Genomic DNA, 72,089 nt, shown 5'->3' with positions numbered 1-72,089 from the left:
ACGTGCCATATCACAGTTGTCTCGCAAAATTGAAGTGTTTGGAGCAGAGGTAGACTCTGTGAACTCTCAAGGGTTCAATACACTGCCAGTATGTGTCTTAGAGGCCTAAGTGCATTTCCCTGCCCTTCACACACAGTATGCAACCTGCCCTCTGTCCGGCCTTGTTCTATCATCTTTCCTCCACTGGAAAGAGACTGTCAGATATGAGGATCCGCCTGAAGCAGTTTGCCTGAAACAGAATGTCCTAGGGTCAAGGGGATGGACGTCTGATACTAGAGCCCTATTCGCGACTATTCCTGTTTGCCACAATGCAGTCCCAGCAGCTTCTTTCTTGGACAGACTGAACACTGCCACGAATCCCTCCTCAAGCACACTTGTCTCCCAATGTGTGAAGCTTTCTTGACACGAAAGACAGTACGGATGACAACTGGTCGTGAACATCCATTATGTGTTTGGGATGCCTACGCACCATAGGCTGCACTTCACTCACAGTACCCAAAGTGCCCATAGTCCGTCTCTGTTCTATCTTCATTCCTCCAAGGAGAAGACACTGTTATGAATGAGTATCCACCTGAAGTCGTTTCCCCAAACAGATATTTTCCTATGAATCACCTGTCAGGGCCCTGTGTGCAACACTTAATCATTTCAACACAGACAGGTCCCAGAGCTACGCACTTTCCACAGATTCGTCCCTGTGATGAGTACGTCCTAGAACGCCGTTCGTCGTGACATTAGAAGTGTTTTGAGCAGAGGTAGACACTGGGGAATCGACACGGAAACAGAGTGCGGATGACCACATGTCGTGCACATTCCTTATTGGTTTTGGATGCCTACACGTTATAGCCTGCACTTCATTCACAGTATCTGAAGTGCCCACAGTCCGTCCTTGTTCTACCTTCATTCCTTAAAGGAGAAGACACTGTTATGAGTGAGTATCCAACTGAACTAGCTTCCCTGAATAGACACTTTACTATGTACACAGGTAAGCGCCCTGTATGGAAAACATCATGACCTCACCACAGACAGGTACCACAGTTTCCAGCTTTACACAGACGCATCCCTGTCATGAGTACGTCCCATGGCACAGTTATCTCAGGACATTTGAAGTGTTTTGAGCAGAGGTAGACTCTGTGGACTATCAAGGGTGTTGCCCGTCTAGTATGTGTCTGAGAGGCGCAAGAGCATTACCCTGCCCTTCCCTCATAGTATGCAACCTGCCCTCTGTCCGTCCTTTTTCTATCTGCTTTCCTCCACTGGAAAGACACTGTCAGATATGAGGATCCGCCTGATGCAGTTTGCCTGAAACAGAAGGTCCTAGAGTCAAGGCGATGGACGTCTGATACTAGAGCCCTATAAGCGACTATTCCTGTTTCCCACAATGCAGTCCCAGCAGCTTCTTTCTTGGACAGACTGAACACTGCCACGAATCCCTCCTCAAGCACACTTGTCTCCCAATGTGTGAAGCTTTTTTGACAAGAAAGACAGTACGGATGACAACCGGTCGTGAACATCCATATGTGTTTGGGATGCCTACTCACCATAGGCTGCACTTCACTCACAGTACCCAAAGTGCCCATAGTCCGTCTCTGTTCTATCTTCATTCCTCCAAGGAGAAGACACTGCTATGAATGAGTATCCACCTGAAGTCGTTTTCCTAAACAGATATTTTCCTATGAATCACCTGTAAGGGCCCTGTGTGCAACACTTAATCATTTCAACACAGACAGTTCCCAGAGCTACCCACTTTCCAGAGATTCGTCCCTGTCATGAGTACGTCCTAGAACGCCGTTCCTCGTGACATTAGAAGTGTTTTGAGCAGAGGTGGACACTGGGGAATCGACACAGAAACAGAGTGTGGATGACCATATGTCGTGCACATTCCTTATTGGTTTTGGATGCCTACACGCTATAGCCTGCACTTCATTCACAGTATCTGAAGTGCCCATAGTCCGTCCTTGTTCTACCTTCATTCCTTAATGGAGAAGACACTGTTATGAGTGAGTATCCAACTGAACTAGTTTCCCTGAATAGCACTTTACTATGAACACAGGTAAGAGCCCTATATGGAACACATCATGATCTCACCACAGACACGTACCACAGTTTCCAGCTTTGCACAGACGCATCCCTGTAATGAGTACGTCCCATGGCACTGTTTTCTCAGAACATTTGAAGTGTTTTGAGCAGAGCTAGACTCTGCGGAATATCAAGGGTGCTGCACGTCGAGTATGTGTCTGTGAGGCCAAGTGCATTACCCTGCCCTTCACTCACAGTATGCAACCTGCCCTCTCTCCGTCCTTTTTCTATCTGCTTTCCTCCACTGGAAAGACACTGTCAGAAAGGAGAATGCGCCTCAAGGAGTTTGCCTCAAACAGAATGTCCTATGCTCGAGGGGATGGCCATCTGACACTAGAGCCCTATACGCGCCTATTCCTGTTTAGCACACAGGCAGTCCTAACAGCTTCTTTCATGAAACATTCAACAAGGCCTCGAAACCCACCTAAAACAGACTTCCCTCCAAAGGTTTGAAGTCTTTTCCACAGAAAAACAGAGTGAGGATAACCACAGGTATTGAACATCCACTATGTGTTTGGGATGCCTAAGCGCCTTAGGCTGCACTTCACTCAGTGTACCTGCGGTGCCCATAGTCCGTCCCTGTTCTACCTTATTTCGTAAAAGGAGAACACACTGGTTGGATTGAGTATCCACCCGGACTCGTTTCTCTGCATAGGTACCTTCCTCGGAACACAGGTAAGTGCCTTGTAGGGAACACATCATGATTTCAACAAAGACAGGTACCACTGTATTCAGTTTTGCACAGAGGCTTCCTTGTCATGAGTACGTGCCATATCACAGTTGTCTCGCAAAATTGAAGTGTTTGGAGCAGAGGTAGACTCTGTGAACTCTCAAGGGTTCAATACACTGCCAGTATGTGTCTTAGAGGCCTAAGTGCATTTCCCTGCCCTTCACACACAGTATGCAACCTGCCCTCTGTCCGGCCTTGTTCTATCATCTTTCCTCCACTGGAAAGAGACTGTCAGATATGAGGATCCGCCTGAAGCAGTTTGCCTGAAACAGAATGTCCTAGGGTCAAGGGGATGGACGTCTGATACTAGAGCCCTATTCGCGACTATTCCTGTTTGCCACAATGCAGTCCCAGCAGCTTCTTTCTTGGACAGACTGAACACTGCCACGAATCCCTCCTCAAGCACACTTGTCTCCCAATGTGTGAAGCTTTCTTGACACGAAAGACAGTACGGATGACAACTGGTCGTGAACATCCATTATGTGTTTGGGATGCCTACGCACCATAGGCTGCACTTCACTCACAGTACCCAAAGTGCCCATAGTCCGTCTCTGTTCTATCTTCATTCCTCCAAGGAGAAGACACTGTTATGAATGAGTATCCACCTGAAGTCGTTTCCCCAAACAGATATTTTCCTATGAATCACCTGTCAGGGCCCTGTGTGCAACACTTAATCATTTCAACACAGACAGGTCCCAGAGCTACGCACTTTCCACAGATTCGTCCCTGTGATGAGTACGTCCTAGAACGCCGTTCGTCGTGACATTAGAAGTGTTTTGAGCAGAGGTAGACACTGGGGAATCGACACGGAAACAGAGTGCGGATGACCACATGTCGTGCACATTCCTTATTGGTTTTGGATGCCTACACGTTATAGCCTGCACTTCATTCACAGTATCTGAAGTGCCCACAGTCCGTCCTTGTTCTACCTTCATTCCTTAAAGGAGAAGACACTGTTATGAGTGAGTATCCAACTGAATTAGCTTCCCTGAATAGACACTTTACTATGTACACAGGTAAGCGCCCTGTATGGAAAACATCATGACCTCACCACAGACAGGTACCACAGTTTCCAGCTTTACACAGACGCATCCCTGTCATGAGTACGTCCCATGGCACAGTTATCTCAGGACATTTGAAGTGTTTTGAGCAGAGGTAGACTCTGTGGACTATCAAGGGTGTTGCCCGTCTAGTATGTGTCTGAGAGGCGCAAGAGCATTACCCTGCCCTTCCCTCATAGTATGCAACCTGCCCTCTGTCCGTCCTTTTTCTATCTGCTTTCCTCCACTGGAAAGACACTGTCAGATATGAGGATCCGCCTGATGCAGTTTGCCTGAAACAGAAGGTCCTAGAGTCAAGGCGATGGACGTCTGATACTAGAGCCCTATAAGCGACTATTCCTGTTTCCCACAATGCAGTCCCAGCAGCTTCTTTCTTGGACAGACTGAACACTGCCACGAATCCCTCCTCAAGCACACTTGTCTCCCAATGTGTGAAGCTTTTTTGACAAGAAAGACAGTACGGATGACAACCGGTCGTGAACATCCATATGTGTTTGGGATGCCTACTCACCATAGGCTGCACTTCACTCACAGTACCCAAAGTGCCCATAGTCCGTCTCTGTTCTATCTTCATTCCTCCAAGGAGAAGACACTGTTATGAATGAGTATCCACCTGAAGTCGTTTTCCCAAACAGATATTTTCCTATGAATCACCTGTAAGGGCCCTGTGTGCAACACTTAATCATTTCAACACAGACAGTTCCCAGAGCTACCCACTTTCCAGAGATTCGTCCCTGTCATGAGTACGTCCTAGAACGCCGTTCCTCGTGACATTAGAAGTGTTTTGAGCAGAGGTGGACACTGGGGAATCGACACAGAAACAGAGTGTGGATGACCATATGTCGTGCACATTCCTTATTGGTTTTGGATGCCTACACGCTATAGCCTGCACTTCATTCACAGTATCTGAAGTGCCCATAGTCCGTCCTTGTTCTACCTTCATTCCTTAATGGAGAAGACACTGTTATGAGTGAGTATCCAACTGAACTAGTTTCCCTGAATAGCACTTTACTATGAACACAGGTAAGAGCCCTATATGGAACACATCATGATCTCACCACAGACACGTAGCACAGTTTCCAGCTTTGCACAGACGCATCCCTGTAATGAGTACGTCCCATGGCACTGTTTTCTCAGAACATTTGAAGTGTTTTGAGCAGAGCTAGACTCTGCGGAATATCAAGGGTGCTGCACGTCGAGTATGTGTCTGTGAGGCCAAGTGCATTACCCTGCCCTTCACTCACAGTATGCAACCTGCCCTCTCTCCGTCCTTTTTCTATCTGCTTTCCTCCACTGGAAAGACACTGTCAGAAAGGAGAATGCGCCTCAAGGAGTTTGCCTCAAACAGAATGTCCTATGCTCGAGGGGATGGCCATCTGACACTAGAGCCCTATACGCGCCTATTCCTGTTTAGCACACAGGCAGTCCTAACAGCTTCTTTCATGAAACATTCAACAAGGCCTCGAAACCCACCTAAAACAGACTTCCCTCCAAAGGTTTGAAGTCTTTTCCACAGAGAAACAGAGTGAGGATAACCACAGGTATTGAACATCCACTATGTGTTTGGGATGCCTAAGCGCCTTAGGCTGCACTTCACTCAGTGTACCTGCGGTGCCCATAGTCCGTCCCTGTTCTACCTTATTTCGTAAAAGGAGAACACACTGGTTGGATTGAGTATCCACCAGGACTCGTTTCTCTGCATAGGTACCTTCCTCGGAACACAGGTAAGTGCCTTGTAGGGAACACATCATGATTTCAACAAAGACAGGTACCACTGTATTCAGTTTTGCACAGAGGCTTCCTTGTCATGAGTACGTGCCATATCACAGTTGTCTCGCAAAATTGAAGTGTTTGGAGCAGAGGTAGACTCTGTGAACTCTCAAGGGTTCAATACACTGCCAGTATGTGTCTTAGAGGCCTAAGTGCATTTCCCTGCCCTTCACACACAGTATGCAACCTGCCCTCTGTCCGGCCTTGTTCTATCATCTTTCCTCCACTGGAAAGAGACTTTCAGATATGAGGATACGCCTGAAGCAGTTTGCCTGAAACAGAATGTCCTAGGGTCAAGGGGATGGACGTCTGATACTAGAGCCCTATTCGCGACTATTCCTGTTTGCCACAATGCAGTCCCAGCAGCTTCTTTCTTGGACAGACTGAACACTGCCACGAATCCCTCCTCAAGCACACTTGTCTCCCAATGTGTGAAGCTTTCTTGACACGAAAGACAGTACGGATGACAACTGGTCGTGAACATCCATTATGTGTTTGGGATGCCTACGCACCATAGGCTGCACTTCACTCACAGTACCCAAAGTGCCCATAGTCCGTCTCTGTTCTATCTTCATTCCTCCAAGGAGAAGACACTGTTATGAATGAGTATCCACCTGAAGTCGTTTCCCCAAACAGATATTTTCCTATGAATCACCTGTCAGGGCCCTGTGTGCAACACTTAATCATTTCAACACAGACAGGTCCCAGAGCTACGCACTTTCCACAGATTCGTCCCTGTGATGAGTACGTCCTAGAACGCCGTTCGTCGTGACATTAGAAGTGTTTTGAGCAGAGGTAGACACTGGGGAATCGACACGGAAACAGAGTGCGGATGACCACATGTCGTGCACATTCCTTATTGGTTTTGGATGCCTACACGTTATAGCCTGCACTTCATTCACAGTATCTGAAGTGCCCACAGTCCGTCCTTGTTCTACCTTCATTCCTTAAAGGAGAAGACACTGTTATGAGTGAGTATCCAACTGAACTAGCTTCCCTGAATAGACACTTTACTATGTACACAGGTAAGCGCCCTGTATGGAAAACATCATGACCTCACCACAGACAGGTACCACAGTTTCCAGCTTTACACAGACGCATCCCTGTCATGAGTACGTCCCATGGCACAGTTATCTCAGGACATTTGAAGTGTTTTGAGCAGAGGTAGACTCTGTGGACTATCAAGGGTGTTGCCCGTCTAGTATGTGTCTGAGAGGCGCAAGAGCATTACCCTGCCCTTCCCTCATAGTATGCAACCTGCCCTCTGTCCGTCCTTTTTCTATCTGCTTTCCTCCACTGGAAAGACACTGTCAGATATGAGGATCCGCCTGATGCAGTTTGCCTGAAACAGAAGGTCCTAGAGTCAAGGCGATGGACGTCTGATACTAGAGCCCTATAAGCGACTATTCCTGTTTCCCACAATGCAGTCCCAGCAGCTTCTTTCTTGGACAGACTGAACACTGCCACGAATCCCTCCTCAAGCACACTTGTCTCCCAATGTGTGAAGCTTTTTTGACAAGAAAGACAGTACGGATGACAACCGGTCGTGAACATCCATATGTGTTTGGGATGCCTACTCACCATAGGCTGCACTTCACTCACAGTACCCAAAGTGCCCATAGTCCGTCTCTGTTCTATCTTCATTCCTCCAAGGAGAAGACACTGTTATGAATGAGTATCCACCTGAAGTCGTTTTCCCAAACAGATATTTTCCTATGAATCACCTGTAAGGGCCCTGTGTGCAACACTTAATCATTTCAACACAGACAGTTCCCAGAGCTACCCACTTTCCAGAGATTCGTCCCTGTCATGAGTACGTCCTAGAACGCCGTTCCTCGTGACATTAGAAGTGTTTTGAGCAGAGGTGGACACTGGGGAATCGACACAGAAACAGAGTGTGGATGACCATATGTCGTGCACATTCCTTATTGGTTTTGGATGCCTACACGCTATAGCCTGCACTTCATTCACAGTATCTGAAGTGCCCATAGTCCGTCCTTGTTCTACCTTCATTCCTTAATGGAGAAGACACTGTTATGAGTGAGTATCCAACTGAACTAGTTTCCCTGAATAGCACTTTACTATGAACACAGGTAAGAGCCCTATATGGAACACATCATGATCTCACCACAGACACGTAGCACAGTTTCCAGCTTTGCACAGACGCATCCCTGTAATGAGTACGTCCCATGGCACTGTTTTCTCAGAACATTTGAAGTGTTTTGAGCAGAGCTAGACTCTGCGGAATATCAAGGGTGCTGCACGTCGAGTATGTGTCTGTGAGGCCAAGTGCATTACCCTGCCCTTCACTCACAGTATGCAACCTGCCCTCTCTCCGTCCTTTTTCTATCTGCTTTCCTCCACTGGAAAGACACTGTCAGAAAGGAGAATGCGCCTCAAGGAGTTTGCCTCAAACAGAATGTCCTATGCTCGAGGGGATGGCCATCTGACACTAGAGCCCTATACGCGCCTATTCCTGTTTAGCACACAGGCAGTCCTAACAGCTTCTTTCATGAAACATTCAACAAGGCCTCGAAACCCACCTAAAACAGACTTCCCTCCAAAGGTTTGAAGTCTTTTCCACAGAAAAACAGAGTGAGGATAACCACAGGTATTGAACATCCACTATGTGTTTGGGATGCCTAAGCGCCTTAGGCTGCACTTCACTCAGTGTACCTGCGGTGCCCATAGTCCGTCCCTGTTCTACCTTATTTCGTAAAAGGAGAACACACTGGTTGGATTGAGTATCCACCCGGACTCGTTTCTCTGCATAGGTACCTTCCTCGGAACACAGGTAAGTGCCTTGTAGGGAACACATCATGATTTCAACAAAGACAGGTACCACTGTATTCAGTTTTGCACAGAGGCTTCCTTGTCATGAGTACGTGCCATATCACAGTTGTCTCGCAAAATTGAAGTGTTTGGAGCAGAGGTAGACTCTGTGAACTCTCAAGGGTTCAATACACTGCCAGTATGTGTCTTAGAGGCCTAAGTGCATTTCCCTGCCCTTCACACACAGTATGCAACCTGCCCTCTGTCCGGCCTTGTTCTATCATCTTTCCTCCACTGGAAAGAGACTGTCAGATATGAGGATCCGCCTGAAGCAGTTTGCCTGAAACAGAATGTCCTAGGGTCAAGGGGATGGACGTCTGATACTAGAGCCCTATTCGCGACTATTCCTGTTTGCCACAATGCAGTCCCAGCAGCTTCTTTCTTGGACAGACTGAACACTGCCACGAATCCCTCCTCAAGCACACTTGTCTCCCAATGTGTGAAGCTTTCTTGACACGAAAGACAGTACGGATGACAACTGGTCGTGAACATCCATTATGTGTTTGGGATGCCTACGCACCATAGGCTGCACTTCACTCACAGTACCCAAAGTGCCCATAGTCCGTCTCTGTTCTATCTTCATTCCTCCAAGGAGAAGACACTGTTATGAATGAGTATCCACCTGAAGTCGTTTCCCCAAACAGATATTTTCCTATGAATCACCTGTCAGGGCCCTGTGTGCAACACTTAATCATTTCAACACAGACAGGTCCCAGAGCTACGCACTTTCCACAGATTCGTCCCTGTGATGAGTACGTCCTAGAACGCCGTTCGTCGTGACATTAGAAGTGTTTTGAGCAGAGGTAGACACTGGGGAATCGACACGGAAACAGAGTGCGGATGACCACATGTCGTGCACATTCCTTATTGGTTTTGGATGCCTACACGTTATAGCCTGCACTTCATTCACAGTATCTGAAGTGCCCACAGTCCGTCCTTGTTCTACCTTCATTCCTTAAAGGAGAAGACACTGTTATGAGTGAGTATCCAACTGAACTAGCTTCCCTGAATAGACACTTTACTATGTACACAGGTAAGCGCCCTGTATGGAAAACATCATGACCTCACCACAGACAGGTACCACAGTTTCCAGCTTTACACAGACGCATCCCTGTCATGAGTACGTCCCATGGCACAGTTATCTCAGGACATTTGAAGTGTTTTGAGCAGAGGTAGACTCTGTGGACTATCAAGGGTGTTGCCCGTCTAGTATGTGTCTGAGAGGCGCAAGAGCATTACCCTGCCCTTCCCTCATAGTATGCAACCTGCCCTCTGTCCGTCCTTTTTCTATCTGCTTTCCTCCACTGGAAAGACACTGTCAGATATGAGGATCCGCCTGATGCAGTTTGCCTGAAACAGAAGGTCCTAGAGTCAAGGCGATGGACGTCTGATACTAGAGCCCTATAAGCGACTATTCCTGTTTCCCACAATGCAGTCCCAGCAGCTTCTTTCTTGGACAGACTGAACACTGCCACGAATCCCTCCTCAAGCACACTTGTCTCCCAATGTGTGAAGCTTTTTTGACAAGAAAGACAGTACGGATGACAACCGGTCGTGAACATCCATATGTGTTTGGGATGCCTACTCACCATAGGCTGCACTTCACTCACAGTACCCAAAGTGCCCATAGTCCGTCTCTGTTCTATCTTCATTCCTCCAAGGAGAAGACACTGTTATGAATGAGTATCCACCTGAAGTCGTTTTCCCAAACAGATATTTTCCTATGAATCACCTGTAAGGGCCCTGTGTGCAACACTTAATCATTTCAACACAGACAGTTCCCAGAGCTACCCACTTTCCAGAGATTCGTCCCTGTCATGAGTACGTCCTAGAACGCCGTTCCTCGTGACATTAGAAGTGTTTTGAGCAGAGGTGGACACTGGGGAATCGACACAGAAACAGAGTGTGGATGACCATATGTCGTGCACATTCCTTATTGGTTTTGGATGCCTACACGCTATAGCCTGCACTTCATTCACAGTATCTGAAGTGCCCATAGTCCGTCCTTGTTCTACCTTCATTCCTTAATGGAGAAGACACTGTTATGAGTGAGTATCCAACTGAACTAGTTTCCCTGAATAGCACTTTACTATGAACACAGGTAAGAGCCCTATATGGAACACATCATGATCTCACCACAGACACGTAGCACAGTTTCCAGCTTTGCACAGACGCATCCCTGTAATGAGTACGTCCCATGGCACTGTTTTCTCAGAACATTTGAAGTGTTTTGAGCAGAGCTAGACTCTGCGGAATATCAAGGGTGCTGCACGTCGAGTATGTGTCTGTGAGGCCAAGTGCATTACCCTGCCCTTCACTCACAGTATGCAACCTGCCCTCTCTCCGTCCTTTTTCTATCTGCTTTCCTCCACTGGAAAGACACTGTCAGAAAGGAGAATGCGCCTCAAGGAGTTTGCCTCAAACAGAATGTCCTATGCTCGAGGGGATGGCCATCTGACACTAGAGCCCTATACGCGCCTATTCCTGTTTAGCACACAGGCAGTCCTAACAGCTTCTTTCATGAAACATTCAACAAGGCCTCGAAACCCACCTAAAACAGACTTCCCTCCAAAGGTTTGAAGTCTTTTCCACAGAAAAACAGAGTGAGGATAACCACAGGTATTGAACATCCACTATGTGTTTGGGATGCCTAAGCGCCTTAGGCTGCACTTCACTCAGTGTACCTGCGGTGCCCATAGTCCGTCCCTGTTCTACCTTATTTCGTAAAAGGAGAACACACTGGTTGGATTGAGTATCCACCAGGACTCGTTTCTCTGCATAGGTACCTTCCTCGGAACACAGGTAAGTGCCTTGTAGGGAACACATCATGATTTCAACAAAGACAGGTACCACTGTATTCAGTTTTGCACAGAGGCTTCCTTGTCATGAGTACGTGCCATATCACAGTTGTCTCGCAAAATTGAAGTGTTTGGAGCAGAGGTAGACTCTGTGAACTCTCAAGGGTTCAATACACTGCCAGTATGTGTCTTAGAGGCCTAAGTGCATTTCCCTGCCCTTCACACACAGTATGCAACCTGCCCTCTGTCCGGCCTTGTTCTATCATCTTTCCTCCACTGGAAAGAGACTTTCAGATATGAGGATCCGCCTGAAGCAGTTTGCCTGAAACAGAATGTCCTAGGGTCAAGGGGATGGACGTCTGATACTAGAGCCCTATTCGCGACTATTCCTGTTTGCCACAATGCAGTCCCAGCAGCTTCTTTCTTGGACAGACTGAACACTGCCACGAATCCCTCCTCAAGCACACTTGTCTCCCAATGTGTGAAGCTTTCTTGACACGAAAGACAGTACGGATGACAACTGGTCGTGAACATCCATTATGTGTTTGGGATGCCTACGCACCATAGGCTGCACTTCACTCACAGTACCCAAAGTGCCCATAGTCCGTCTCTGTTCTATCTTCATTCCTCCAAGGAGAAGACACTGTTATGAATGAGTATCCACCTGAAGTCGTTTCCCCAAACAGATATTTTCCTATGAATCACCTGTCAGGGCCCTGTGTGCAACACTTAATCATTTCAACACAGACAGGTCCCAGAGCTACGCACTTTCCACAGATTCGTCCCTGTGATGAGTACGTCCTAGAACGCCGTTCGTCGTGACATTAGAAGTGTTTTGAGCAGAGGTAGACACTGGGGAATCGACACGGAAACAGAGTGCGGATGACCACATGTCGTGCACATTCCTTATTGGTTTTGGATGCCTACACGTTATAGCCTGCACTTCATTCACAGTATCTGAAGTGCCCACAGTCCGTCCTTGTTCTACCTTCATTCCTTAAAGGAGAAGACACTGTTATGAGTGAGTATCCAACTGAACTAGCTTCCCTGAATAGACACTTTACTATGTACACAGGTAAGCGCCCTGTATGGAAAACATCATGACCTCACCACAGACAGGTACCACAGTTTCCAGCTTTACACAGACGCATCCCTGTCATGAGTACGTCCCATGGCACAGTTATCTCAGGACATTTGAAGTGTTTTGAGCAGAGGTAGACTCTGTGGACTATCAAGGGTGTTGCCCGTCTAGTATGTGTCTGAGAGGCGCAAGAGCATTACCCTGCCCTTCCCTCATAGTATGCAACCTGCCCTCTGTCCGTCCTTTTTCTATCTGCTTTCCTCCACTGGAAAGACACTGTCAGATATGAGGATCCGCCTGATGCAGTTTGCCTGAAACAGAAGGTCCTAGAGTCAAGGCGATGGACGTCTGATACTAGAGCCCTATAAGCGACTATTCCTGTTTCCCACAATGCAGTCCCAGCAGCTTCTTTCTTGGACAGACTGAACACTGCCACGAATCCCTCCTCAAGCACACTTGTCTCCCAATGTGTGAAGCTTTTTTGACAAGAAAGACAGTACGGATGACAACCGGTCGTGAACATCCATATGTGTTTGGGATGCCTACTCACCATAGGCTGCACTTCACTCACAGTACCCAAAGTGCCCATAGTCCGTCTCTGTTCTATCTTCATTCCTCCAAGGAGAAGACACTGTTATGAATGAGTATCCACCTGAAGTCGTTTTCCCAAACAGATATTTTCCTATGAATCACCTGTAAGGGCCCTGTGTGCAACACTTAATCATTTCAACACAGACAGTTCCCAGAGCTACCCACTTTCCAGAGATTCGTCCCTGTCATGAGTACGTCCTAGAACGCCGTTCCTCGTGACATTAGAAGTGTTTTGAGCAGAGGTGGACACTGGGGAATCGACACAGAAACAGAGTGTGGATGACCATATGTCGTGCACATTCCTTATTGGTTTTGGATGCCTACACGCTATAGCCTGCACTTCATTCACAGTATCTGAAGTGCCCATAGTCCGTCCTTGTTCTACCTTCATTCCTTAATGGAGAAGACACTGTTATGAGTGAGTATCCAACTGAACTAGTTTCCCTGAATAGCACTTTACTATGAACACAGGTAAGAGCCCTATATGGAACACATCATGATCTCACCACAGACACGTAGCACAGTTTCCAGCTTTGCACAGACGCATCCCTGTAATGAGTACGTCCCATGGCACTGTTTTCTCAGAACATTTGAAGTGTTTTGAGCAGAGCTAGACTCTGCGGAATATCAAGGGTGCTGCACGTCGAGTATGTGTCTGTGAGGCCAAGTGCATTACCCTGCCCTTCACTCACAGTATGCAACCTGCCCTCTCTCCGTCCTTTTTCTATCTGCATTCCTCCACTGGAAAGACACTGTCAGAAAGGAGAATGCGCCTCAAGGAGTTTGCCTCAAACAGAATGTCCTATGCTCGAGGGGATGGCCATCTGACACTAGAGCCCTATACGCGCCTATTCCTGTTTAGCACACAGGCAGTCCTAACAGCTTCTTTCATGAAACATTCAACAAGGCCTCGAAACCCACCTAAAACAGACTTCCCTCCAAAGGTTTGAAGTCTTTTCCACAGAAAAACAGAGTGAGGATAACCACAGGTATTGAACATCCACTATGTGTTTGGGATGCCTAAGCGCCTTAGGCTGCACTTCACTCAGTGTACCTGCGGTGCCCATAGTCCGTCCCTGTTCTACCTTATTTCGTAAAAGGAGAACACACTGGTTGGATTGAGTATCCACCCGGACTCGTTTCTCTGCATAGGTACCTTCCTCGGAACACAGGTAAGTGCCTTGTAGTGAACACATCATGATTTCAACAAAGACAGGTACCACTGTATTCAGTTTTGCACAGAGGCTTCCTTGTCATGAGTACGTGCCATATCACAGTTGTCTCGCAAAATTGAAGTGTTTGGAGCAGAGGTAGACTCTGTGAACTCTCAAGGGTTCAATACACTGCCAGTATGTGTCTTAGAGGCCTAAGTGCATTTCCCTGCCCTTCACACACAGTATGCAACCTGCCCTCTGTCCGGCCTTGTTCTATCATCTTTCCTCCACTGGAAAGAGACTTTCAGATATGAGGATCCGCCTGAAGCAGTTTGCCTGAAACAGAATGTCCTAGGGTCAAGGGGATGGACGTCTGATACTAGAGCCCTATTCGCGACTATTCCTGTTTGCCACAATGCAGTCCCAGCAGCTTCTTTCTTGGACAGACTGAACACTGCCACGAATCCCTCCTCAAGCACACTTGTCTCCCAATGTGTGAAGCTTTCTTGACACGAAAGACAGTACGGATGACAACTGGTCGTGAACATCCATTATGTGTTTGGGATGCCTACGCACCATAGGCTGCACTTCACTCACAGTACCCAAAGTGCCCATAGTCCGTCTCTGTTCTATCTTCATTCCTCCAAGGAGAAGACACTGTTATGAATGAGTATCCACCTGAAGTCGTTTCCCCAAACAGATATTTTCCTATGAATCACCTGTCAGGGCCCTGTGTGCAACACTTAATCATTTCAACACAGACAGGTCCCAGAGCTACGCACTTTCCACAGATTTGTCCCTGTGATGAGTACGTCCTAGAACGCCGTTCGTCGTGACATTAGAAGTGTTTTGAGCAGAGGTAGACACTGGGGAATCGACACGGAAACAGAGTGCGGATGACCACATGTCGTGCACATTCCTTATTGGTTTTGGATGCCTACACGTTATAGCCTGCACTTCATTCACAGTATCTGAAGTGCCCACAGTCCGTCCTTGTTCTACCTTCATTCCTTAAAGGAGAAGACACTGTTATGAGTGAGTATCCAACTGAACTAGCTTCCCTGAATAGACACTTTACTATGTACACAGGTAAGCGCCCTGTATGGAAAACATCATGACCTCACCACAGACAGGTACCACAGTTTCCAGCTTTACACAGACGCATCCCTGTCATGAGTACGTCCCATGGCACAGTTATCTCAGGACATTTGAAGTGTTTTGAGCAGAGGTAGACTCTGTGGACTATCAAGGGTGTTGCCCGTCTAGTATGTGTCTGAGAGGCGCAAGAGCATTACCCTGCCCTTCCCTCATAGTATGCAACCTGCCCTCTGTCCGTCCTTTTTCTATCTGCTTTCCTCCACTGGAAAGACACTGTCAGATATGAGGATCCGCCTGATGCAGTTTGCCTGAAACAGAAGGTCCTAGAGTCAAGGCGATGGACGTCTGATACTAGAGCCCTATAAGCGACTATTCCTGTTTCCCACAATGCAGTCCCAGCAGCTTCTTTCTTGGACAGACTGAACACTGCCACGAATCCCTCCTCAAGCACACTTGTCTCCCAATGTGTGAAGCTTTTTTGACAAGAAAGACAGTACGGATGACAACCGGTCGTGAACATCCATATGTGTTTGGGATGCCTACTCACCATAGGCTGCACTTCACTCACAGTACCCAAAGTGCCCATAGTCCGTCTCTGTTCTATCTTCATTCCTCCAAGGAGAAGACACTGTTATGAATGAGTATCCACCTGAAGTCGTTTTCCCAAACAGATATTTTCCTATGAATCACCTGTAAGGGCCCTGTGTGCAACACTTAATCATTTCAACACAGACAGTTCCCAGAGCTACCCACTTTCCAGAGATTCGTCCCTGTCATGAGTACGTCCTAGAACGCCGTTCCTCGTGACATTAGAAGTGTTTTGAGCAGAGGTGGACACTGGGGAATCGACACAGAAACAGAGTGTGGATGACCATATGTCGTGCACATTCCTTATTGGTTTTGGATGCCTACACGCTATAGCCTGCACTTCATTCACAGTATCTGAAGTGCCCATAGTCCGTCCTTGTTCTACCTTCATTCCTTAATGGAGAAGACACTGTTATGAGTGAGTATCCAACTGAACTAGTTTCCCTGAATAGCACTTTACTATGAACACAGGTAAGAGCCCTATATGGAACACATCATGATCTCACCACAGACAGGTACCACAGTTTCCAGCTTTGCACAGACGCATCCCTGTAATGAGTACGTCCCATGGCACTGTTTTCTCAGAACATTTGAAGTGTTTTGAGCAGAGCTGGACTCTGCGGAATATCAAGGGTGCTGCACGTCGAGTATGTGTCTGTGAGGCCAAGTGCATTACCCTGCCCTTCACTCACAGTATGCAACCTGCCCTCTCTCCGTCCTTTTTCTATCTGCTTTCCTCCACTGGAAAGACACTGTCAGAAAGGAGAATGCGCCTCAAGGAGTTTGCCTCAAACAGAATGTCCTATGCTCGAGGGGATGGCCATCTGACACTAGAGCCCTATACGCGCCTATTCCTGTTTAGCACACAGGCAGTCCTAACAGCTTCTTTCATGAAACATTCAACAAGGCCTCGAAACCCACCTAAAACAGACTTCCCTCCAAAGGTTTGAAGTCTTTTCCACAGAGAAACAGAGTGAGGATAACCACAGGTATTGAACATCCACTATGTGTTTGGGATGCCTAAGCGCCTTAGGCTGCACTTCACTCAGTGTACCTGCGGTGCCCATAGTCCGTCCCTGTTCTACCTTATTTCGTAAAAGGAGAACACACTGGTTGGATTGAGTATCCACCAGGACTCGTTTCTCTGCATAGGTACCTTCCTCCGAACACAGGTAAGTGCCTTGTAGGGAACACATCATGATTTCAACAAAGACAGGTACCACTGTATTCAGTTTTGCACAGAGGCTTCCTTGTCATGAGTACGTGCCATATCACAGTTGTCTCGCAAAATTGAAGTGTTTGGAGCAGAGGTAGACTCTGTGAACTCTCAAGGGTTTTCCACTGCCAGTATGTGTCTTAGAGGCCTAAGTGCATTTCCCTGCCCTTCACACACAGTATGCAACCTGCCCTCTGTCCGGCCTTGTTCTATCATCTTTCCTCCACTGGAAAGAGACTGTCAGATATGAGGATCCGCCTGAAGCAGTTTGCCTGAAACAGAATGTCCTAGGGTCAAGGGGATGGACGTCTGATACTAGAGCCCTATTCGCGACTATTCCTGTTTGCCACAATGCAGTCCCAGCAGCTTCTTTCTTGGACAGACTGAACACTGCCACGAATCCCTCCTCAAGCACACTTGTCTCCCAATGTGTGAAGCTTTCTTGACACGAAAGACAGTACGGATGACAACTGGTCGTGAACATCCATTATGTGTTTGGGATGCCTACGCACCATAGGCTGCACTTCACTCACAGTACCCAAAGTGCCCATAGTCCGTCTCTGTTCTATCTTCATTCCTCCAAGGAGAAGACACTGTTATGAATGAGTATCCACCTGAAGTCGTTTCCCCAAACAGATATTTTCCTATGAATCACCTGTCAGGGCCCTGTGTGCAACACTTAATCATTTCAACACAGACAGGTCCCAGAGCTACGCACTTTCCACAGATTCGTCCCTGTGATGAGTACGTCCTAGAACGCCGTTCGTCGTGACATTAGAAGTGTTTTGAGCAGAGGTAGACACTGGGGAATCGACACGGAAACAGAGTGCGGATGACCACATGTCGTGCACATTCCTTATTGGTTTTGGATGCCTACACGTTATAGCCTGCACTTCATTCACAGTATCTGAAGTGCCCACAGTCCGTCCTTGTTCTACCTTCATTCCTTAAAGGAGAAGACACTGTTATGAGTGAGTATCCAACTGAACTAGCTTCCCTGAATAGACACTTTACTATGTACACAGGTAAGCGCCCTGTATGGAAAACATCATGACCTCACCACAGACAGGTACCACAGTTTCCAGCTTTACACAGACGCATCCCTGTCATGAGTACGTCCCATGGCATAGTTATCTCAGGACATTTGAAGTGTTTTGAGCAGAGGTAGACTCTGTGGACTATCAAGGGTGTTGCCCGTCTAGTATGTGTCTGAGAGGCGCAAGAGCATTACCCTGCCCTTCCCTCATAGTATGCAACCTGCCCTCTGTCCGTCCTTTTTCTATCTGCTTTCCTCCACTGGAAAGACACTGTCAGATATGAGGATCCGCCTGATGCAGTTTGCCTGAAACAGAAGGTCCTAGAGTCAAGGCGATGGACGTCTGATACTAGAGCCCTATAAGCGACTATTCCTGTTTCCCACAATGCAGTCCCAGCAGCTTCTTTCTTGGACAGACTGAACACTGCCACGAATCCCTCCTCAAGCACACTTGTCTCCCAATGTGTGAAGCTTTTTTGACAAGAAAGACAGTACGGATGACAACCGGTCGTGAACATCCATATGTGTTTGGGATGCCTACTCACCATAGGCTGCACTTCACTCACAGTACCCAAAGTGCCCATAGTCCGTCTCTGTTCTATCTTCATTCCTCCAAGGAGAAGACACTGTTATGAATGAGTATCCACCTGAAGTCGTTTTCCCAAACAGATATTTTCCTATGAATCACCTGTAAGGGCCCTGTGTTCAACACTTAATCATTTCAACACAGACAGTTCCCAGAGCTACCCACTTTCCAGAGATTCGTCCCTGTCATGAGTACGTCCTAGAACGCCGTTCCTCGTGACATTAGAAGTGTTTTGAGCAGAGGTGGACACTGGGGAATCGACACAGAAACAGAGTGTGGATGACCATATGTCGTGCACATTCCTTATTGGTTTTGGATGCCTACACGCTATAGCCTGCACTTCATTCACAGTATCTGAAGTGCCCATAGTCCGTCCTTGTTCTACCTTCATTCCTTAATGGAGAAGACACTGTTATGAGTGAGTATCCAACTGAACTAGTTTCCCTGAATAGCACTTTACTATGAACACAGGTAAGAGCCCTATATGGAACACATCATGATCTCACCACAGACACGTAGCACAGTTTCCAGCTTTGCACAGACGCATCCCTGTAATGAGTACGTCCCATGGCACTGTTTTCTCAGAACATTTGAAGTGTTTTGAGCAGAGCTAGACTCTGCGGAATATCAAGGGTGCTGCACGTCGAGTATGTGTCTGTGAGGCCAAGTGCATTACCCTGCCCTTCACTCACAGTATGCAACCTGCCCTCTCTCCGTCCTTTTTCTATCTGCTTTCCTCCACTGGAAAGACACTGTCAGAAAGGAGAATGCGCCTCAAGGAGTTTGCCTCAAACAGAATGTCCTATGCTCGAGGGGATGGCCATCTGACACTAGAGCCCTATACGCGCCTATTCCTGTTTAGCACACAGGCAGTCCTAACAGCTTCTTTCATGAAACATTCAACAAGGCCTCGAAACCCACCTAAAACAGACTTCCCTCCAAAGGTTTGAAGTCTTTTCCACAGAAAAACAGAGTGAGGATAACCACAGGTATTGAACATCCACTATGTGTTTGGGATGCCTAAGCGCCTTAGGCTGCACTTCACTCAGTGTACCTGCGGTGCCCATAGTCCGTCCCTGTTCTACCTTATTTCGTAAAAGGAGAACACACTGGTTGGATTGAGTATCCACCAGGACTCGTTTCTCTGCATAGGTACCTTCCTCGGAACACAGGTAAGTGCCTTGTAGGGAACACATCATGATTTCAACAAAGACAGGTACCACTGTATTCAGTTTTGCACAGAGGCTTCCTTGTCATGAGTACGTGCCATATCACAGTTGTCTCGCAAAATTGAAGTGTTTGGAGCAGAGGTAGACTCTGTGAACTCTCAAGGGTTTTCCACTGCCAGTATGTGTCTTAGAGGCCTAAGTGCATTTCCCTGCCCTTCACACACAGTATGCAACCTGCCCTCTGTCCGGCCTTGTTCTATCATCTTTCCTCCACTGGAAAGAGACTGTCAGATATGAGGATCCGCCTGAAGCAGTTTGCCTGAAACAGAATGTCCTAGGGTCAAGGGGATGGACGTCTGATACTAGAGCCCTATTCGCGACTATTCCTGTTTGCCACAATGCAGTCCCAGCAGCTTCTTTCTTGGACAGACTGAACACTGCCACGAATCCCTCCTCAAGCACACTTGTCTCCCAATGTGTGAAGCTTTCTTGACACGAAAGACAGTACGGATGACAACTGGTCGTGAACATCCATTATGTGTTTGGGATGCCTACGCACCATAGGCTGCACTTCACTCACAGTACCCAAAGTGCCCATAGTCCGTCTCTGTTCTATCTTCATTCCTCCAAGGAGAAGACACTGTTATGAATGAGTATCCACCTGAAGTCGTTTCCCAAAACAGATATTTTCCTATGAATCACCTGTCAGGGCCCTGTTGTCAACACTTAATCATTTCAACACAGACAGGTCCCAGAGCTACGCACTTTCCACAGATTCGTCCCTGTGATGAGTACGTCCTAGAACGCCGTTCGTCGTGACATTAGAAGTGTTTTGAGCAGAGGTAGACACTGGGGAATCGACACGGAAACAGAGTGCGGATGACCACATGTCGTGCACATTCCTTATTGGTTTTGGATGCCTACACGTTATAGCCTGCACTTCATTCACAGTATCTGAAGTGCCCACAGTCCGTCCTTGTTCTACCTTCATTCCTTAAAGGAGAAGATACTGTTATGAGTGAGTATCCAACTGAACTAGCTTCCCTGAATAGACACTTTACTATGTACACAGGTAAGCGCCCTGTATGGAAAACATCATGACCTCACCACAGACAGGTACCACAGTTTCCAGCTTTACACAGACGCATCCCTGTCATGAGTACGTCCCATGGCACAGTTATCTCAGGACATTTGAAGTGTTTTGAGCAGAGGTAGACTCTGTGGACTATCAAGGGTGTTGCCCGTCTAGTATGTGTCTGAGAGGCGCAAGAGCATTACCCTGCCCTTCCCTCATAGTATGCAACCTGCCCTCTGTCCGTCCTTTTTCTATCTGCTTTCCTCCACTGGAAAGACACTGTCAGATATGAGGATCCGCCTGATGCAGTTTGCCTGAAACAGAAGGTCCTAGAGTCAAGGCGATGGACGTCTGATACTAGAGCCCTATAAGCGACTATTCCTGTTTCCCACAATGCAGTCCCAGCAGCTTCTTTCTTGGACAGACTGAACACTGCCACGAATCCCTCCTCAAGCACACTTGTCTCCCAATGTGTGAAGCTTTTTTGACAAGAAAGACAGTACGGATGACAACCGGTCGTGAACATCCATATGTGTTTGGGATGCCTACTCACCATAGGCTGCACTTCACTCACAGTACCCAAAGTGCCCATAGTCCGTCTCTGTTCTATCTTCATTCCTCCAAGGAGAAGACACTGTTATGAATGAGTATCCACCTGAAGTCGTTTTCCCAAACAGATATTTTCCTATGAATCACCTGTAAGGGCCCTGTGTGCAACACTTAATCATTTCAACACAGACAGTTCCCAGAGCTACCCACTTTCCAGAGATTCGTCCCTGTCATGAGTACGTCCTAGAACGCCGTTCCTCGTGACATTAGAAGTGTTTTGAGCAGAGGTGGACACTGGGGAATCGACACAGAAACAGAGTGTGGATGACCATATGTCGTGCACATTCCTTATTGGTTTTGGATGCCTACACGCTATAGCCTGCACTTCATTCACAGTATCTGAAGTGCCCATAGTCCGTCCTTGTTCTACCTTCATTCCTTAATGGAGAAGACACTGTTATGAGTGAGTATCCAACTGAACTAGTTTCCCTGAATAGCACTTTACTATGAACACAGGTAAGAGCCCTATATGGAACACATCATGATCTCACCACAGACACGTAGCACAGTTTCCAGCTTTGCACAGACGCATCCCTGTAATGAGTACGTCCCATGGCACTGTTTTCTCAGAACATTTGAAGTGTTTTGAGCAGAGCTGGACTCTGCGGAATATCAAGGGTGCTGCACGTCGAGTATGTGTCTGTGAGGCCAAGTGCATTACCCTGCCCTTCACTCACAGTATGCAACCTGCCCTCTCTCCGTCCTTTTTCTATCTGCTTTCCTCCACTGGAAAGACACTGTCAGAAAGGAGAATGCGCCTCAAGGAGTTTGCCTCAAACAGAATGTCCTATGCTCGAGGGGATGGCCATCTGACACTAGAGCCCTATACGCGCCTATTCCTGTTTAGCACACAGGCAGTCCTAACAGCTTCTTTCATGAAACATTCAACAAGGCCTCGAAACCCACCTAAAACAGACTTCCCTCCAAAGGTTTGAAGTCTTTTCCACAGAAAAACAGAGTGAGGATAACCACAGGTATTGAACATCCACTATGTGTTTGGGATGCCTAAGCGCCTTAGGCTGCACTTCACTCAGTGTACCTGCGGTGCCCATAGTCCGTCCCTGTTCTACCTTATTTCGTAAAAGGAGAACACACTGGTTGGATTGAGTATCCACCAGGACTCGTTTCTCTGCATAGGTACCTTCCTCGGAACACAGGTAAGTGCCTTGTAGGGAACACATCATGATTTCAACAAAGACAGGTACCACTGTATTCAGTTTTGCACAGAGGCTTCCATGTCATGAGTACGTGCCATATCACAGTTGTCTCGCAAAATTGAAGTGTTTGGAGCAGAGGTAGACTCTGTGAACTCTCAAGGGTTTTCCACTGCCAGTATGTGTCTTAGAGGCCTAAGTGCATTTCCCTGCCCTTCACACACAGTATGCAACCTGCCCTCTGTCCGGCCTTGTTCTATCATCTTTCCTCCACTGGAAAGAGACTGTCAGATATGAGGATCCGCCTGAAGCAGTTTGCCTGAAACAGAATGTCCTAGGGTCAAGGGGATGGACGTCTGATACTAGAGCCCTATTCGCGACTATTCCTGTTTGCCACAATGCAGTCCCAGCAGCTTCTTTCTTGGACAGACTGAACACTGCCACGAATCCCTCCTCAAGCACACTTGTCTCCCAATGTGTGAAGCTTTCTTGACACGAAAGACAGTACGGATGACAACTGGTCGTGAACATCCATTATGTGTTTGGGATGCCTACGCACCATAGGCTGCACTTCACTCACAGTACCCAAAGAGCCCATAGTCCGTCTCTGTTCTATCTTCATTCCTCCAAGGAGAAGACACTGTTATGAATGAGTATCCACCTGAAGTCGTTTCCCCAAACAGATATTTTCCTATGAATCACCTGTCAGGGCCCTGTGTGCAACACTTAATCATTTCAACACAGACAGGTCCCAGAGCTACGCACTTTCCACAGATTCGTCCCTGTGATGAGTACGTCCTAGAACGCCGTTCCTCGTGACATTAGAAGTGTTTTGAGCAGTGGTAGACACTGGGGAATCGACACGGAAACAGAGTGCGGATGACCACATGTCGTGCACATTCCTTATTGGTTTTGGATGCCTACACGTTATAGCCTGCACTTCATTCACAGTATCTGAAGTGCCCACAGTCCGTCCTTGTTCTACCTTCATTCCTTAAAGGAGAAGACACTGTTATGAGTGAGTATCCAACTGAACTAGCTTCCCTGAATAGACTCTTTACTATGTACACAGGTAAGCGCCCTGTATGGAAAACATCATGACCTCACCACAGACAGGTACCACAGTTTCCAGCTTTACACAGACGCATCCCTGTCATGAGTACGTCCCATGGCACAGTTATCTCAGGACATTTGAAGTGTTTTGAGCAGAGGTAGACTCTGTGGACTATCAAGGGTGTTGCCCGTCTAGTATGTGTCTGAGAGGCGCAAGAGCATTACCCTGCCCTTCCCTCATAGTATGCAACCTGCCCTCTCTCCGTCCTTTTTCTATCTGCTTTCCTCCACTGGAAAGACACTGTCAGATATGAGGATCCGCCTGATGAAGTTTGCCTGAAACAGAAGGTCCTAGAGTCAAGGCGATGGACGTCTGATACTAGAGCCCTATAAGCTACTATTCCTGTTTCCCACAATGCAGTCCCAGCAGCTTCTTTCTTGGACAGACTGAACACTGCCATGAATCCCTCCTCAAGCACACTTGTCTCCCAATGTGTGAAGCTTTTTTGACAAGAAAGACAGTACGGATGACAACCGGTCGTGAACATCCATATGTGTTTGGGATGCCTACTCACCATAGGCTGCACTTACTCACAGTACCCAAAGTGCCCATAGTCCGTCTCTGTTCTATCTTCATTCCTCCAAGGAGAAGACACTGTTATGAATGAGTATCCACCTGAAGTCGTTTTCCCAAACAGATATTTTCCTATGAATCTCCTGTAAGGGCCCTGTGTGCAACACTTAATCATTTCAACACAGACAGTTCCCAGAGCTACCCACTTTCCAGAGATTCGTCCCTTTCATGAGTACGTCCTAGAACGCCGTTCCTCGTGACATTAGAAGTGTTTTGAGCAGAGGTGGACACTGGGGAATCGACACAGAAACAGAGTGTGGATGACCATATGTCGTGCACATTCCTTATTGGTTTTGGATGCCTACACGCTATAGCCTGCACTTCATTCACAGTATCTGAAGTGCCCATAGTCCGTCCTTGTTCTACCTTCATTCCTTAATGGAGAAGACACTGTTATGAGTGAGTATCCAACTGAACTAGTTTCCCTGAATAGCACTTTACTATGAACACAGGTAAGAGCCCTATATGGAACACATCATGATCTCACCACAGACACGTAGCACAGTTTCCAGCTTTGCACAGACGCATCCCTGTAATGAGTACGTCCCATGGCACTGTTTTCTCAGAACATTTGAAGTGTTTTGAGCAGAGCTAGACTCTGCGGAATATCAAGGGTGCTGCACGTCGAGTATGTGTCTGTGAGGCCAAGTGCATTACCCTGCCCTTCACTCACAGTATGCAACCTGCCCTCTCTCCGTCCTTTTTCTATCTGCTTTCCTCCACTGGAAAGACACTGTCAGAAAGGAGAATGCGCCTCAAGGAGTTTGCCTCAAACAGAATGTCCTATGCTCGAGGGGATGGCCATCTGACACTAGAGCCCTATACGCGCCTATTCCTGTTTAGCACACAGGCAGTCCTAACAGCTTCTTTCATGAAACATTCAACAAGGCCTCGAAACCCACCTAAAACAGACTTCCCTCCAAAGGTTTGAAGCCTTTTCGACAGAGAAACAGAGTGAGGATAACCACAGGTATTGAACATCCACTATGTGTTTGGGATGCCTAAGCGCCTTAGGCTGCACTTCACTCAGTGTACCTGCGGTGCCCATAGTCCGTCCCTGTTCTACCTTATTTCGTAAAAGGAGAACACACTGGTTGGATTGAGTATCCACCAGGACTCGTTTCTCTGCATAGGTACCTTCCTCGGAACACAGGTAAGTGCCTTGTAGGGAACACATCATGATTTCAACAAAGACAGGTACCACTGTATTCAGTTTTGCACAGAGGCTTCCTTGTCATGAGTACGTGCCATATCACAGTTGTCTCGCAAAATTGAAGTGTTTGGAGCAGAGGTAGACTCTGTGAACTCTCAAGGGTTTTCCACTGCCAGTATGTGTCTTAGAGGCCTAAGTGCATTTCCCTGCCCTTCACACACAGTATGCAACCTGCCCTCTGTCCGGCCTTGTTCTATCATCTTTCCTCCACTGGAAAGAGACTGTCAGATATGAGGATCCGCCTGAAGCAGTTTGCCTGAAACAGAATGTCCTAGGGTCAAGGGGATGGACGTCTGATACTAGAGCCCTATTCGCGACTATTCCTATTTGCCACAATGCAGTCCCAGCAGCTTCTTTCTTGGACAGACTGAACACTGCCACGAATCCCTCCTCAAGCACACTTGTCTCCCAATGTGTGAAGCTTTCTTGACACGAAAGACAGTACGGATGACAACTGGTCGTGAACATCCATTATGTATTTGGGATGCCTACGCACCATAGGCTGCACTTCACTCACAGTACCCAAAGTGCCCATAGTCCGTCTCTGTTCTATCTTCATTCCTCCAAGGAGAAGACACTGTTATGAATGAGTATCCACCTGAAGTCGTTTTCCCAAACAGATATTTTCCTATGAATCACCTGTCAGGGCCCTGTGTGCAACACTTAATCATTTCAACACAGACAGGTCCCAGAGCTACGCACTTTCCACAGATTCGTCCCTGTGATGAGTACGTCCTAGAACGCCGTTCGTCGTGACATTAGAAGTGTTTTGAGCAGAGGTAGACACTGGGGAATCGACACGGAAACACAGTGCGGATGACCACATGTCGTGCACATTCCTTATTGGTTTTGGATGCCTACACGTTATAGCCTGCACTTCATTCACAGTATCTGAAGTGCCCACAGTCCGTCCTTGTTCTACCTTCATTCCTTAAAGGAGAAGACACTGTTATGAGTGAGTATCCAACTGAACTAGCTTCCCTGAATAGACACTTTACTATGTACACAGGTAAGCGCCCTGTATGGAACACATCATGACCTCACCACAGACAGGTACCACAGTTTCCAGCTTTACACAGACGCATCCCTGTCATGAGTACGTCCCATGGCACAGTTATCTCAGGACATTTGAAGTGTTTTGAGCAGAGGTAGACTCTGTGGACTATCAAGGGTGTTGCCCGTCTAGTATGTGTCTGAGAGGCGCAAGAGCATTACCCTGCCCTTCCCTCATAGTATGCAACCTGCCCTCTGTCCGTCCTTTTTCTATCTGCTTTCCTCCACTGGAAAGACACTGTCAGATATGAGGATCCGCCTGATGCAGTTTGCCTGAAACAGAAGGTCCTAGAGTCAAGGCGATGGACGTCTGATACTAGAGCCCTATAAGCGACTATTCCTGTTTCCCACAATGCAGTCCCAGCAGCTTCTTTCTTGGACAGACTGAACACTGCCACGAATCCCTCCTCAAGCACACTTGTCTCCCAATGTGTGAAGCTTTTTTGACAAGAAAGACAGTACGGATGACAACCGGTCGTGAACATCCATATGTGTTTGGGATGCCTACTCACCATAGGCTGCACTTCACTCACAGTACCCAAAGTGCCCATAGTCCGTCTCTGTTCTATCTTCATTCCTCCAAGGAGAAGACACTGTTATGAATGAGTATCCACCTGAAGTCGTTTTCCCAAACAGATATTTTCCTATGAATCACCTGTAAGGGCCCTGTGTGCAACACTTAATCATTTCAACACAGACAGTTCCCAGAGCTACCCACTTTCCTGAGATTCGTCCCTGTCATGAGTACGTCCTAGAACGCCGTTCCTCGTGACATTAGAAGTGTTTTGAGCAGAGGTGGACACTGGGGAATCGACACAGAAACAGAGTGTGGATGACCATATGTCGTGCACATTCCTTATTGGTTTTGGATGCCTACACGCTATAGCCTGCACTTCATTCACAGTATCTGAAGTGCCCATAGTCCGTCCTTGTTCTACCTTCATTCCTTAATGGAGAAGACACTGTTAATGAGTGAGTATCCAACTGAACTAGTTGCCCTGAATAGCACTTTACTATGAACACAGGTAAGAGCCCTATATGGAACACATCATGATCTCACCACAGACACGTACCACAGTTTCCAGCTTTGCACAGACGCATCCCTGTAATGAGTACGTCCCATGGCACTGTTTTCTCAGAACATTTGAAGTGTTTTGAGCAGAGCTAGACTCTGCGGAATATCAAGGGTGCTGCACGTCGAGTATGTGTCTGTGAGGCCAAGTGCATTACCCTGCCCTTCACTCACAGTATGCAACCTGCCCTCTCTCCGTCCTTTTTCTATCTGCATTCCTCCACTGGAAAGACACTGTCAGAAAGGAGAATGCGCCTCAAGGAGTTTGCCTCAAACAGAATGTCCTATGCTCGAGGGGATGGCCATCTGACACTAGAGCCCTATACGCGCCTATTCCTGTTTAGCACACAGGCAGTCCTAACAGCTTCTTTCATGAAACATTCAGCAAGGCCTCGAAACCCACCTAAAACAGACTTCCCTCCAAAGGTTTGAAGTCTTTTCCACAGAAAAACAGAGTGAGGATAACCACAGGTATTGAACATCCACTATGTGTTTGGGATGCCTAAGCGCCTTAGGCTGCACTTCACTCAGTGTACCTGCGGTGCCCATAGTCCGTCCCTGTTCTACCTTATTTCGTAAAAGGAGAACACACTGGTTGGATTGAGTATCCACCAGGACTCGTTTCTCTGCATAGGTACCTTCCTCGGAACACAGGTAAGTGCCTTGTAGGGAACACATCATGATTTCAACAAAGACAGGTACCACTGTATTCAGTTTTGCACAGAGGCTTCCTTGTCATGAGTACGTGCCATATCACAGTTGTCTCGCAAAATTGAAGTGTTTGGAGCAGAGGTAGACTCTGTGAACTCTCAAGGGTTTTCCACTGCCAGTATGTGTCTTAGAGGCCTAAGTGCATTTCCCTGCCCTTCACACACAGTATGCAACCTGCCCTCTGTCCGGCCTTGTTCTATCATCTTTCCTCCACTGGAAAGAGACTGTCAGATATGAGGATCCGCCTGAAGCAGTTTGCCTGAAACAGAATGTCCTAGGGTCAAGGGGATGGACGTCTGATACTAGAGCCCTATTCGCGACTATTCCTATTTGCCACAATGCAGTCCCAGCAGCTTCTTTCTTGGACAGACTGAACACTGCCACGAATCCCTCCTCAAGCACACTTGTCTCCCAATGTGTGAAGCTTTCTTGACACGAAAGACAGTACGGATGACAACTGGTCGTGAACATCCATTATGTATTTGGGATGCCTACGCACCATAGGCTGCACTTCACTCACAGTACCCAAAGTGCCCATAGTCCGTCTCTGTTCTATCTTCATTCCTCCAAGGAGAAGACACTGTTATGAATGAGTATCCACCTGAAGTCGTTTTCCCAAACAGATATTTTCCTATGAATCACCTGTCAGGGCCCTGTGTGCAACACTTAATCATTTCAACACAGACAGGTCCCAGAGCTACGCACTTTCCACAGATTCGTCCCTGTGATGAGTACGTCCTAGAACGCCGTTCGTCGTGACATTAGAAGTGTTTTGAGCAGAGGTAGACACTGGGGAATCGACACGGAAACACAGTGCGGATGACCACATGTCGTGCACATTCCTTATTGGTTTTGGATGCCTACACGTTATAGCCTGCACTTCATTCACAGTATCTGAAGTGCCCACAGTCCGTCCTTGTTCTACCTTCATTCCTTAAAGGAGAAGACACTGTTATGAGTGAGTATCCAACTGAACTAGCTTCCCTGAATAGACACTTTACTATGTACACAGGTAAGCGCCCTGTATGGAAAACATCATGACCTCACCACAGACAGGTACCACAGTTTCCAGCTTTACACAGACGCATCCCTGTCATGAGTACGTCCCATGGCACAGTTATCTCAGGACATTTGAAGTGTTTTGAGCAGAGGTAGACTCTGTGGACTATCAAGGGTGTTGCCCGTCTAGTATGTGTCTGAGAGGCGCAAGAGCATTACCCTGCCCTTCCCTCATATTATGCAACCTGCCCTCTGTCCGTCCTTTTTCTATCTGCTTTCCTCCACTGGAAAGACACTGTCAGATATGAGGATCCGCCTGATGCAGTTTGCCTGAAACAGAAGGTCCTAGAGTCAAGGCGATGGACGTCTGATACTAGAGCCCTATAAGCGACTATTCCTGTTTCCCACAATGCAGTCCCAGCAGCTTCTTTCTTGGACAGACTGAACACTGCCACGAATCCCTCCTCAAGCACACTTGTCTCCCAATGTGTGAAGCTTTTTTGACAAGAAAGACAGTACGGATGACAACCGGTCGTGAACATCCATATGTGTTTGGGATGCCTACTCACCATAGGCTGCACTTCACTCACAGTACCCAAAGTGCCCATAGTCCGTCTCTGTTCTATCTTCATTCCTCCAAGGAGAAGACACTGTTATGAATGAGTATCCACCTGAAGTCGTTTTCCCAAACAGATATTTTCCTATGAATCACCTGTAAGGGCCCTGTGTGCAACACTTAATCATTTCAACACAGACAGTTCCCAGAGCTACCCACTTTCCTGAGATTCGTCCCTGTCATGAGTACGTCCTAGAACGCCGTTCCTCGTGACATTAGAAGTGTTTTGAGCAGAGGTGGACACTGGGGAATCGACACAGAAACAGAGTGTGGATGACCATATGTCGTGCACATTCCTTATTGGTTTTGGATGCCTACACGCTATAGCCTGCACTTCATTCACAGTATCTGAAGTGCCCATAGTCCGTCCTTGTTCTACCTTCATTCCTTAATGGAGAAGACACTGTTAATGAGTGAGTATCCAACTGAACTAGTTGCCCTGAATAGCACTTTACTATGAACACAGGTAAGAGCCCTATATGGAACACATCATGATCTCACCACAGACACGTACCACAGTTTCCAGCTTTGCACAGACGCATCCCTGTAATGAGTACGTCCCATGGCACTGTTTTCTCAGAACATTTGAAGTGTTTTGAGCAGAGCTAGACTCTGCGGAATATCAAGGGTGCTGCACGTCGAGTATGTGTCTGTGAGGCCAAGTGCATTACCCTGCCCTTCACTCACAGTATGCAACCTGCCCTCTCTCCGTCCTTTTTCTATCTGCTTTCCTCCACTGGAAAGACACTGTCAGAAAGGAGAATGCGCCTCAAGGAGTTTGCCTCAAACAGAATGTCCTATGCTCGAGGGGATGGCCATCTGACACTAGAGCCCTATACGCGCCTATTCCTGTTTAGCACACAGGCAGTCCTAACAGCTTCTTTCATGAAACATTCAGCAAGGCCTCGAAACCCACCTAAAACAGACTTCCCTCCAAAGGTTTGAAGTCTTTTCCACAGAAAAACAGATTGAGGATAACCACAGGTATTGAACATCCACTATGTGTTTGGGATGCCTAAGCGCCTTAGGCTGCACTTCACTCAGTGTACCTGCGGTGCCCATAGTCCGTCCCTGTTCTACCTTATTTCGTAAAAGGAGAACACACTGGTTGGATTGAGTATCCACCAGGACTCGTTTCTCTGCATAGGTACCTTCCTCGGAACACAGGTAAGTGCCTTGTAGGGAACACATCATGATTTCAACAAAGACAGGTACCACTGTATTCAGTTTTGCACAGAGGCTTCCTTGTCATGAGTACGTGCCATATCACAGTTGTCTCGCAAAATTGAAGTGTTTGGAGCAGAGGTAGACTCTGTGAACTCTCAAGGGTTTTCCACTGCCAGTATGTGTCTTAGAGGCCTAAGTGCATTTCCCTGCCCTTCACACACAGTATGCAACCTGCCCTCTGTCCGGCCTTGTTCTATCATCTTTCCTCCACTGGAAAGAGACTGTCAGATATGAGGATCCGCCTGAAGCAGTTTGCCTGAAACAGAATGTCCTAGGGTCAAGGGGATGGACGTCTGATACTAGAGCCCTATTCGCGACTATTCCTGTTTGCCACAATGCAGTCCCAGCAGCTTCTTTCTTGGACAGACTGAACACTGCCACGAATCCCTCCTCAAGCACACTTGTCTCCCAATGTGTGAAGCTTTCTTGACACGAAAGACAGTACGTATGACAACTGGTCGTGAACATCCATTATGTGTTTGGGATGCCTACGCACCATAGGCTGCACTTCACTCACAGTACCCAAAGTGCCCATAGTCCGACTCTGTTCTATCTTCATTCCTCCAAGGAGAAGACACTGTTATGAATGAGTATCCACCTGAAGTCGTTTCCCCAAACAGATATTTTCCTATGAATCACCTGTCAGGGCCCTGTGTGCAACACTTAATCATTTCAACACAGACAGGTCCCAGAGCTACGCACTTTCCACAGATTCGTCCCTGTGATGAGTACGTCCTAGAACGCCGTTCGTCGTGACATTAGAAGTGTTTTGAGCAGAGGTAGACACTGGGGAATCGACACGGAAACACAGTGCGGATGACCACATGTCGTGCACATTCCTTATTGGTTTTGGATGCCTACACGTTATAGCCTGCACTTCATTCACAGTATCTGAAGTGCCCACAGTCCGTCCTTGTTCTACCTTCATTCCTTAAAGGAGAAGACACTGTTATGAGTGAGTATCCAACTGAACTAGCTTCCCTGAATAGACACTTTACTATGTACACAGGTAAGCGCCCTGTATGGAAAACATCATGACCTCACCACAGACAGGTACCACAGTTTCCAGCTTTACACAGACGCATCCCTGTCATGAGTACGTCCCATGGCACAGTTATCTCAGGACATTTGAAGTGTTTTGAGCAGAGGTAGACTCTGTGGACTATCAAGGGTGTTGCCCGTCTAGTATGTGTCTGAGAGGCGCAAGAGCATTACCCTGCCCTTCCCTCATAGTATGCAACCTGCCCTCTGTCCGTCCTTTTTCTATCTGCTTTCCTCCACTGGAAAGACACTGTCAGATATGAGGATCCGCCTGATGCAGTTTGCCTGAAACAGAAGGTCCTAGAGTCAAGGCGATGGACGTCTGATACTAGAGCCCTATAAGCGACTATTCCTGTTTCCCACAATGCAGTCCCAGCAGCTTCTTTCTTGGACAGACTGAACACTGCCACGAATCCCTCCTCAAGCACACTTGTCTCCCAATGTGTGAAGCTTTTTTGACAAGAAAGACAGTACGGATGACAACCGGTCGTGAACATCCATATGTGTTTGGGATGCCTACTCACCATAGGCTGCACTTCACTCACAGTACCCAAAGTGCCCATAGTCCGTCTCTGTTCTATCTTCATTCCTCCAAGGAGAAGACACTGTTATGAATGAGTATCCACCTGAAGTCGTTTTCCCAAACAGATATTTTCCTATGAATCACCTGTAAGGGCCCTGTGTGCAACACTTAATCATTTCAACACAGACAGTTCCCAGAGCTACCCACTTTCCAGAGATTCGTCCCTGTCATGAGTACGTCCTAGAACGCCGTTCCTCGTGACATTAGAAGTGTTTTGAGCAGAGGTGGACACTGGGGAATCGACACAGAAACAGAGTGTGGATGACCATATGTCGTGCACATTCCTTATTGGTTTTGGATGCCTACACGCTATAGCCTGCACTTCATTCACAGTATCTGAAGTGCCCATAGTCCGTCCTTGTTCTACCTTCATTCCTTAATGGAGAAGACACTGTTATGAGTGAGTATCCAACTGAACTAGTTTCCCTGAATAGCACTTTACTATGAACACAGGTAAGAGCCCTATATGGAACACATCATGATCTCACCACAGACACGTACCACAGTTTCCAGCTTTGCACAGACGCATCCCTGTAATGAGTACGTCCCATGGCACTGTTTTCTCAGAACATTTGAAGTGTTTTGAGCAGAGCTAGACTCTGCGGAATATCAAGGGTGCTGCACGTCGAGTATGTGTCTGTGAGGCCAAGTGCATTACCCTGCCCTTCACTCACAGTATGCAACCTGCCCTCTCTCCGTCCTTTTTCTATCTGCTTTCCTCCACTGGAAAGACACTGTCAGAAAGGAGAATGCGCCTCAAGGAGTTTGCCTCAAACAGAATGTCCTATGCTCGAGGGGATGGCCATCTGACACTAGAGCCCTATACGCGCCTATTCCTGTTTAGCACACAGGCAGTCCTAACAGCTTCTTTCATGAAACATTCAACAAGGCCTCGAAACCCACCTAAAACAGACTTCCCTCCAAAGGTTTGAAGTCTTTTCCACAGAAAAACAGAGTGAGGATAACCACAGGTATTGAACATCCACTATGTGTTTGGGATGCCTAAGCGCCTTAGGCTGCACTTCACTCAGTGTACCTGCGGTGCCCATAGTCCGTCCCTGTTCTACCTTATTTCGTAAAAGGAGAACACACTGGTTGGATTGAGTATCCACCAGGACTCGTTTCTCTGCATAGGTACCTTCCTCGGAACACAGGTAAGTGCCTTGTAGGGAACACATCATGGTTTCAACAAAGACAGGTACCACTGTATTCAGTTTTGCACAGAGGCTTCCTTGTCATGAGTACGTGCCATATCACAGTTGTCTCGCAAAATTGAAGTGTTTGGAGCAGAGGTAGACTCTGTGAACTCTCAAGGGTTTTCCACTGCCAGTATGTGTCTTAGAGGCCTAAGTGCATTTCCCTGCCCTTCACACACAGTATGCAACCTGCCCTCTGTCCGGCCTTGTTCTATCATCTTTCCTCCACTGGAAAGAGACTGTCAGATATGAGGATCCGCCTGGAGCAGTTTGCCTGAAACAGAATGTCCTAGGGTCAAGGGGATGGACGTCTGATACTAGAGCCCTATTCGCGACTATTCCTGTTTGCCACAATGCAGTCCCAGCAGCTTCTTTCTTGGACAGACTGAACACTGCCACGAATCCCTCCTCAAGCACACTTGTCTCCCAATGTGTGAAGCTTTCTTGACACGAAAGACAGTACGGATGACAACTGGTCGTGAACATCCATTATGTGTTTGGGATGCCTACGCACCATAGGCTGCACTTCACTCACAGTACCCAAAGTGCCCATAGTCCGTCTCTGTTCTATCTTCATTCCTCCAAGGAGAAGACACTGTTATGAATGAGTATCCACCTGAAGTCGTTTCCCCAAACAGATATTTTCCTATGAATCACCTGTCAGGGCCCTGTGTGCAACACTTAATCATTTCAACACAGACAGGTCCCAGAGCTACGCACTTTCCACAGATTCGTCCCTGTGATGAGTACGTCCTAGAACGCCGTTCGTCGTGACATTAGAAGTGTTTTGAGCAGAGGTAGACACTGGGGAATCGACACGGAAACACAGTGCGGATGACCACATGTCGTGCACATTCCTTATTGGTTTTGGATGCCTACACGTTATAGCCTGCACTTCATTCACAGTATCTGAAGTGCCCACAGTCCGTCCTTGTTCTACCTTCATTCCTTAAAGGAGAAGACACTGTTATGAGTGAGTATCCAACTGAACTAGCTTCCCTGAATAGACACTTTACTATGTACACAGGTAAGCGCCCTGTATGGAAAACATCATGACCTCACCACAGACAGGTACCACAGTTTCCAGCTTTACACAGACGCATCCCTGTCATGAGTACGTCCCATGGCACAGTTATCTCAGGACATTTGAAGTGTTTTGAGCAGAGGTAGACTCTGTGGACTATCAAGGGTGTTGCCCGTCTAGTATGTGTCTGAGAGGCGCAAGAGCATTACCCTGCCCTTCCCTCATAGTATGCAACCTGCCCTCTGTCCGTCCTTTTTCTATCTGCTTTCCTCCACTGGAAAGACACTGTCAGATATGAGGATCCGCCTGATGCAGTTTGCCTGAAACAGAAGGTCCTAGAGTCAAGGCGATGGACGTCTGATACTAGAGCCCTATAAGCGACTATTCCTGTTTCCCACAATGCAGTCCCAGCAGCTTCTTTCTTGGACAGACTGAACACTGCCACGAATCCCTCCTCAAGCACACTTGTCTCCCAATGTGTGAAGCTTTTTTGACAAGAAAGACAGTACGGATGACAACCGGTCGTGAACATCCATATGTGTTTGGGATGCCTACTCACCATAGGCTGCACTTCACTCACAGTACCCAAAGTGCCCATAGTCCGTCTCTGTTCTATCTTCATTCCTCCAAGGAGAAGACACTGTTATGAATGAGTATCCACCTGAAGTCGTTTTCCCAAACAGATATTTTCCTATGAATCACCTGTAAGGGCCCTGTGTGCAACACTTAATCATTTCAACACAGACAGTTCCCAGAGCTACCCACTTTCCAGAGATTCGTCCCTGTCATGAGTACGTCCTAGAACGCCGTTCCTCGTGACATTAGAAGTGTTTTGAGCAGAGGTGGACACTGGGGAATCGACACAGAAACAGAGTGTGGATGACCATATGTCGTGCACATTCCTTATTGGTTTTGGATGCCTACACGCTATAGCCTGCACTTCATTCACAGTATCTGAAGTGCCCATAGTCCGTCCTTGTTCTACCTTCATTCCTTAATGGAGAAGACACTGTTATGAGTGAGTATCCAACTGAACTAGTTTCCCTGAATAGCACTTTACTATGAACACAGGTAAGAGCCCTATATGGAACACATCATGATCTCACCACAGACACGTAGCACAGTTTCCAGCTTTGCACAGACGCATCCCTGTAATGAGTACGTCCCATGGCACTGTTTTCTCAGAACATTTGAAGTGTTTTGAGCAGAGCTAGACTCTGCGGAATATCAAGGGTGCTGCACGTCGAGTATGTGTCTGTGAGGCCAAGTGCATTACCCTGCCCTTCACTCACAGTATGCAACCTGCCCTCTCTCCGTCCTTTTTCTATCTGCTTTCCTCCACTGGAAAGACACTGTCAGAAAGGAGAATGCGCCTCAAGGAGTTTGCCTCAAACAGAATGTCCTATGCTCGAGGGGATGGCCATCTGACACTAGAGCCCTATACGCGCCTATTCCTGTTTAGCACACAGGCAGTCCTAACAGCTTCTTTCATGAAACATTCAACAAGGCCTCGAAACCCACCTAAAACAGACTTCCCTCCAAAGGTTTGAAGCCTTTTCCACAGAAAAACAGAGTGAGGATAACCACAGGTATTGAACATCCACTATGTGTTTGGGATGCCTAAGCGCCTTAGGCTGCACTTCACTCAGTGTACCTGCGGTGCCCATAGTCCGTCCCTGTTCTACCTTATTTCGTAAAAGGAGAACACACTGGTTGGATTGAGTATCCACCAGGACTCGTTTCTCTGCATAGGTACCTTCCTCGGAACACAGGTAAGTGCCTTGTAGGGAACACATCATGATTTCAACAAAGACAGGTACCACTGTATTCAGTTTTGCACAGAGGCTTCCTTGTCATGAGTACGTGCCATATCACAGTTGTCTCGCAAAATTGAAGTGTTTGGAGCAGAGGTAGACTCTGTGAACTCTCAAGGGTTTTCCACTGCCAGTATGTGTCTTAGAGGCCTAAGTGCATTTCCCTGCCCTTCACACACAGTATGCAACCTGCCCTCTGTCCGGCCTTGTTCTATCATCTTTCCTCCACTGGAAAGAGACTGTCAGATATGAGGATCCGCCTGAAGCAGTTTGCCTGAAACAGAATGTCCTAGGGTCAAGGGGATGGACGTCTGATACTAGAGCCCTATTCGCGACTATTCCTGTTTGCCACAATGCAGTCCCAGCAGCTTCTTTCTTGGACAGACTGAACACTGCCACGAATCCCTCCTCAAGCACACTTGTCTCCCAATGTGTGAAGCTTTCTTGACACGAAAGACAGTACGTATGACAACTGGTCGTGAACATCCATTATGTGTTTGGGATGCCTACGCACCATAGGCTGCACTTCACTCACAGTACCCAAAGTGCCCATAGTCCGACTCTGTTCTATCTTCATTCCTCCAAGGAGAAGACACTGTTATGAATGAGTATCCACCTGAAGTCGTTTCCCCAAACAGATATTTTCCTATGAATCACCTGTCAGGGCCCTGTGTGCAACACTTAATCATTTCAACACAGACAGGTCCCAGAGCTACGCACTTTCCACAGATTCGTCCCTGTGATGAGTACGTCCTAGAACGCCGTTCGTCGTGACATTAGAAGTGTTTTGAGCAGAGGTAGACACTGGGGAATCGACACGGAAACACAGTGCGGATGACCACATGTCGTGCACATTCCTTATTGGTTTTGGATGCCTACACGTTATAGCCTGCACTTCATTCACAGTATCTGAAGTGCCCACAGTCCGTCCTTGTTCTACCTTCATTCCTTAAAGGAGAAGACACTGTTATGAGTGAGTATCCAACTGAACTAGCTTCCCTGAATAGACACTTTACTATGTACACAGGTAAGCGCCCTGTATGGAAAACATCATGACCTCACCACAGACAGGTACCACAGTTTCCAGCTTTACACAGACGCATCCCTGTCATGAGTACGTCCCATGGCACAGTTATCTCAGGACATTTGAAGTGTTTTGAGCAGAGGTAGACTCTGTGGACTATCAAGGGTGTTGCCCGTCTAGTATGTGTCTGAGAGGCGCAAGAGCATTACCCTGCCCTTCCCTCATAGTATGCAACCTGCCCTCTGTCCGTCCTTTTTCTATCTGCTTTCCTCCACTGGAAAGACACTGTCAGATATGAGGATCCGCCTGATGCAGTTTGCCTGAAACAGAAGGTCCTAGAGTCAAGGCGATGGACGTCTGATACTAGAGCCCTATAAGCGACTATTCCTGTTTCCCACAATGCAGTCCCAGCAGCTTCTTTCTTGGACAGACTGAACACTGCCACGAATCCCTCCTCAAGCACACTTGTCTCCCAATGTGTGAAGCTTTTTTGACAAGAAAGACAGTACGGATGACAACCGGTCGTGAACATCCATATGTGTTTGGGATGCCTACTCACCATAGGCTGCACTTCACTCACAGTACCCAAAGTGCCCATAGTCCGTCTCTGTTCTATCTTCATTCCTCCAAGGAGAAGACACTGTTATGAATGAGTATCCACCTGAAGTCGTTTTCCCAAACAGATATTTTCCTATGAATCACCTGTAAGGGCCCTGTGTGCAACACTTAATCATTTCAACACAGACAGTTCCCAGAGCTACCCACTTTCCAGAGATTCGTCCCTGTCATGAGTACGTCCTAGAACGCCGTTCCTCGTGACATTAGAAGTGTTTTGAGCAGAGGTGGACACTGGGGAATCGACACAGAAACAGAGTGTGGATGACCATATGTCGTGCACATTCCTTATTGGTTTTGGATGCCTACACGCTATAGCCTGCACTTCATTCACAGTATCTGAAGTGCCCATAGTCCGTCCTTGTTCTACCTTCATTCCTTAATGGAGAAGACACTGTTATGAGTGAGTATCCAACTGAACTAGTTTCCCTGAATAGCACTTTACTATGAACACAGGTAAGAGCCCTATATGGAACACATCATGATCTCACCACAGACACGTACCACAGTTTCCAGCTTTGCACAGACGCATCCCTGTAATGAGTACGTCCCATGGCACTGTTTTCTCAGAACATTTGAAGTGTTTTGAGCAGAGCTAGACTCTGCGGAATATCAAGGGTGCTGCACGTCGAGTATGTGTCTGTGAGGCCAAGTGCATTACCCTGCCCTTCACTCACAGTATGCAACCTGCCCTCTCTCCGTCCTTTTTCTATCTGCTTTCCTCCACTGGAAAGACACTGTCAGAAAGGAGAATGCGCCTCAAGGAGTTTGCCTCAAACAGAATGTCCTATGCTCGAGGGGATGGCCATCTGACACTAGAGCCCTATACGCGCCTATTCCTGTTTAGCACACAGGCAGTCCTAACAGCTTCTTTCATGAAACATTCAACAAGGCCTCGAAACCCACCTAAAACAGACTTCCCTCCAAAGGTTTGAAGTCTTTTCCACAGAAAAACAGAGTGAGGATAACCACAGGTATTGAACATCCACTATGTGTTTGGGATGCCTAAGCGCCTTAGGCTGCACTTCACTCAGTGTACCTGCGGTGCCCATAGTCCGTCCCTGTTCTACCTTATTTCGTAAAAGGAGAACACACTGGTTGGATTGAGTATCCACCAGGACTCGTTTCTCTGCATAGGTACCTTCCTCGGAACACAGGTAAGTGCCTTGTAGGGAACACATCATGGTTTCAACAAAGACAGGTACCACTGTATTCAGTTTTGCACAGAGGCTTCCTTGTCATGAGTACGTGCCATATCACAGTTGTCTCGCAAAATTGAAGTGTTTGGAGCAGAGGTAGACTCTGTGAACTCTCAAGGGTTTTCCACTGCCAGTATGTGTCTTAGAGGCCTAAGTGCATTTCCCTGCCCTTCACACACAGTATGCAACCTGCCCTCTGTCCGGCCTTGTTCTATCATCTTTCCTCCACTGGAAAGAGACTGTCAGATATGAGGATCCGCCTGGAGCAGTTTGCCTGAAACAGAATGTCCTAGGGTCAAGGGGATGGACGTCTGATACTAGAGCCCTATTCGCGACTATTCCTGTTTGCCACAATGCAGTCCCAGCAGCTTCTTTCTTGGACAGACTGAACACTGCCACGAATCCCTCCTCAAGCACACTTGTCTCCCAATGTGTGAAGCTTTCTTGACACGAAAGACAGTACGGATGACAACTGGTCGTGAACATCCATTATGTGTTTGGGATGCCTACGCACCATAGGCTGCACTTCACTCACAGTACCCAAAGTGCCCATAGTCCGTCTCTGTTCTATCTTCATTCCTCCAAGGAGAAGACACTGTTATGAATGAGTATCCACCTGAAGTCGTTTCCCCAAACAGATATTTTCCTATGAATCACCTGTCAGGGCCCTGTGTGCAACACTTAATCATTTCAACACAGACAGGTCCCAGAGCTACGCACTTTCCACAGATTCGTCCCTGTGATGAGTACGTCCTAGAACGCCGTTCGTCGTGACATTAGAAGTGTTTTGAGCAGAGGTAGACACTGGGGAATCGACACGGAAACACAGTGCGGATGACCACATGTCGTGCACATTCCTTATTGGTTTTGGATGCCTACACGTTATAGCCTGCACTTCATTCACAGTATCTGAAGTGCCCACAGTCCGTCCTTGTTCTACCTTCATTCCTTAAAGGAGAAGACACTGTTATGAGTGAGTATCCAACTGAACTAGCTTCCCTGAATAGACACTTTACTATGTACACAGGTAAGCGCCCTGTATGGAAAACATCATGACCTCACCACAGACAGGTACCACAGTTTCCAGCTTTACACAGACGCATCCCTGTCATGAGTACGTCCCATGGCACAGTTATCTCAGGACATTTGAAGTGTTTTGAGCAGAGGTAGACTCTGTGGACTATCAAGGGTGTTGCCCGTCTAGTATGTGTCTGAGAGGCGCAAGAGCATTACCCTGCCCTTCCCTCATAGTATGCAACCTGCCCTCTGTCCGTCCTTTTTCTATCTGCTTTCCTCCACTGGAAAGACACTGTCAGATATGAGGATCCGCCTGATGCAGTTTGCCTGAAACAGAAGGTCCTAGAGTCAAGGCGATGGACGTCTGATACTAGAGCCCTATAAGCGACTATTCCTGTTTCCCACAATGCAGTCCCAGCAGCTTCTTTCTTGGACAGACTGAACACTGCCACGAATCCCTCCTCAAGCACACTTGTCTCCCAATGTGTGAAGCTTTTTTGACAAGAAAGACAGTACGGATGACAACCGGTCGTGAACATCCATATGTGTTTGGGATGCCTACTCACCATAGGCTGCACTTCACTCACAGTACCCAAAGTGCCCATAGTCCGTCTCTGTTCTATCTTCATTCCTCCAAGGAGAAGACACTGTTATGAATGAGTATCCACCTGAAGTCGTTTTCCCAAACAGATATTTTCCTATGAATCACCTGTAAGGGCCCTGTGTGCAACACTTAATCATTTCAACACAGACAGTTCCCAGAGCTACCCACTTTCCAGAGATTCGTCCCTGTCATGAGTACGTCCTAGAACGCCGTTCCTCGTGACATTAGAAGTGTTTTGAGCAGAGGTGGACACTGGGGAATCGACACAGAAACAGAGTGTGGATGACCATATGTCGTGCACATTCCTTATTGGTTTTGGATGCCTACACGCTATAGCCTGCACTTCATTCACAGTATCTGAAGTGCCCATAGTCCGTCCTTGTTCTACCTTCATTCCTTAATGGAGAAGACACTGTTATGAGTGAGTATCCAACTGAACTAGTTTCCCTGAATAGCACTTTACTATGAACACAGGTAAGAGCCCTATATGGAACACATCATGATCTCACCACAGACACGTAGCACAGTTTCCAGCTTTGCACAGACGCATCCCTGTAATGAGTACGTCCCATGGCACTGTTTTCTCAGAACATTTGAAGTGTTTTGAGCAGAGCTAGACTCTGCGGAATATCAAGGGTGCTGCACGTCGAGTATGTGTCTGTGAGGCCAAGTGCATTACCCTGCCCTTCACTCACAGTATGCAACCTGCCCTCTCTCCGTCCTTTTTCTATCTGCTTTCCTCCACTGGAAAGACACTGTCAGAAAGGAGAATGCGCCTCAAGGAGTTTGCCTCAAACAGAATGTCCTATGCTCGAGGGGATGGCCATCTGACACTAGAGCCCTATACGCGCCTATTCCTGTTTAGCACACAGGCAGTCCTAACAGCTTCTTTCATGAAACATTCAACAAGGCCTCGAAACCCACCTAAAACAGACTTCCCTCCAAAGGTTTGAAGCCTTTTCCACAGAAAAACAGAGTGAGGATAACCACAGGTATTGAACATCCACTATGTGTTTGGGATGCCTAAGCGCCTTAGGCTGCACTTCACTCAGTGTACCTGTGGTGCCCATAGTCCGTCCCTGTTCTACCTTATTTCGTAAAAGGAGAACACACTGGTTGGATTGAGTATCCACCAGGACTCGTTTCTCTGCATAGGTACCTTCCTCGGAACACAGGTAAGTGCCTTGTAGGGAACACATCATGATTTCAACAAAGACAGGTACCACTGTATTCAGTTTTGCACAGAGGCTTCCTTGTCATGAGTACGTGCCATATCACAGTTGTCTCGCAAAATTGAAGTGTTTGGAGCAGAGGTAGACTCTGTGAACTCTCAAGGGTTTTCCACTGCCAGTATGTGTCTTAGAGGCCTAAGTGCATTTCCCTGCCCTTCACACACAGTATGCAACCTGCCCTCTGTCCGGCCTTGTTCTATCATCTTTCCTCCACTGGAAAGAGACTGTCAGATATGAGGATCCGCCTGAAGCAGTTTGCCTGAAACAGAATGTCCTAGGGTCAAGGGGATGGACGTCTGATACTAGAGCCCTATTCGCGACTATTCCTATTTGCCACAATGCAGTCCCAGCAGCTTCTTTCTTGGACAGACTGAACACTGCCACGAATCCCTCCTCAAGCACACTTGTCTCCCAATGTGTGAAGCTTTCTTGACACGAAAGACAGTACGGATGACAACTGGTCGTGAACATCCATTATGTATTTGGGATGCCTACGCACCATAGGCTGCACTTCACTCACAGTACCCAAAGTGCCCATAGTCCGTCTCTGTTCTATCTTCATTCCTCCAAGGAGAAGACACTGTTATGAATGAGTATCCACCTGAAGTCGTTTTCCCAAACAGATATTTTCCTATGAATCACCTGTCAGGGCCCTGTGTGCAACACTTAATCATTTCAACACAGACAGGTCCCAGAGCTACGCACTTTCCACAGATTCGTCCCTGTGATGAGTACGTCCTAGAACGCCGTTCGTCGTGACATTAGAAGTGTTTTGAGCAGAGGTAGACACTGGGGAATCGACACGGAAACACAGTGCGGATGACCACATGTCGTGCACATTCCTTATTGGTTTTGGGTGCCTACACGTTATAGCCTGCACTTCATTCACAGTATCTGAAGTGCCCACAGTCCGTCCTTGTTCTACCTTCATTCCTTAAAGGAGAAGACACTGTTATGAGTGAGTATCCAACTGAACTAGCTTCCCTGAATAGACACTTTACTATGTACACAGGTAAGCGCCCTGTATGGAAAACATCATGACCTCACCACAGACAGGTACCACAGTTTCCAGCTTTACACAGACGCATCCCTGTCATGAGTACGTCCCATGGCACAGTTATCTCAGGACATTTGAAGTGTTTTGAGCAGAGGTAGACTCTGTGGACTATCAAGGGTGTTGCCCGTCTAGTATGTGTCTGAGAGGCGCAAGAGCATTACCCTGCCCTTCCCTCATAGTATGCAACCTGCCCTCTGTCCGTCCTTTTTCTATCTGCTTTCCTCCACTGGAAAGACACTGTCAGATATGAGGATCCGCCTGATGCAGTTTGCCTGAAACAGAAGGTCCTAGAGTCAAGGCGATGGACGTCTGATACTAGAGCCCTATAAGCGACTATTCCTGTTTCCCACAATGCAGTCCCAGCAGCTTCTTTCTTGGACAGACTGAACACTGCCACGAATCCCTCCTCAAGCACACTTGTCTCCCAATGTGTGAAGCTTTTTTGACAAGAAAGACAGTACGGATGACAACCGGTCGTGAACATCCATATGTGTTTGGGATGCCTACTCACCATAGGCTGCACTTCACTCACAGTACCCAAAGTGCCCATAGTCCGTCTCTGTTCTATCTTCATTCCTCCAAGGAGAAGACACTGTTATGAATGAGTATCCACCTGAAGTCGTTTTCCCAAACAGATATTTTCCTATGAATCACCTGTAAGGGCCCTGTGTGCAACACTTAATCATTTCAACACAGACAGTTCCCAGAGCTACCCACTTTCCTGAGATTCGTCCCTGTCATGAGTACGTCCTAGAACGCCGTTCCTCGTGACATTAGAAGTGTTTTGAGCAGAGGTGGACACTGGGGAATCGACACAGAAACAGAGTGTGGATGACCATATGTCGTGCACATTCCTTATTGGTTTTGGATGCCTACACGCTATAGCCTGCACTTCATTCACAGTATCTGAAGTGCCCATAGTCCGTCCTTGTTCTACCTTCATTCCTTAATGGAGAAGACACTGTTAATGAGTGAGTATCCAACTGAACTAGTTGCCCTGAATAGCACTTTACTATGAACACAGGTAAGAGCCCTATATGGAACACATCATGATCTCACCACAGACACGTACCACAGTTTCCAGCTTTGCACAGACGCATCCCTGTAATGAGTACGTCCCATGGCACTGTTTTCTCAGAACATTTGAAGTGTTTTGAGCAGAGCTAGACTCTGCGGAATATCAAGGGTGCTGCACGTCGAGTATGTGTCTGTGAGGCCAAGTGCATTACCCTGCCCTTCACTCACAGTATGCAACCTGCCCTCTCTCCGTCCTTTTTCTATCTGCTTTCCTCCACTGGAAAGACACTGTCAGAAAGGAGAATGCGCCTCAAGGAGTTTGCCTCAAACAGAATGTCCTATGCTCGAGGGGATGGCCATCTGACACTAGAGCCCTATACGCGCCTATTCCTGTTTAGCACACAGGCAGTCCTAACAGCTTCTTTCATGAAACATTCAGCAAGGCCTCGAAACCCACCTAAAACAGACTTCCCTCCAAAGGTTTGAAGTCTTTTCCACAGAAAAACAGATTGAGGATAACCACAGGTATTGAACATCCACTATGTGTTTGGGATGCCTAAGCGCCTTAGGCTGCACTTCACTCAGTGTACCTGCGGTGCCCATAGTCCGTCCCTGTTCTACCTTATTTCGTAAAAGGAGAACACACTGGTTGGATTGAGTATCCACCAGGACTCGTTTCTCTGCATAGGTACCTTCCTCGGAACACAGGTAAGTGCCTTGTAGGGAACACATCATGATTTCAACAAAGACAGGTACCACTGTATTCAGTTTTGCACAGAGGCTTCCTTGTCATGAGTACGTGCCATATCACAGTTGTCTCGCAAAATTGAAGTGTTTGGAGCAGAGGTAGACTCTGTGAACTCTCAAGGGTTTTCCACTGCCAGTATGTGTCTTAGAGGCCTAAGTGCATTTCCCTGCCCTTCACACACAGTATGCAACCTGCCCTCTGTCCGGCCTTGTTCTATCATCTTTCCTCCACTGGAAAGAGACTGTCAGATATGAGGATCCGCCTGAAGCAGTTTGCCTGAAACAGAATGTCCTAGGGTCAAGGGGATGGACGTCTGATACTAGAGCCCTATTCGCGACTATTCCTGTTTGCCACAATGCAGTCCCAGCAGCTTCTTTCTTGGACAGACTGAACACTGCCACGAATCCCTCCTCAAGCACACTTGTCTCCCAATGTGTGAAGCTTTCTTGACACGAAAGACAGTACGTATGACAACTGGTCGTGAACATCCATTATGTGTTTGGGATGCCTACGCACCATAGGCTGCACTTCACTCACAGTACCCAAAGTGCCCATAGTCCGACTCTGTTCTATCTTCATTCCTCCAAGGAGAAGACACTGTTATGAATGAGTATCCACCTGAAGTCGTTTCCCCAAACAGATATTTTCCTATGAATCACCTGTCAGGGCCCTGTGTGCAACACTTAATCATTTCAACACAGACAGGTCCCAGAGCTACGCACTTTCCACAGATTCGTCCCTGTGATGAGTACGTCCTAGAACGCCGTTCGTCGTGACATTAGAAGTGTTTTGAGCAGAGGTAGACACTGGGGAATCGACACGGAAACACAGTGCGGATGACCACATGTCGTGCACATTCCTTATTGGTTTTGGATGCCTACACGTTATAGCCTGCACTTCATTCACAGTATCTGAAGTGCCCACAGTCCGTCCTTGTTCTACCTTCATTCCTTAAAGGAGAAGACACTGTTATGAGTGAGTATCCAACTGAACTAGCTTCCCTGAATAGACACTTTACTATGTACACAGGTAAGCGCCCTGTATGGAAAACATCATGACCTCACCACAGACAGGTACCACAGTTTCCAGCTTTACACAGACGCATCCCTGTCATGAGTACGTCCCATGGCACAGTTATCTCAGGACATTTGAAGTGTTTTGAGCAGAGGTAGACTCTGTGGACTATCAAGGGTGTTGCCCGTCTAGTATGTGTCTGAGAGGCGCAAGAGCATTACCCTGCCCTTCCCTCATAGTATGCAACCTGCCCTCTGTCCGTCCTTTTTCTATCTGCTTTCCTCCACTGGAAAGACACTGTCAGATATGAGGATCCGCCTGATGCAGTTTGCCTGAAACAGAAGGTCCTAGAGTCAAGGCGATGGACGTCTGATACTAGAGCCCTATAAGCGACTATTCCTGTTTCCCACAATGCAGTCCCAGCAGCTTCTTTCTTGGACAGACTGAACACTGCCACGAATCCCTCCTCAAGCACACTTGTCTCCCAATGTGTGAAGCTTTTTTGACAAGAAAGACAGTACGGATGACAACCGGTCGTGAACATCCATATGTGTTTGGGATGCCTACTCACCATAGGCTGCACTTCACTCACAGTACCCAAAGTGCCCATAGTCCGTCTCTGTTCTATCTTCATTCCTCCAAGGAGAAGACACTGTTATGAATGAGTATCCACCTGAAGTCGTTTTCCCAAACAGATATTTTCCTATGAATCACCTGTAAGGGCCCTGTGTGCAACACTTAATCATTTCAACACAGACAGTTTCCAGAGCTACCCACTTTCCAGAGATTCGTCCCTGTCATGAGTACGTCCTAGAACGCCGTTCCTCGTGACATTAGAAGTGTTTTGAGCAGAGGTGGACACTGGGGAATCGACACAGAAACAGAGTGTGGATGACCATATGTCGTGCACATTCCTTATTGGTTTTGGATGCCTACACGCTATAGCCTGCACTTCATTCACAGTATCTGAAGTGCCCATAGTCCGTCCTTGTTCTACCTTCATTCCTTAATGGAGAAGACACTGTTATGAGTGAGTATCCAACTGAACTAGTTTCCCTGAATAGCACTTTACTATGAACACAGGTAAGAGCCCTATATGGAACACATCATGATCTCACCACAGACACGTACCACAGTTTCCAGCTTTGCACAGACGCATCCCTGTAATGAGTACGTCCCATGGCACTGTTTTCTCAGAACATTTGAAGTGTTTTGAGCAGAGCTAGACTCTGCGGAATATCAAGGGTGCTGCACGTCGAGTATGTGTCTGTGAGGCCAAGTGCATTACCCTGCCCTTCACTCACAGTATGCAACCTGCCCTCTCTCCGTCCTTTTTCTATCTGCTTTCCTCCACTGGAAAGACACTGTCAGAAAGGAGAATGCGCCTCAAGGAGTTTGCCTCAAACAGAATGTCCTATGCTCGAGGGGATGGCCATCTGACACTAGAGCCCTATACGCGCCTATTCCTGTTTAGCACACAGGCAGTCCTAACAGCTTCTTTCATGAAACATTCAACAAGGCCTCGAAACCCACCTAAAACAGACTTCCCTCCAAAGGTTTGAAGTCTTTTCCACAGAAAAACAGAGTGAGGATAACCACAGGTATTGAACATCCACTATGTGTTTGGGATGCCTAAGCGCCTTAGGCTGCACTTCACTCAGTGTACCTGCGGTGCCCATAGTCCGTCCCTGTTCTACCTTATTTCGTAAAAGGAGAACACACTGGTTGGATTGAGTATCCACCAGGACTCGTTTCTCTGCATAGGTACCTTCCTCGGAACACAGGTAAGTGCCTTGTAGGGAACACATCATGATTTCAACAAAGACAGGTACCACTGTATTCAGTTTTGCACAGAGGCTTCCTTGTCATGAGTACGTGCCATATCACAGTTGTCTCGCAAAATTGAAGTGTTTGGAGCAGAGGTAGACTCTGTGAACTCTCAAGGGTTTTCCACTGCCAGTATGTGTCTTAGAGGCCTAAGTGCATTTCCCTGCCCTTCACACACAGTATGCAACCTGCCCTCTGTCCGGCCTTGTTCTATCATCTTTCCTCCACTGGAAAGAGACTGTCAGATATGAGGATCCGCCTGAAGCAGTTTGCCTGAAACAGAATGTCCTAGGGTCAAGGGGATGGACGTCTGATACTAGAGCCCTATTCGCGACTATTCCTGTTTGCCACAATGCAGTCCCAGCAGCTTCTTTCTTGGACAGACTGAACACTGCCACGAATCCCTCCTCAAGCACACTTGTCTCCCAATGTGTGAAGCTTTCTTGACACGAAAGACAGTACGGATGACAACTGGTCGTGAACATCCATTATGTGTTTGGGATGCCTACGCACCATAGGCTGCACTTCACTCACAGTACCCAAAGTGCCCATAGTCCGTCTCTGTTCTATCTTCATTCCTCCAAGGAGAAGACACTGTTATGAATGAGTATCCACCTGAAGTCGTTTCCCCAAACAGATATTTTCCTATGAATCACCTGTCAGGGCCCTGTGTGCAACACTTAATCATTTCAACACAGACAGGTCCCAGAGCTACGCACTTTCCACAGATTCGTCCCTGTGATGAGTACGTCCTAGAACGCCGTTCGTCGTGACATTAGAAGTGTTTTGAGCAGAGGTAGACACTGGGGAATCGACACGGAAACACAGTGCGGATGACCACATGTCGTGCACATTCCTTATTGGTTTTGGATGCCTACACGTTATAGCCTGCACTTCATTCACAGTATCTGAAGTGCCCACAGTCCGTCCTTGTTCTACCTTCATTCCTTAAAGGAGAAGACACTGTTATGAGTGAGTATCCAACTGAACTAGCTTCCCTGAATAGACACTTTACTATGTACACAGGTAAGCGCCCTGTATGGAAAACATCATGACCTCACCACAGACAGGTACCACAGTTTCCAGCTTTACACAGACGCATCCCTGTCATGAGTACGTCCCATGGCACAGTTATCTCAGGACATTTGAAGTGTTTTGAGCAGAGGTAGACTCTGTGGACTATCAAGGGTGTTGCCCGTCTAGTATGTGTCTGAGAGGCGCAAGAGCATTACCCTGCCCTTCCCTCATAGTATGCAACCTGCCCTCTGTCCGTCCTTTTTCTATCTGCTTTCCTCCACTGGAAAGACACTGTCAGATATGAGGATCCGCCTGATGCAGTTTGCCTGAAACAGAAGGTCCTAGAGTCAAGGCGATGGACGTCTGATACTAGAGCCCTATAAGCGACTATTCCTGTTTCCCACAATGCAGTCCCAGCAGCTTCTTTCTTGGACAGACTGAACACTGCCACGAATCCCTCCTCAAGCACACTTGTCTCCCAATGTGTGAAGCTTTTTTGACAAGAAAGACAGTACGGATGACAACCGGTCGTGAACATCCATATGTGTTTGGGATGCCTACTCACCATAGGCTGCACTTCACTCACAGTACCCAAAGTGCCCATAGTCCGTCTCTGTTCTATCTTCATTCCTCCAAGGAGAAGACACTGTTATGAATGAGTATCCACCTGAAGTCGTTTTCCCAAACAGATATTTTCCTATGAATCACCTGTAAGGGCCCTGTGTGCAACACTTAATCATTTCAACACAGACAGTTCCCAGAGCTACCCACTTTCCAGAGATTCGTCCCTGTCATGAGTACGTCCTAGAACGCCGTTCCTCGTGACATTAGAAGTGTTTTGAGCAGAGGTGGACACTGGGGAATCGACACAGAAACAGAGTGTGGATGACCATATGTCGTGCACATTCCTTATTGGTTTTGGATGCCTACACGCTATAGCCTGCACTTCATTCACAGTATCTGAAGTGCCCATAGTCCGTCCTTGTTCTACCTTCATTCCTTAATGGAGAAGACACTGTTATGAGTGAGTATCCAACTGAACTAGTTTCCCTGAATAGCACTTTACTATGAACACAGGTAAGAGCCCTATATGGAACACATCATGATCTCACCACAGACACGTACCACAGTTTCCAGCTTTGCACAGACGCATCCCTGTAATGAGTACGTCCCATGGCACTGTTTTCTCAGAACATTTGAAGTGTTTTGAGCAGAGCTAGACTCTGCGGAATATCAAGGGTGCTGCACGTCGAGTATGTGTCTGTGAGGCCAAGTGCATTACCCTGCCCTTCACTCACAGTATGCAACCTGCCCTCTCTCCGTCCTTTTTCTATCTGCTTTCCTCCACTGGAAAGACACTGTCAGAAAGGAGAATGCGCCTCAAGGAGTTTGCCTCAAACAGAATGTCCTATGCTCGAGGGGATGGCCATCTGACACTAGAGCCCTATACGCGCCTATTCCTGTTTAGCACACAGGCAGTCCTAACAGCTTCTTTCATGAAACATTCAACAAGGCCTCGAAACCCACCTAAAACAGACTTCCCTCCAAAGGTTTGAAGTCTTTTCCACAGAAAAACAGAGTGAGGATAACCACAGGTATTGAACATCCACTATGTGTTTGGGATGCCTAAGCGCCTTAGGCTGCACTTCACTCAGTGTACCTGCGGTGCCCATAGTCCGTCCCTGTTCTACCTTATTTCGTAAAAGGAGAACACACTGGTTGGATTGAGTATCCACCAGGACTCGTTTCTCTGCATAGGTACCTTCCTCGGAACACAGGTAAGTGCCTTGTAGGGAACACATCATGGTTTCAACAAAGACAGGTACCACTGTATTCAGTTTTGCACAGAGGCTTCCTTGTCATGAGTACGTGCCATATCACAGTTGTCTCGCAAAATTGAAGTGTTTGGAGCAGAGGTAGACTCTGTGAACTCTCAAGGGTTTTCCACTGCCAGTATGTGTCTTAGAGGCCTAAGTGCATTTCCCTGCCCTTCACACACAGTATGCAACCTGCCCTCTGTCCGGCCTTGTTCTATCATCTTTCCTCCACTGGAAAGAGACTGTCAGATATGAGGATCCGCCTGGAGCAGTTTGCCTGAAACAGAATGTCCTAGGGTCAAGGGGATGGACGTCTGATACTAGAGCCCTATTCGCGACTATTCCTGTTTGCCACAATGCAGTCCCAGCAGCTTCTTTCTTGGACAGACTGAACACTGCCACGAATCCCTCCTCAAGCACACTTGTCTCCCAATGTGTGAAGCTTTCTTGACACGAAAGACAGTACGGATGACAACTGGTCGTGAACATCCATTATGTGTTTGGGATGCCTACGCACCATAGGCTGCACTTCACTCACAGTACCCAAAGTGCCCATAGTCCGTCTCTGTTCTATCTTCATTCCTCCAAGGAGAAGACACTGTTATGAATGAGTATCCACCTGAAGTCGTTTCCCCAAACAGATATTTTCCTATGAATCACCTGTCAGGGCCCTGTGTGCAACACTTAATCATTTCAACACAGACAGGTCCCAGAGCTACGCACTTTCCACAGATTCGTCCCTGTGATGAGTACGTCCTAGAACGCCGTTCGTCGTGACATTAGAAGTGTTTTGAGCAGAGGTAGACACTGGGGAATCGACACGGAAACACAGTGCGGATGACCACATGTCGTGCACATTCCTTATTGGTTTTGGATGCCTACACGTTATAGCCTGCACTTCATTCACAGTATCTGAAGTGCCCACAGTCCGTCCTTGTTCTACCTTCATTCCTTAAAGGAGAAGACACTGTTATGAGTGAGTATCCAACTGAACTAGCTTCCCTGAATAGACACTTTACTATGTACACAGGTAAGCGCCCTGTATGGAAAACATCATGACCTCACCACAGACAGGTACCACAGTTTCCAGCTTTACACAGACACATCCCTGTCATGAGTACGTCCCATGGCACAGTTATCTCAGGACATTTGAAGTGTTTTGAGCAGAGGTAGACTCTGTGGACTATCAAGGGTGTTGCCCGTCTAGTATGTGTCTGAGAGGCGCAAGAGCATTACCCTGCCCTTCCCTCATAGTATGCAACCTGCCCTCTGTCCGTCCTTTTTCTATCTGCTTTCCTCCACTGGAAAGACACTGTCAGATATGAGGATCCGCCTGATGCAGTTTGCCTGAAACAGAAGGTCCTAGAGTCAAGGCGATGGACGTCTGATACTAGAGCCCTATAAGCGACTATTCCTGTTTCCCACAATGCAGTCCCAGCAGCTTCTTTCTTGGACAGACTGAACACTGCCACGAATCCCTCCTCAAGCACACTTGTCTCCCAATGTGTGAAGCTTTTTTGACAAGAAAGACAGTACGGATGACAACCGGTCGTGAACATCCATATGTGTTTGGGATGCCTACTCACCATAGGCTGCACTTCACTCACAGTACCCAAAGTGCCCATAGTCCGTCTCTGTTCTATCTTCATTCCTCCAAGGAGAAGACACTGTTATGAATGAGTATCCACCTGAAGTCGTTTTCCCAAACAGATATTTTCCTATGAATCACCTGTAAGGGCCCTGTGTGCAACACTTAATCATTTCAACACAGACAGTTCCCAGAGCTACCCACTTTCCAGAGATTCGTCCCTGTCATGAGTACGTCCTAGAACGCCGTTCCTCGTGACATTAGAAGTGTTTTGAGCAGAGGTGGACACTGGGGAATCGACACAGAAACAGAGTGTGGATGACCATATGTCGTGCACATTCCTTATTGGTTTTGGATGCCTACACGCTATAGCCTGCACTTCATTCACAGTATCTGAAGTGCCCATAGTCCGTCCTTGTTCTACCTTCATTCCTTAATGGAGAAGACACTGTTATGAGTGAGTATCCAACTGAACTAGTTTCCCTGAATAGCACTTTACTATGAACACAGGTAAGAGCCCTATATGGAACACATCATGATCTCACCACAGACACGTAGCACAGTTTCCAGCTTTGCACAGACGCATCCCTGTAATGAGTACGTCCCATGGCACTGTTTTCTCAGAACATTTGAAGTGTTTTGAGCAGAGCTAGACTCTGCGGAATATCAAGGGTGCTGCACGTCGAGTATGTGTCAGTGAGGCCAAGTGCATTACCCTGCCCTTCACTCACAGTATGCAACCTGCCCTCTCTCCGTCCTTTTTCTATCTGCTTTCCTCCACTGGAAAGACACTGTCAGAAAGGAGAATGCGCCTCAAGGAGTTTGCCTCAAACAGAATGTCCTATGCTCGAGGGGATGGCCATCTGACACTAGAGCCCTATACGCGCCTATTCCTGTTTAGCACACAGGCAGTCCTAACAGCTTCTTTCATGAAACATTCAACAAGGCCTCGAAACCCACCTAAAACAGACTTCCCTCCAAAGGTTTGAAGTCTTTTCCACAGAGAAACAGAGTGAGGATAACCACAGGTATTGAACATCCACTATGTTTTTGGGATGCCTAAGCGCTTTAGGCTGCACTTCACTCAGTGTACCTGCGGTGCCCATAGTCCGTCCCTGTTCTACCTTATTTCGTAAAAGGAGAACACACTGGTTGGATTGAGTATCCACCAGGACTCGTTTCTCTGCATAGGTACCTTCCTCGGAACACAGGTAAGTGCCTTGTAGGGAACACATCATGATTTCAACAAAGACAGGTACCACTGTATTCAGTTTTGCACAGAGGCTTCCTTGTCATGAGTACGTGCCATATCACAGTTGTCTCGCAAAATTGAAGTGTTTGGAGCAGAGGTAGACTCTGTGAACTCTCAAGGGTTTTCCACTGCCAGTATGTGTCTTAGAGGCCTAAGTGCATTTCCCTGCCCTTCACACACAGTATGCAACCTGCCCTCTGTCCGGCCTTGTTCTATCATCTTTCCTCCACTGGAAAGAGACTGTCAGATATGAGGATCCGCCTGAAGCAGTTTGCCTGAAACAGAATGTCCTAGGGTCAAGGGGATGGACGTCTGATACTAGAGCCCTATTCGCGACTATTCCTGTTTGCCACAATGCAGTCCCAGCAGCTTCTTTCTTGGACAGACTGAACACTGCCACGAATCCCTCCTCAAGCACACTTGTCTCCCAATGTGTGAAGCTTTCTTGACACGAAAGACAGTACGGATGACAACTGGTCGTGAACATCCATTATGTGTTTGGGATGCCTACGCACCATAGGCTGCACTTCACTCACAGTACCCAAAGTGCCCATAGTCCGTCTCTGTTCTATCTTCATTCCTCCAAGGAGAAGACACTGTTATGAATGAGTATCCACCTGAAGTCGTTTCCCCAAACAGATATTTTCCTATGAATCACCTGTCAGGGCCCTGTGTGCAACACTTAATCATTTCAACACAGACAGGTCCCAGAGCTACGCACTTTCCACAGATTCGTCCCTGTGATGAGTACGTCCTAGAACGCCGTTCGTCGTGACATTAGAAGTGTTTTGAGCAGAGGTAGACACTGGGGAATCGACACGGAAACACAGTGCGGATGACCACATGTCGTGCACATTCCTTATTGGTTTTGGATGCCTACACGTTATAGCCTGCACTTCATTCACAGTATCTGAAGTGCCCACAGTCCGTCCTTGTTCTACCTTCATTCCTTAAAGGAGAAGACACTGTTATGAGTGAGTATCCAACTGAACTAGCTTCCCTGAATAGACACTTTACTATGTACACAGGTAAGCGCCCTGTATGGAAAACATCATGACCTCACCACAGACAGGTACCACAGTTTCCAGCTTTACACAGACGCATCCCTGTCATGAGTACGTCCCATGGCACAGTTATCTCCGGACATTTGAAGTGTTTTGAGCAGAGGTAGACTCTGTGGACTATCAAGGGTGTTGCCCGTCTAGTATGTGTCTGAGAGGCGCAAGAGCATTACCCTGCCCTTCCCTCATAGTATGCAACCTGCCCTCTGTCCGTCCTTTTTCTATCTGCTTTCCTCCACTGGAAAGACACTGTCAGATATGAGGATCCGCCTGATGCAGTTTGCCTGAAACAGAAGGTCCTAGAGTCAAGGCGATGGACGTCTGATACTAGAGCCCTATAAGCGACTATTCCTGTTTCCCACAATGCAGTCCCAGCAGCTTCTTTCTTGGACAGACTGAACACTGCCACGAATCCCTCCTCAAGCACACTTGTCTCCCAATGTGTGAAGCTTTTTTGACAAGAAAGACAGTACGGATGACAACCGGTCGTGAACATCCATATGTGTTTGGGATGCCTACTCACCATAGGCTGCACTTCACTGACAGTACCCAAAGTGCCCATAGTCCGTCTCTGTTCTATCTTCATTCCTCCAAGGAGAAGACACTGTTATGAATGAGTATCCACCTGAAGTCGTTTTCCCAAACAGATATTTTCCTATGAATCACCTGTAAGGGCCCTGTGTGCAACACTTAATCATTTCAACAAAGACAGTTCCCAGAGCTACCCACTTTCCAGAGATTCGTCCCTGTCATGAGTACGTCCTAGAACGCCGTTCCTCGTGACATTAGAAGTGTTTTGAGCAGAGGTGGACACTGGGGAATCGACACAGAAACAGAGTGTGGATGACCATATGTCGTGCACATTCCTTATTGGTTTTGGATGCCTACACGCTATAGCCTGCACTTCATTCACAGTATCTGAAGTGCCCATAGTCCGTCCTTGTTCTACCTTCATTCCTTAATGGAGAAGACACTGTTATGAGTGAGTATCCAACTGAACTAGTTTCCCTGAATAGCACTTTACTATGAACACAGGTAAGAGCCCTATATGGAACACATCATGATCTCACCACAGACACGTACCACAGTTTCCAGCTTTGCACAGACGCATCCCTGTAATGAGTACGTCCCATGGCACTGTTTTCTCAGAACATTTGAAGTGTTTTGAGCAGAGCTAGACTCTGCGGAATATCAAGGGTGCTGCACGTCGAGTATGTGTCTGTGAGGCCAAGTGCATTACCCTGCCCTTCACTCACAGTATGCAACCTGCCCTCTCTCCGTCCTTTTTCTATCTGCTTTCCTCCACTGGAAAGACACTGTCAGAAAGGAGAATGCGCCTCAAGGAGTTTGCCTCAAACAGAATGTCCTATGCTCGAGGGGATGGCCATCTGACACTAGAGCCCTATACGCGCCTATTCCTGTTTAGCACACAGGCAGTCCTAACAGCTTCTTTCATGAAACATTCAACAAGGCCTCGAAACCCACCTAAAACAGACTTCCCTCCAAAGGTTTGAAGTCTTTTCCACAGAAAAACAGAGTGAGGATAACCACAGGTATTGAACATCCACTATGTGTTTGGGATGCCTAAGCGCCTTAGGCTGCACTTCACTCAGTGTACCTGCGGTGCCCATAGTCCGTCCCTGTTCTACCTTATTTCGTAAAAGGAGAACACACTGGTTGGATTGAGTATCCACCAGGACTCGTTTCTCTGCATAGGTACCTTCCTCGGAACACAGGTAAGTGCCTTGTAGGGAACACATCATGATTTCAACAAAGACAGGTACCACTGTATTCAGTTTTGCACAGAGGCTTCCTTGTCATGAGTACGTGCCATATCACAGTTGTCTCGCAAAATTGAAGTGTTTGGAGCAGAGGTAGACTCTGTGAACTCTCAAGGGTTCAATACACTGCCAGTATGTGTCTTAGAGGCCTAAGTGCATTTCCCTGCCCTTCACACACAGTATGCAACCTGCCCTCTGTCCGGCCTTGTTCTATCATCTTTCCTCCACTGGAAAGAGACTGTCAGATATGAGGATCCGCCTGAAGCAGTTTGCCTGAAACAGAATGTCCTAGGGTCAAGGGGATGGACGTCTGATACTAGAGCCCTATTCGCGACTATTCCTGTTTGCCACAATGCAGTCCCAGCAGCTTCTTTCTTGGACAGACTGAACACTGCCACGAATCCCTCCTCAAGCACACTTGTCTCCCAATGTGTGAAGCTTTCTTGACACGAAAGACAGTACGGATGACAACTGGTCGTGAACATCCATTATGTGTTTGGGATGCCTACGCACCATAGGCTGCACTTCACTCACAGTACCCAAAGTGCCCATAGTCCGTCTCTGTTCTATCTTCATTCCTCCAAGGAGAAGACACTGTTATGAATGAGTATCCACCTGAAGTCGTTTCCCCAAACAGATATTTTCCTATGAATCACCTGTCAGGGCCCTGTGTGCAACACTTAATCATTTCAACACAGACAGGTCCCAGAGCTACGCACTTTCCACAGATTCGTCCCTGTGATGAGTACGTCCTAGAACGCCGTTCGTCGTGACATTAGAAGTGTTTTGAGCAGAGGTAGACACTGGGGAATCGACACGGAAACACAGTGCGGATGACCACATGTCGTGCACATTCCTTATTGGTTTTGGATGCCTACACGTTATAGCCTGCACTTCATTCACAGTATCTGAAGTGCCCACAGTCCGTCCTTGTTCTACCTTCATTCCTTAAAGGAGAAGACACTGTTATGAGTGAGTATCCAACTGAACTAGCTTCCCTGAATAGACACTTTACTATGTACACAGGTAAGCGCCCTGTATGGAAAACATCATGACCTCACCACAGACAGGTACCACAGTTTCCAGCTTTACACAGACGCATCCCTGTCATGAGTACGTCCCATGGCACAGTTATCTCAGGACATTTGAAGTGTTTTGAGCAGAGGTAGACTCTGTGGACTATCAAGGGTGTTGCCCGTCTAGTATGTGTCTGAGAGGCGCAAGAGCATTACCCTGCCCTTCCCTCATAGTATGCAACCTGCCCTCTGTCCGTCCTTTTTCTATCTGCTTTCCTCCACTGGAAAGACACTGTCAGATATGAGGATCCGCCTGATGCAGTTTGCCTGAAACAGAAGGTCCTAGAGTCAAGGCGATGGACGTCTGATACTAGAGCCCTATAAGCGACTATTCCTGTTTCCCACAATGCAGTCCCAGCAGCTTCTTTCTTGGACAGACTGAACACTGCCACGAATCCCTCCTCAAGCACACTTGTCTCCCAATGTGTGAAGCTTTTTTGACAAGAAAGACAGTACGGATGACAACCGGTCGTGAACATCCATATGTGTTTGGGATGCCTACTCACCATAGGCTGCACTTCACTCACAGTACCCAAAGTGCCCATAGTCCGTCTCTGTTCTATCTTCATTCCTCCAAGGAGAAGACACTGTTATGAATGAGTATCCACCTGAAGTCGTTTTCCCAAACAGATATTTTCCTATGAATCACCTGTAAGGGCCCTGTGTGCAACACTTAATCATTTCAACACAGACAGTTCCCAGAGCTACCCACTTTCCAGAGATTCGTCCCTGTCATGAGTACGTCCTAGAACGCCGTTCCTCGTGACATTAGAAGTGTTTTGAGCAGAGGTGGACACTGGGGAATCGACACAGAAACAGAGTGTGGATGACCATATGTCGTGCACATTCCTTATTGGTTTTGGATGCCTACACGCTATAGCCTGCACTTCATTCACAGTATCTGAAGTGCCCATAGTCCGTCCTTGTTCTACCTTCATTCCTTAATGGAGAAGACACTGTTATGAGTGAGTATCCAACTGAACTAGTTTCCCTGAATAGCACTTTACTATGAACACAGGTAAGAGCCCTATATGGAACACATCATGATCTCACCACAGACACGTACCACAGTTTCCAGCTTTGCACAGACGCATCCCTGTAATGAGTACGTCCCATGGCACTGTTTTCTCAGAACATTTGAAGTGTTTTGAGCAGAGCTAGACTCTGCGGAATATCAAGGGTGCTGCACGTCGAGTATGTGTCTGTGAGGCCAAGTGCATTACCCTGCCCTTCACTCACAGTATGCAACCTGCCCTCTCTCCGTCCTTTTTCTATCTGCTTTCCTCCACTGGAAAGACACTGTCAGAAAGGAGAATGCGCCTCAAGGAGTTTGCCTCAAACAGAATGTCCTATGCTCGAGGGGATGGCCATCTGACACTAGAGCCCTATACGCGCCTATTCCTGTTTAGCACACAGGCAGTCCTAACAGCTTCTTTCATGAAACATTCAACAAGGCCTCGAAACCCACCTAAAACAGACTTCCCTCCAAAGGTTTGAAGTCTTTTCCACAGAAAAACAGAGTGAGGATAACCACAGGTATTGAACATCCACTATGTGTTTGGGATGCCTAAGCGCCTTAGGCTGCACTTCACTCAGTGTACCTGCGGTGCCCATAGTCCGTCCCTGTTCTACCTTATTTCGTAAAAGGAGAACACACTGGTTGGATTGAGTATCCACCAGGACTCGTTTCTCTGCATAGGTACCTTCCTCGGAACACAGGTAAGTGCCTTGTAGGGAACACATCATGATTTCAACAAAGACAGGTACCACTGTATTCAGTTTTGCACAGAGGCTTCCTTGTCATGAGTACGTGCCATATCACAGTTGTCTCGCAAAATTGAAGTGTTTGGAGCAGAGGTAGACTCTGTGAACTCTCAAGGGTTTTCCACTGCCAGTATGTGTCTTAGAGGCCTAAGTGCATTTCCCTGCCCTTCACACACAGTATGCAACCTGCCCTCTGTCCGGCCTTGTTCTATCATCTTTCCTCCACTGGAAAGAGACTGTCAGATATGAGGATCCGCCTGAAGCAGTTTGCCTGAAACAGAATGTCCTAGGGTCAAGGGGATGGACGTCTGATACTAGAGCCCTATTCGCGACTATTCCTGTTTGCCACAATGCAGTCCCAGCAGCTTCTTTCTTGGACAGACTGAACACTGCCACGAATCCCTCCTCAAGCACACTTGTCTCCCAATGTGTGAAGCTTTCTTGACACGAAAGACAGTACGGATGACAACTGGTCGTGAACATCCATTATGTGTTTGGGATGCCTACGCACCATAGGCTGCACTTCACTCACAGTACCCAAAGTGCCCATAGTCCGCCTCTGTTCTATCTTCATTCCTCCAAGGAGAAGACACTGTTATGAATGAGTATCCACCTGAAGTCGTTTCCCCAAACAGATATTTTCCTATGAATCACCTGTCAGGGCCCTGTGTGCAACACTTAATCATTTCAACACAGACAGGTCCCAGAGCTACGCACTTTCCACAGATTCGTCCCTGTGATGAGTACGTCCTAGAACGCCGTTCGTCGTGACATTAGAAGTGTTTTGAGCAGAGGTAGACACTGGGGAATCGACACGGAAACAGAGTGCGGATGACCACATGTCGTGCACATTCCTTATTGGTTTTGGATGCCTACACGTTATAGCCTGCACTTCATTCACAGTATCTGAAGTGCCCACAGTCCGTCCTTGTTCTACCTTCATTCCTTAAAGGAGAAGACACTGTTATGAGTGAGTATCCAACTGCACTAATTTCCCTGAATAGACACTTTACTATGTACACAGGTAAGCACCCTGTATGGAACACATCATGACCTCACCACAGACAGGTACCACAGTTTCCAGCTTTACACAGACGCATCCCTGTCATGAGTACGTCCAATGGCACAGTTATCTCAGGACTTTTGAAGTGTTTTGAGCAGAGGTAGACTCTGTGGACTATCAAGGGTGTTGCCCGTCTAGTATGTGTCTGAGAGGCGCAAGAGCATTACCCTGCCCTTCCCTCATAGTATGCAACCTGCCCTCTGTCCGTCCTTTTTCTATCTGCTTTCCTCCACTGGAAAGACACTGTCAGATATGAGGATCCGCCTGATGCAGTTTGCCTGAAACAGAAGGTCCTAGAGTCAAGGCGATGGACGTCTGATACTAGAGCCCTATAAGCGACTATTCCTGTTTCCCACAATGCAGTCCCAGCAGCTTCTTTCTTGGACAGACTGAACACTGCCACGATTCACTCCTCAAGCACACTTGTCTCCCAATGTGTGAAGCTTTCTTGACACGAAAGACAGTACGGATGACAACCGGTCGTGAACATCCATATGTGTTTGGGATGCTTACTCACTATAGCCTGCACTTCACTCACAGTACCCAAAGTGCCCATAGTCCGTCTCTGTACTATCTTCATTCCTCCAAGGAGAAGACACTGTTATGAATGAGTATCCACCTGAAGTCGTTTCCCCAAACAGATATTTTCCTATGAATCACCTGTAAGGGCCCTGTGTGCAACACTTAATCATTTCAACACAGACAGTTCCCAGAGCTACCCACTTTCCAGAGATTCGTCCCTGTCATGAGTACGTCCTAGAACGCCGTTCCTCGTGACATTAGAAGTGTTTTGAGCAGAGGTGGACACTGGGGAATCGACACAGAAACAGAGTGTGGATGACCATATGTCGTGCACATTCCTTATTGGTTTTGGATGCCTACACGCTATAGCCTGCACTTCATTCACAGTATCTGAAGTGCCCATAGTCCGTCCTTGTTCTACCTTCATTCCTTAATGGAGAAGACACTGTTATGAGTGAGTATCCAACTGAACTAGTTTCCCTGAATAGCACTTTACTATGAACACAGGTAAGAGCCCTATATGGAACACATCATGATCTCACCACAGACACGTACCACAGTTTCCAGCTTTGCACAGACGCATCCCTGTAATGAGTACGTCCCATGGCACTGTTTTCTCAGAACATTTGAAGTGTTTTGAGCAGAGCTAGACTCTGCGGAATATCAAGGGTGCTGCACGTCGAGTATGTGTCTGTGAGGCCAAGTGCATTACCCTGCCCTTCACTCACAGTATGCAACCTGCCCTCTCTCCGTCCTTTTTCTATCTGCTTTCCTCCACTGGAAAGACACTGTCAGAAAGGAGAATGCGCCTCAAGGAGTTTGCCTCAAACAGAATGTCCTATGCTCGAGGGGATGGCCATCTGACACTAGAGCCCTATACGCGCCTATTCCTGTTTAGCACACAGGCAGTCCTAACAGCTTCTTTCATGAAACATTCAACAAGGCCTCGAAACCCACCTAAAACAGACTTCCCTCCAAAGGTTTGAAGTCTTTTCCACAGAGAAACAGAGTGAGGATAACCACAGGTATTGAACATCCACTATGTTTTTGGGATGCCTAAGCGCTTTAGGCTGCACTTCACTCAGTGTACCTGCGGTGCCCATAGTCCGTCCCTGTTCTACCTTATTTCGTAAAAGGAGAACACACTGGTTGGATTGAGTATCCACCAGGACTCGTTTCTCTGCATAGGTACCTTCCTCGGAACACAGGTAAGTGCCTTGTAGGGAACACATCATGATTTCAACAAAGACAGGTACCACTGTATTCAGTTTTGCACAGAGGCTTCCTTGTCATGAGTACGTGCCATATCACAGTTGTCTCGCAAAATTGAAGTGTTTGGAGCAGAGGTAGACTCTGTGAACTCTCAAGGGTTTTCCACTGCCAGTATGTGTCTTAGAGGCCTAAGTGCATTTCCCTGCCCTTCACACACAGTATGCAACCTGCCCTCTGTCCGGCCTTGTTCTATCATCTTTCCTCCACTGGAAAGAGACTGTCAGATATGAGGATCCGCCTGAAGCAGTTTGCCTGAAACAGAATGTCCTAGGGTCAAGGGGATGGACGTCTGATACTAGAGCCCTATTCGCGACTATTCCTGTTTGCCACAATGCAGTCCCAGCAGCTTCTTTCTTGGACAGACTGAACACTGCCACGAATCCCTCCTCAAGCACACTTGTCTCCCAATGTGTGAAGCTTTCTTGACACGAAAGACAGTACGGATGACAACTGGTCGTGAACATCCATTATGTGTTTGGGATGCCTACGCACCATAGGCTGCACTTCACTCACAGTACCCAAAGTGCCCATAGTCCGTCTCTGTTCTATCTTCATTCCTCCAAGGAGAAGACACTGTTATGAATGAGTATCCACCTGAAGTCGTTTCCCCAAACAGATATTTTCCTATGAATCACCTGTCAGGGCCCTGTGTGCAACACTTAATCATTTCAACACAGACAGGTCCCAGAGCTACGCACTTTCCACAGATTCGTCCCTGTGATGAGTACGTCCTAGAACGCCGTTCGTCGTGACATTAGAAGTGTTTTGAGCAGAGGTAGACACTGGGGAATCGACACGGAAACACAGTGCGGATGACCACATGTCGTGCACATTCCTTATTGGTTTTGGATGCCTACACGTTATAGCCTGCACTTCATTCACAGTATCTGAAGTGCCCACAGTCCGTCCTTGTTCTACCTTCATTCCTTAAAGGAGAAGACACTGTTATGAGTGAGTATCCAACTGAACTAGCTTCCCTGAATAGACACTTTACTATGTACACAGGTAAGCGCCCTGTATGGAAAACATCATGACCTCACCACAGACAGGTACCACAGTTTCCAGCTTTACACAGACGCATCCCTGTCATGAGTACGTCCCATGGCACAGTTATCTCCGGACATTTGAAGTGTTTTGAGCAGAGGTAGACTCTGTGGACTATCAAGGGTGTTGCCCGTCTAGTATGTGTCTGAGAGGCGCAAGAGCATTACCCTGCCCTTCCCTCATAGTATGCAACCTGCCCTCTGTCCGTCCTTTTTCTATCTGCTTTCCTCCACTGGAAAGACACTGTCAGATATGAGGATCCGCCTGATGCAGTTTGCCTGAAACAGAAGGTCCTAGAGTCAAGGCGATGGACGTCTGATACTAGAGCCCTATAAGCGACTATTCCTGTTTCCCACAATGCAGTCCCAGCAGCTTCTTTCTTGGACAGACTGAACACTGCCACGAATCCCTCCTCAAGCACACTTGTCTCCCAATGTGTGAAGCTTTTTTGACAAGAAAGACAGTACGGATGACAACCGGTCGTGAACATCCATATGTGTTTGGGATGCCTACTCACCATAGGCTGCACTTCACTGACAGTACCCAAAGTGCCCATAGTCCGTCTCTGTTCTATCTTCATTCCTCCAAGGAGAAGACACTGTTATGAATGAGTATCCACCTGAAGTCGTTTTCCCAAACAGATATTTTCCTATGAATCACCTGTAAGGGCCCTGTGTGCAACACTTAATCATTTCAACAAAGACAGTTCCCAGAGCTACCCACTTTCCAGAGATTCGTCCCTGTCATGAGTACGTCCTAGAACGCCGTTCCTCGTGACATTAGAAGTGTTTTGAGCAGAGGTGGACACTGGGGAATCGACACAGAAACAGAGTGTGGATGACCATATGTCGTGCACATTCCTTATTGGTTTTGGATGCCTACACGCTATAGCCTGCACTTCATTCACAGTATCTGAAGTGCCCATAGTCCGTCCTTGTTCTACCTTCATTCCTTAATGGAGAAGACACTGTTATGAGTGAGTATCCAACTGAACTAGTTTCCCTGAATAGCACTTTACTATGAACACAGGTAAGAGCCCTATATGGAACACATCATGATCTCACCACAGACACGTACCACAGTTTCCAGCTTTGCACAGACGCATCCCTGTAATGAGTACGTCCCATGGCACTGTTTTCTCAGAACATTTGAAGTGTTTTGAGCAGAGCTAGACTCTGCGGAATATCAAGGGTGCTGCACGTCGAGTATGTGTCTGTGAGGCCAAGTGCATTACCCTGCCCTTCACTCACAGTATGCAACCTGCCCTCTCTCCGTCCTTTTTCTATCTGCTTTCCTCCACTGGAAAGACACTGTCAGAAAGGAGAATGCGCCTCAAGGAGTTTGCCTCAAACAGAATGTCCTATGCTCGAGGGGATGGCCATCTGACACTAGAGCCCTATACGCGCCTATTCCTGTTTAGCACACAGGCAGTCCTAACAGCTTCTTTCATGAAACATTCAACAAGGCCTCGAAACCCACCTAAAACAGACTTCCCTCCAAAGGTTTGAAGTCTTTTCCACAGAAAAACAGAGTGAGGATAACCACAGGTATTGAACATCCACTATGTGTTTGGGATGCCTAAGCGCCTTAGGCTGCACTTCACTCAGTGTACCTGCGGTGCCCATAGTCCGTCCCTGTTCTACCTTATTTCGTAAAAGGAGAACACACTGGTTGGATTGAGTATCCACCAGGACTCGTTTCTCTGCATAGGTACCTTCCTCGGAACACAGGTAAGTGCCTTGTAGGGAACACATCATGATTTCAACAAAGACAGGTACCACTGTATTCAGTTTTGCACAGAGGCTTCCTTGTCATGAGTACGTGCCATATCACAGTTGTCTCGCAAAATTGAAGTGTTTGGAGCAGAGGTAGACTCTGTGAACTCTCAAGGGTTCAATACACTGCCAGTATGTGTCTTAGAGGCCTAAGTGCATTTCCCTGCCCTTCACACACAGTATGCAACCTGCCCTCTGTCCGGCCTTGTTCTATCATCTTTCCTCCACTGGAAAGAGACTGTCAGATATGAGGATCCGCCTGAAGCAGTTTGCCTGAAACAGAATGTCCTAGGGTCAAGGGGATGGACGTCTGATACTAGAGCCCTATTCGCGACTATTCCTGTTTGCCACAATGCAGTCCCAGCAGCTTCTTTCTTGGACAGACTGAACACTGCCACGAATCCCTCCTCAAGCACACTTGTCTCCCAATGTGTGAAGCTTTCTTGACACGAAAGACAGTACGGATGACAACTGGTCGTGAACATCCATTATGTGTTTGGGATGCCTACGCACCATAGGCTGCACTTCACTCACAGTACCCAAAGTGCCCATAGTCCGTCTCTGTTCTATCTTCATTCCTCCAAGGAGAAGACACTGTTATGAATGAGTATCCACCTGAAGTCGTTTCCCCAAACAGATATTTTCCTATGAATCACCTGTCAGGGCCCTGTGTGCAACACTTAATCATTTCAACACAGACAGGTCCCAGAGCTACGCACTTTCCACAGATTCGTCCCTGTGATGAGTACGTCCTAGAACGCCGTTCGTCGTGACATTAGAAGTGTTTTGAGCAGAGGTAGACACTGGGGAATCGACACGGAAACACAGTGCGGATGACCACATGTCGTGCACATTCCTTATTGGTTTTGGATGCCTACACGTTATAGCCTGCACTTCATTCACAGTATCTGAAGTGCCCACAGTCCGTCCTTGTTCTACCTTCATTCCTTAAAGGAGAAGACACTGTTATGAGTGAGTATCCAACTGAACTAGCTTCCCTGAATAGACACTTTACTATGTACACAGGTAAGCGCCCTGTATGGAAAACATCATGACCTCACCACAGACAGGTACCACAGTTTCCAGCTTTACACAGACGCATCCCTGTCATGAGTACGTCCCATGGCACAGTTATCTCAGGACATTTGAAGTGTTTTGAGCAGAGGTAGACTCTGTGGACTATCAAGGGTGTTGCCCGTCTAGTATGTGTCTGAGAGGCGCAAGAGCATTACCCTGCCCTTCCCTCATAGTATGCAACCTGCCCTCTGTCCGTCCTTTTTCTATCTGCTTTCCTCCACTGGAAAGACACTGTCAGATATGAGGATCCGCCTGATGCAGTTTGCCTGAAACAGAAGGTCCTAGAGTCAAGGCGATGGACGTCTGATACTAGAGCCCTATAAGCGACTATTCCTGTTTCCCACAATGCAGTCCCAGCAGCTTCTTTCTTGGACAGACTGAACACTGCCACGAATCCCTCCTCAAGCACACTTGTCTCCCAATGTGTGAAGCTTTTTTGACAAGAAAGACAGTACGGATGACAACCGGTCGTGAACATCCATATGTGTTTGGGATGCCTACTCACCATAGGCTGCACTTCACTCACAGTACCCAAAGTGCCCATAGTCCGTCTCTGTTCTATCTTCATTCCTCCAAGGAGAAGACACTGTTATGAATGAGTATCCACCTGAAGTCGTTTTCCCAAACAGATATTTTCCTATGAATCACCTGTAAGGGCCCTGTGTGCAACACTTAATCATTTCAACACAGACAGTTCCCAGAGCTACCCACTTTCCAGAGATTCGTCCCTGTCATGAGTACGTCCTAGAACGCCGTTCCTCGTGACATTAGAAGTGTTTTGAGCAGAGGTGGACACTGGGGAATCGACACAGAAACAGAGTGTGGATGACCATATGTCGTGCACATTCCTTATTGGTTTTGGATGCCTACACGCTATAGCCTGCACTTCATTCACAGTATCTGAAGTGCCCATAGTCCGTCCTTGTTCTACCTTCATTCCTTAATGGAGAAGACACTGTTATGAGTGAGTATCCAACTGAACTAGTTTCCCTGAATAGCACTTTACTATGAACACAGGTAAGAGCCCTATATGGAACACATCATGATCTCACCACAGACACGTACCACAGTTTCCAGCTTTGCACAGACGCATCCCTGTAATGAGTACGTCCCATGGCACTGTTTTCTCAGAACATTTGAAGTGTTTTGAGCAGAGCTAGACTCTGCGGAATATCAAGGGTGCTGCACGTCGAGTATGTGTCTGTGAGGCCAAGTGCATTACCCTGCCCTTCACTCACAGTATGCAACCTGCCCTCTCTCCGTCCTTTTTCTATCTGCTTTCCTCCACTGGAAAGACACTGTCAGAAAGGAGAATGCGCCTCAAGGAGTTTGCCTCAAACAGAATGTCCTATGCTCGAGGGGATGGCCATCTGACACTAGAGCCCTATACGCGCCTATTCCTGTTTAGCACACAGGCAGTCCTAACAGCTTCTTTCATGAAACATTCAACAAGGCCTCGAAACCCACCTAAAACAGACTTCCCTCCAAAGGTTTGAAGTCTTTTCCACAGAAAAACAGAGTGAGGATAACCACAGGTATTGAACATCCACTATGTGTTTGGGATGCCTAAGCGCCTTAGGCTGCACTTCACTCAGTGTACCTGCGGTGCCCATAGTCCGTCCCTGTTCTACCTTATTTCGTAAAAGGAGAACACACTGGTTGGATTGAGTATCCACCAGGACTCGTTTCTCTGCATAGGTACCTTCCTCGGAACACAGGTAAGTGCCTTGTAGGGAACACATCATGATTTCAACAAAGACAGGTACCACTGTATTCAGTTTTGCACAGAGGCTTCCTTGTCATGAGTACGTGCCATATCACAGTTGTCTCGCAAAATTGAAGTGTTTGGAGCAGAGGTAGACTCTGTGAACTCTCAAGGGTTTTCCACTGCCAGTATGTGTCTTAGAGGCCTAAGTGCATTTCCCTGCCCTTCACACACAGTATGCAACCTGCCCTCTGTCCGGCCTTGTTCTATCATCTTTCCTCCACTGGAAAGAGACTGTCAGATATGAGGATCCGCCTGAAGCAGTTTGCCTGAAACAGAATGTCCTAGGGTCAAGGGGATGGACGTCTGATACTAGAGCCCTATTCGCGACTATTCCTGTTTGCCACAATGCAGTCCCAGCAGCTTCTTTCTTGGACAGACTGAACACTGCCACGAATCCCTCCTCAAGCACACTTGTCTCCCAATGTGTGAAGCTTTCTTGACACGAAAGACAGTACGGATGACAACTGGTCGTGAACATCCATTATGTGTTTGGGATGCCTACGCACCATAGGCTGCACTTCACTCACAGTACCCAAAGTGCCCATAGTCCGTCTCTGTTCTATCTTCATTCCTCCAAGGAGAAGACACTGTTATGAATGAGTATCCACCTGAAGTCGTTTCCCCAAACAGATATTTTCCTATGAATCACCTGTAAGGGCCCTGTGTGCAACACTTAATCATTTCAACACAGACAGGTCCCAGAGCTACGCACTTTCCACAGATTCGTCCCTGTGATGAGTACGTCCTAGAACGCCGTTCGTCGTGACATTAGAAGTGTTTTGAGCAGAGGTAGACACTGGGGAATCGACACGGAAACAGAGTGCGGATGACCACATGTCGTGCACATTCCTTATTGGTTTTGGATGCCTACACGTTATAGCCTGCACTTCATTCACAGTATCTGAAGTGCCCACAGTCCGTCCTTGTTCTACCTTCATTCCTTAAAGGAGAAGACACTGTTATGAGTGAGTATCCAACTGCACTAATTTCCCTGAATAGACACTTTACTATGTACACAGGTAAGCACCCTGTATGGAACACATCATGACCTCACCACAGACAGGTACCACAGTTTCCAGCTTTACACAGACGCATCCCTGTCATGAGTACGTCCAATGGCACAGTTATCTCAGGACTTTTGAAGTGTTTTGAGCAGAGGTAGACTCTGTGGACTATCAAGGGTGTTGCCCGTCTAGTATGTGTCTGAGAGGCGCAAGAGCATTACCCTGCCCTTCCCTCATAGTATGCAACCTGCCCTCTGTCCGTCCTTTTTCTATCTGCTTTCCTCCACTGGAAAGACACTGTCAGATATGAGGATCCGCCTGATGCAGTTTGCCTGAAACAGAAGGTCCTAGAGTCAAGGCGATGGACGTCTGATACTAGAGCCCTATAAGCGACTATTCCTGTTTCCCACAATGCAGTCCCAGCAGCTTCTTTCTTGGACAGACTGAACACTGCCACGATTCACTCCTCAAGCACACTTGTCTCCCAATGTGTGAAGCTTTCTTGACACGAAAGACAGTACGGATGACAACCGGTCGTGAACATCCATATGTGTTTGGGATGCTTACTCACTATAGCCTGCACTTCACTCACAGTACCCAAAGTGCCCATAGTCCGTCTCTGTACTATCTTCATTCCTCCAAGGAGAAGACACTGTTATGAATGAGTATCCACCTGAAGTCGTTTCCCCAAACAGATATTTTCCTATGAATCACCTGTAAGGGCCCTGTGTGCAACACTTAATCATTTCAACACAGACAGTTCCCAGAGCTACCCACTTTCCAGAGATTCGTCCCTGTCATGAGTACGTCCTAGAACGCCGTTCCTCGTGACATTAGAAGTGTTTTGAGCAGAGGTGGACACTGGGGAATCGACACAGAAACAGAGTGTGGATGACCATATGTCGTGCACATTCCTTATTGGTTTTGGATGCCTACACGCTATAGCCTGCACTTCATTCACAGTATCTGAAGTGCCCATAGTCCGTCCTTGTTCTACCTTCATTCCTTAATGGAGAAGACACTGTTATGAGTGAGTATCCAACTGAACTAGTTTCCCTGAATAGCACTTTACTATGAACACAGGTAAGAGCCCTATATGGAACACATCATGATCTCACCACAGACACGTAGCACAGTTTCCAGCTTTGCACAGACGCATCCCTGTAATGAGTACGTCCCATGGCACTGTTTTCTCAGAACATTTGAAGTGTTTTGAGCAGAGCTAGACTCTGCGGAATATCAAGGGTGCTGCACGTCGAGTATGTGTCAGTGAGGCCAAGTGCATTACCCTGCCCTTCACTCACAGTATGCAACCTGCCCTCTCTCCGTCCTTTTTCTATCTGCTTTCCTCCACTGGAAAGACACTGTCAGAAAGGAGAATGCGCCTCAAGGAGTTTGCCTCAAACAGAATGTCCTATGCTCGAGGGGATGGCCATCTGACACTAGAGCCCTATACGCGCCTATTCCTGTTTAGCACACAGGCAGTCCTAACAGCTTCTTTCATGAAACATTCAACAAGGCCTCGAAACCCACCTAAAACAGACTTCCCTCCAAAGGTTTGAAGTCTTTTCCACAGAGAAACAGAGTGAGGATAACCACAGGTATTGAACATCCACTATGTTTTTGGGATGCCTAAGCGCTTTAGGCTGCACTTCACTCAGTGTACCTGCGGTGCCCATAGTCCGTCCCTGTTCTACCTTATTTCGTAAAAGGAGAACACACTGGTTGGATTGAGTATCCACCAGGACTCGTTTCTCTGCATAGGTACCTTCCTCGGAACACAGGTAAGTGCCTTGTAGGGAACACATCATGATTTCAACAAAGACAGGTACCACTGTATTCAGTTTTGCACAGAGGCTTCCTTGTCATGAGTACGTGCCATATCACAGTTGTCTCGCAAAATTGAAGTGTTTGGAGCAGAGGTAGACTCTGTGAACTCTCAAGGGTTTTCCACTGCCAGTATGTGTCTTAGAGGCCTAAGTGCATTTCCCTGCCCTTCACACACAGTATGCAACCTGCCCTCTGTCCGGCCTTGTTCTATCATCTTTCCTCCACTGGAAAGAGACTGTCAGATATGAGGATCCGCCTGAAGCAGTTTGCCTGAAACAGAATGTCCTAGGGTCAAGGGGATGGACGTCTGATACTAGAGCCCTATTCGCGACTATTCCTGTTTGCCACAATGCAGTCCCAGCAGCTTCTTTCTTGGACAGACTGAACACTGCCACGAATCCCTCCTCAAGCACACTTGTCTCCCAATGTGTGAAGCTTTCTTGACACGAAAGACAGTACGGATGACAACTGGTCGTGAACATCCATTATGTGTTTGGGATGCCTACGCACCATAGGCTGCACTTCACTCACAGTACCCAAAGTGCCCATAGTCCGTCTCTGTTCTATCTTCATTCCTCCAAGGAGAAGACACTGTTATGAATGAGTATCCACCTGAAGTCGTTTCCCCAAACAGATATTTTCCTATGAATCACCTGTCAGGGCCCTGTGTGCAACACTTAATCATTTCAACACAGACAGGTCCCAGAGCTACGCACTTTCCACAGATTCGTCCCTGTGATGAGTACGTCCTAGAACGCCGTTCGTCGTGACATTAGAAGTGTTTTGAGCAGAGGTAGACACTGGGGAATCGACACGGAAACACAGTGCGGATGACCACATGTCGTGCACATTCCTTATTGGTTTTGGATGCCTACACGTTATAGCCTGCACTTCATTCACAGTATCTGAAGTGCCCACAGTCCGTCCTTGTTCTACCTTCATTCCTTAAAGGAGAAGACACTGTTATGAGTGAGTATCCAACTGAACTAGCTTCCCTGAATAGACACTTTACTATGTACACAGGTAAGCGCCCTGTATGGAAAACATCATGACCTCACCACAGACAGGTACCACAGTTTCCAGCTTTACACAGACGCATCCCTGTCATGAGTACGTCCCATGGCACAGTTATCTCCGGACATTTGAAGTGTTTTGAGCAGAGGT

The sequence above is a fragment of the Neovison vison genome, chromosome 13 (genome assembly GCF_020171115.1).
Source record: "Neovison vison isolate M4711 chromosome 13, ASM_NN_V1, whole genome shotgun sequence".
Lineage (NCBI taxonomy): Eukaryota > Metazoa > Chordata > Mammalia > Carnivora > Mustelidae > Neogale > Neogale vison.
This window is presented reverse-complemented; position numbering follows the sequence as displayed.